The following is a 60,000-nucleotide window of genomic DNA, read 5'->3' as shown; positions in this document are numbered from 1 at the left end:
CGGAGATGGGCCTGGAAGGACGGTCTCTTCGGGAAGGCTTCCCCGCACTCGGGACACTCGTAGGGGCCCTGATCCGCGTGGCTCTTGCGGTGTTTGCTCAGGGATTTGCTGGCGGCGAAGCTCTTCCCGCACTCGGGACACTCGAAGGGCTTCTCCCCGCTGTGGAGCCTCAGGTGGGCGACGAAGGTGTACTTGGACATCAGCCGCTTCCCGCATTCCGGACACACAAAGAGGGAGCTTTCCAGGTGGCTCTTGCGGTGCTTGTTCAGGGACTTGTTGGCCATGAAGCTCTTCCCGCAGTCGGGACACGGGAACGGCCTCTCCCCGGTGTGGATGCGGCGGTGGGCGACGAGGGACGCCTTGGAGGTGAGCGCCTTCCCGCACTCGGAGCACCGGAACGCCGCGCTCCCGCCGTGCAGCCGCTGGTGCTTCCGCAGGGATTTGGCCGAGGCCAAGCGCTTCCCGCACGTGGGGCACTCGTGGGGCTTCCTCTGGCAGCGGCTCTGCTGATGGTCCCGCAGCGCGGAGCTGCGGGCGAAGCCCCTCCTGCACACGCAGCACGTGAAGGGCTTCTCGCCGACGTGGATGCGCTGGTGCCGGAGGAGCGATGAGCCCCGGCTGAAGCTTTTCCCGCACTTCCCGCACTTGTGCGGCTCCGCAGGGATCTTGGGAGGGGGTTTCCTCCGCGGGTAGCCCGAGGAAGGCGACCTCCTCCTATGGGGCTTGTAGCCCATGGAGATGCCGCCTTTGGGCCGCTTCAGCCCAGTGTCATCCCCATGGGAGCTGTCTCCGTTGGGGCCGCTTGTCCATCCATCGTCTGCTGGGATAAGGCGGATTGTAAAGGGAATCTGCCCTTGAGGATGGATGGGGGGAAGCATCCAAAGGGGAAGGGAAGGGATGGATGGAAGCACTCAACCCCCCCCCCCCCCCCGGGTCCTTTACCCGAGTATGAGACAGATCCAGAGGAGCTCCCGGCATCCCAGCAGCTCCTCCACTGCTTCCTGCTTCGGGACCACAGCATCAGGAGGGGTCTGGCCCCTTCCTCCTCCTCCTCCTCCTCGGAGCTCGGGATGTCCGGGATCCAAACGTCCTCGCCTTGCTCCAGCAGGGCCGGGTGGTACCTGGGGAAGCCTGCGCGGGTTGATGGCAATGGGTGCACGGGGACCATGGGGAGACGTTGACCCTCAGCCCTCTTTGGGAAGGAGAGGAGAAGCCAGGGAATTCCCTGGGGGATGGAGAAGGCTTCGCAAGGAATAAGGAGAGGGACCAGCCCTGAGAGCAAAAGCAGGCGGAAGGTGGAGGTTTTCCAGGCGGGAACAGCCTAGGGATAACCCCTGGAAGAGCAGGGGCAGCGCTGCCCCCTTACCAAGGGCTCGGGATGTTCGCTTCCCACCTGGAGCCCGAAGCTCCTGGCTCCCGCATGGAAGGGGCCGGCGGCTTTTCCCCATCCCCAGCACTGGGTCCCATTGCAGGGAGCCGTCAGGAGAGGGCGCTGTGGGTCCTTTGGGGGCAATTTTAACCCTTTGGGGGCAATTTTTACCCTTTTGGGGGCAATTTCAGCCCTTTTTTGGGCAGTTTTAACCTTTTTGGGGCAATTTTAGCTGCTTTGGGGGCAATTTTAGCCCTTTTTGGCACAATTTCACCCCTTTTTGGGGCAATTTTAGACCTTTTTGGGGCAATTTCAGCCCTTTTGGGGGCAATTTTAACCCTTCTGGGGGCAATTTTTACCCTTTTCTGGGCAATTTTAACCCTGTTGGGGCAATTTCAGCCCTTTTTGGAGCAATTTTACCCTTTGGGGGCAATTTTTACCCTTTTTGGGGTAATTTTAACCCTTTTGGGGCAATTTCAGCCCTTTTTGGAGCAATTTTAGCCCTTTTTGGGGGCAATTTTCACCCTTTTCTGGGGTAATTTTAGCCCTTTTTGCGGCAATTTTAACCCTTCTGGGGGCAATTTTAGCCCTTTTTGGGGCAATTTAAACTCTTTTGGGGCCAATTTTATCCCTTTTGGGGCAATTTCAGCCCTTCTTTTTGGGGGGGGGGGGTTCCTACCTGACGGGGGTGCGGCGCAGGAAGGACCCGGCTGCTCCGCGCTGGGGATGGAGGTGAGAACCGTGACCTCCTGCAGCGCCTCCGGCACCTGAAGGGAAGGGAGATGGGAACAGGGATGCGGGGAGCGCTCCGGGAACGAAACCGGGAGCGATCGTAACCGGGAGAGGGGGGAACGGGAAGAGAAACGCGCAAAAAACCCGCACCGCAAAGGAGAAAACCGGCGAAAATCGATTTTCTTTAAGAAAAGGGGGGGGAAAAAGAAGGAAAACCCCAAACCCGCGAAGAACCAAAAGGAAAAGACATCGCTGTGCGCAAAAATCGCAATAATCAAAAGCAACTGAAATAAGTTCTAAAAGTCCCGCTGAACACGGGAAAAAAACTGGAAAGAACCAAAACCCGACCAAAACCAAAGCCCCCAATGAACCAAAATGTGAAAAATTGCAATGAAAACCGCCACCAACCCCCGAAGAAGGAAACTTTTCAACACTTCCTAAAGAAACCCCCCGAAAACCCGAATTAAACCCGGATTAAACCGAAAAGCGGAGCAAACGCGATTCCCTCTCGGGACATCCACCGGGACCGACCCGGCCCAAAGCTGCCACCTCGAACGGATCCCGGCGAATTCCCAGCGGAACGCGCGGGTTTGCGCCATGCCCGCCGGGAACCCAACGGGAATCAACGCGGCAGGAACGGGACAAACGCGGGGGGAAGGCGCGGAATTAACGCGGCTCCGCACGCCCCGTACCTGGGCCCGCTCCAGCGCGGCCATGGCCTGGACGGGGGGAGGGACCCGGCGGGAGCCACCCACCCCCCACCGCCTTTGGGGAGGAAAACGCCTTTTCCGAGAGTCTCCCCTTCCCCCCCCCCCCTTTTCCCACCGTTTTCCCCCCTTTCCCTCGTTTTTATCCCGTCTTTTCGCTTTCTTCTCCCGCTTTTACCCCACTTCTAAGCAGGCGCTTATCCCCGCGGAATGGGGACCTGAGCTGCTCATCCCTGAGCATTGGGAGCCGGAGATGCTCGTCCCTGCGGATCCAGGTCCAGGCACCGCATCCCTGGGCACCAAACCCACTGGGAAGCAGGGAGAAGGGATCAGCATGGGAAAAGGATCAAACCCGGCAGGAACCGGGTCAAAACCCGGGAATACGAGCTCCCATTGCCCATTTTCTATGGAAACCCTCCTCGTTTTCCCCGAGGGAATCAGCATCCCTCCCTCCCCTCGATCAGCGGCTCCTGATGGCCCATCCATCCATCCCATTCAGCTGGAAAAGCCCCGAGGCTGTCCCACGGTGGAGCACCCGCAGCCGCGAACCCATTCCCGGCCTCTGGATGCAGCCGAGGGCTCGGCTGGGAATAAAGTGTGGGATGCTCCAACCACAGGAGCCCGGGAAGCGCAGCGCCAATGGAGCTGCGGGGATGGAACCTGAGCACATGCCAAGGGATGGCTGAGCCAGGATCCCATTCCCAGCGCCGGGAATCGCGGCATCAATGGAGCTTCAGGTTGGGAGCAGGGGGGTTTCTCCCGTGCGCCCCGCGGGGGGTACAGCTGCCATCCGCGCTATTCCTGCCATTGTTCCAAACCTAGCAGCTTCCCAATGGCTTTTCCTAAGGCATTGGGACCTTAACCCCTTCCTCTCCCCCCCCCCCCCGGCCCCAAGGATCAACATTCCGCCCTCTCCCGGCTCAAATCCATATGGATCATTAGGGGTTTATCCGATCAAGAGGGGTTTATTTGCCCCTATAGGGGCGAGATGGAGCCGGGGATGCAGGTGGGAATAGAGGAATGAAGCGGGATGGAGGGAGGGATAACCAAGGATGAAGCGTCCCAGTTCTTCCCATTTACTTCCTTTACCCCGGAGCAGATCCCGGCCCTCGGGAAGGGCATGAGGAGCAACGTTTGGAAGTCAAAGCTTTTTCCTATGGGTTCCATTTGATCCTATTCCATTCTGCCCTGTTTATCCCGTTTATTCCATTTTATCCCTTATTCTCTCCTAAGGCTCTTCTTCCAGCGGACAACCGGGCAACCGTCTCCCTCGGACCCCTATTAACGGGATATTAACCGTCATATCCAGTTATTGCCATTCTCATCTGAAATCCCACTTTTCCAGGCACCAGGAGCCCGGGAACGGGGATGAAATGGGAATTCGGGCCCTGCTGGGGGGGGCTCCTGGAACGTTCTCATTCTGCCTTCACCGCTTTCCCGGCGGGAGGCGAGGATCGGGTTAACAGCGCCATTCCCGATGGAATTCGGGGCCGTTGAGGTGGCTCCTTCCCAATCCAGGTGAGCTTCGGCATCCCAGGGAAAAGCGGGGTCTATGGAGAGCGGGAGCCCCCTCGTGGGAGCAGCGGCTCCTGCGCTCCTCCCCCCAGGATCCCGTTTTCCCCTGATTTTACCCCAAAGCCGCTCGTTTATTCCCATCGCGCTGCAAAAAAAGGGGACTTTCGGGGGTTTTTTTTTCCCTCCGGGAATGGCCCGGAGCATCCCTCGGGAGCCGGGATCCCGGGATCCCGGTGCCCAGCCCAGGGCAACCGGTTCGACGGGAGGAAAGGGGTGCGAACCGGATGGGAGCCGGGCTTGGGTTGGCCCCGAGACTCTTCCTGCCGCCCGTGGGACACGGGACCAACGGGACACGGGGTGGATCCATAGGGATGGGGCAGGGAATGAGCCACGGAGGAGGCGGGCGCGGCTCAGCAGGGTCATTAGCGCTAATTGGCACCTTCCGGGTAATGGAGGGGGTGGCACCTCCAGCCCCGTCTATGGGCGTTTCCAAGGGGTCCTTGCCCCATTGCGCCCCCATCGCCATGGGGTCACCATGGGGAGGGGATGGGGATGGGGATGGGATGGGGATGAGAATGGGATGGGGATGGGATAAGAATGGGGATGGGATGGGGATGATGATGAGGATGGGATGGGGATGGGATCAGGACAGGATGGGGATGGGATGAGGATGGGGACGAGGATGAGGATGGCATGCGGATGAGGATGGGATGAGGATGGGATAGGGATGGGATGGGGATGGGATGAGGATGGGATAGGGATGGGATGAGGATGGGGATGGGATGAGGATGAGGATGGGGATGGGGATGGGGATGCGGATGAGGATGGGATGGGGATGAGGATGGGGATGGGGATGAGGATGAGGATTAGGATGCGGATGAGGATGGGATGGGGATGAGGATGGGGATGGGGATGAGGATGAGGATTAGGATGAGGATGAGGATGGGGATGGGGATGGGGATGCGGATGAGGATGGGATGGGGATGAGGATGGGGATGGGGATGAGGATGAGGATTAGGATGCGGATGAGGATGGGATGGGGATGAGGATGGGGATGGGATGCGGATGAGGATGGGATGAGGATGAGGATGGGATGGGGATGGGGATGAGGATCCCCATTTACCACACAGACATGGACGTAGCTTCAAGGGTATTTATTGCCTGGAGTGGTCCCAGTGGGGTTCAGGGTTCCCATTGGGGGGGGTTCAGGGTCTCTATGGGGGGGGGTTCAGGGTCCCCATTGGGGGGGGTTCAGGGTCTCTATGGGGGGGGGTTCAGGGTTCCCATTGGGGGGGGTTCAGGGTCTCTATGGGGGGGTTCAGGGTCCCCATTGGGGGGGTTCAGGGTCTCTATGGGGGGTTCAGGGTCCCCATTGGGGGGGTTCAGGGTCTCTATGGGGGGGGTTCAGGGTCTCTATGGGGGGTTCGGGGTCCCCATTGGGGGGGTTCAGGGTCTCTATGGGGGGTTCAGGGTCCCCATTGGGGGGGTTCAGGGTCCCCATTGTGGGTTCAGGGTCCCCATTGGGGGGGTTCAGGGTCTCTATGGGGGGGTTCAGGGTCCCCATTGGGGGGGTTCAGGGTCCCAATTGTGGGTTCAGGGTCCCCATTGGGGCGGTTCAGGGTCCCCATTGTGGGTTCAGGGTCCCCATTGGGGGTTCAGGGTCCCCATTGTGGGTTCAGGGTCCCCATTGGGGGGGTTCAGGGTCTCTATGGGGGGTTCAGGGTCCCCATTGTGGGTTCAGGGTCCCCATTGGGGGGGTTCAGGGTCCCAATTGTGGGTTCAGGGTCCCCATTGGGGGGGTTCAGGGTCTCTATGGGGGGGTTCAGGGTCCCCATTGTGGGTTCAGGGTCCCCATTGTGGGTTCAGGGTCCCCATTGGGGGTTCAGGGTCCGCATGGGGGGGCTCAGTCCTCCTTGTCCGGCACCAGCGTCCTCCGTTCAGGCGCGGGGGGAGGCGGGGGGGTCACTGCCGGGGGGGGAGAGAAAGGGGGAAGGGTCAGCGGTGAGCTTGACCCCCCCAGGGTGTCCCCCAATGGGTGCCACCACCCCCATGGGATCCATACTCTCTATGGGATCAATACCCTCTACAGGGTCCATACCCTCTATGGGATCCATACCCTCTATGGGATCCATACCCTCTATGGGGTCCATACCCTCTATGGGATCAATACCCTCTATGGGATCCATACCCTCTATGGGATTCCATACCCTCTATGGGGTCCATACCCTCTATGGGGTCCATACCCTCTATGGGATCAATACCCTCTATGGGATCCATACCCTCTATGGGGTCCATACCCTCTATGGATCCATACCCTCTATGGGATCCATACCCTCTATGGGGTCCATACCCTCTATGGGGCCATACCCTCTACGGGATCAATACCCTCTATGGGATCCATACCCCTCTATGGGATCCATACCCCTCTATGGGATCAATACCCTCTATGGGATCCATACCCTCTATGGGATCCATACCCTCTATGGGGTCCATACCATCTATGGGATCAATAACCCTCTATGGGGTCCATACCCTCTATGGGATCCATACCCTCTATGGGATCAATACCCCCTGTGGGATCCATACCCTCTATGGGATCCATACCCCTCTATGGGGTCCATACCCTCTATGGGATCAATAATCCTCTACGGGGTCCATACCCTCTATGGGATCAATACAATCTATGGGATCAATACCCCTCTATGGGATCCATACCCTCTATGGGATCCATACCCTCTATGGGATCAATACCCTCTATGGGATCAATAACCTCTATGGGATCCATACCCCTCTACGGGATCAATACCCTCTATGGGATCCATACCCCTCTATGGGATCCATACCCCTCTATGGGATCAATACCCTCTATGGGATCCATACCCTCTATGGGATCCATACCCTCTATGGGGTCCATACCATCTATGGGATCAATAACCCTCTATGGGGTCCATACCCTCTATGGGATCCATACCCTCTATGGGATCAATACCCCCTGTGGGATCCATACCCTCTATGGGATCCATACCCCTCTATGGGGTCCATACCCTCTATGGGATCAATAATCCTCTACGGGGTCCATACCCTCTATGGGATCAATACAATCTATGGGATCAATACCCCTCTATGGGATCCATACCCTCTATGGGATCCATACCCCTCTATGGGATCAATACCCTCTATGGGATCAATAACCTCTATGGGATCCATACCCCTCTATGGGATCAATACCCTCTATGGGATCCATACCCCTCTATGGGATCAATAACCTCTATGGGATCCATACCCCTCTATGGGATCAATACCCTCTATGGGATCCATACCCCTCTATGGGATCCATACCCTCTATGGGATCCATACCCCTCTATGGGATCAATACCCCCTATGGGGTCCATACCCCCCTATGCGCCCTATGGGATCCAGACCCCCTATGGGATCCAGACCCCCCTATAGGATCCATACCCCCTATGGGATCCATACCTCCCATGGGATTTGTAACCCTATGGGATCCATACCCCTCTATGGGATCCATACCCCCCTATGGGATCCATACCCCCTATGGGATCCATACCCTCTATGGGATCCATGCCCCCTACGGGATCCATACCCCCCCTATGGGATCCATACCCTCTATGGGATCAATAACCCTCTATGGGGTCCATACCCCCCATGGGATCCGTACACTCTATGGGATCCATAACCCTCTATGGGATCCATGCCCCCTATGGGATCCATACCCCCTATGGGATCCATACCTCCCACGGGATCTGTAACCCTATGGGATCCGTGCCCCTCTATGGGATCCATACCCCCCTATGGGATCCATGCCCCCTAGGAGATCCATACCCTCTACAGGATCCATACCCCTCTATGGGATCCATACCCCCTATGGAATCCATATCCCCTACAGGATCCATACCCCTCTATGGGATCCATACTCCCTATAGGATCCATACTCCCCTATGGGATCCATCCCCCCCCATGGGTACCACTCACCTCCGTGCCCCCCCCAGAGGCGCCGCACGATGCCCCAGATCCAGCGCAGGAGATTGAGCAGACACTGAGCCCCGGCACACATCCTGCCCCATAGCGGGGGACACGGGGGTCAGACCCACATCCCACATCCCACATCCCATACCCCATATCCCATATCCCATACCCCATATCCCATATCCCATATCCCATACCCCATACCCCATATCCCATATCCCATATCCCATATCCCATACCCCATACCCCATACCCCATATCCCATATCCCATATCCCATATCCCATACCCCATACCCCATACCCCATATCCCATATCCCATATCCCATACCCCATATCCCATACCCCATACCCCATATCCCGTATCCCATATCCCATATCCCATACCCCATACCCCATACCCCATATCCCATATCCCATATCCCATATCCCATATCCCATACCCCATACCCCATACCCCATATCTCATATCCCATATCCCATACCCCATACCCCATACCCCATATCCCATATCCCATACCCCATATCCCATACCCCATACCCCATACCCCATATCCCATATCCCATATCCCATATCCCATACCCCATATCCCATACCCCATACCCCATACCCCATACCCCATACCCCATATCCCATATCCTATATCCCATATCCCATATCCCATATCCCATACCCCATATCCCATATCCCATACCCCATACCCCATACCCCATATCCCATACCCCATATCCCATATCCCATACCCCATACCCCACACCCCATACCCCATACCCCATACCCCATATCCCACACCCCATACCCCATACCCCATACCCCATATCCCATACCCCATACCCCACACCCCATATCCCATACCCCATATCCCATACCCCATATCCCATATCCTATATCCCATACCCCATACCCCATACCCCACACCCCATACCCCATACCCCATACCCCATATCCCATACCCCATACCCCATATCCCATATCCCATACCCCATACCCCATACCCCACACCCCATACCCCATACCCCATACCCCATACCCCATACCCCATACCCCATATCCCATACCCCATACCCCATATCCCATATCCCATACCCCATATCCCATATCCCATACCCCATACCCCACACCCCATACCCCATACCCCATACCCCATATCCCATACCCCATACCCCATACCCCATATCCCATATCCTATATCCCATATCCTATATCCCATATCCCTGTATCCCCTTGCCCCATGTCCGGGCTCACCTGAAGCTCCTGTGGGTGCTGTGGGGCCGTGGGGCTCCCCTTAAATGGCCCTGGCGGGAGCGGGTGACAGCAATGGGTGACAGGGATGGGTGACAGGGATGGGTGACAGGGATGGGTGACAGGGATGGGTGACGGGAGGGTGACGGGGATGGGTGACGGGGCTGCCACGGGGCCGGTCAGCCCGGTCCGTCCCCACCCGGCTCCTGCCCAGCGTGGGATGGGAGGGATGGGAGGGACACGGGATGTGGGACATGGGATACAGGACATGGGATGTGGGATGTGGGATACGGGACATGGGATACAGGACATGGGACACGGGATGTGGGGTATGGGATATGGGACATAGGACAGAGGATGTGGGACATGGGATATGGGACACGGGACATGGGACACAGGACACGGGACATGGGATACGGAACATGGGACATGGGACACAGGACATGGGACACAGGACACAGGACACGGGACATGGGACATGGAATATGGGACACAGGACACAGGACACGGCACACGGGACATGGGACATGGAATATGGGACATGGGACACAGGACATGGGACACAAGACACGGGACATGGGACATGGGACACAGGACATGGGACACAAGACACGGGACATGGGACATGGGACACAGGACACGGGACACAAGACACGGGACATGGGACATGGGACACAGGACACAAGACACGGGACACGGGACACGGGACATGGGACATGGGGTACACGTTGCCCACGTCTGTTGCACGTGCTCGTCACACACGGGCACAGGCGGGTTATGGGGGGGGTCACGCGTCCATGCATGACATGTACCACACGTGACATGGGACACAGGGCACACGCGTGACACGTGACACACGTGACGGTGTCGTGTCCGTCCGTCCCCCCCCCTTGACCTTTGCCCCGCTCTCCCGAGGAGGGGGGCGGGGTGAGTCACTTCCCGCGCTGCCCCCGCGTCCGGGTGGGGGGGGGGCGTGGCCTCGGCGGGAGGGGGCGTGGCCTCGGCGGCGCGCCGGCGGGAGGGGGAGGGCGGGGGGCGCGGCCAAAGCGGGAAGTGGGCGTGGCGCCGGCAGCGGAAGGGGGCGTGGCCAGCGCGGCGCGCGCGGCTGGCGGGAGCTCTGGGGGGGGGGGCAGCGGCGGCCGCGATGGTGAGAGCGGGACCGGGGGGGGGGGGTGACCCCGCGGTGACCCCGCGGTGACCTCCCGGTGACCTCCCCCCCCCGCAGCTCTTCTACTCCTTCTTTAAGTCCCTGGTGGGCAAGGACGTGGTGGTGGAGCTGAAGAACGACCTCAGGTGAGCCCGGCCCCATAGCGACCCATAGCGACCCATAGAGACCCATAGAGACCCATAGGGACCCATAGGGACCCATAGGGACCCATAGAGACCCATAGAGACCCATAGGGACCCATAGGGACCCATAGAGACCCATAGAGACCCATAGGGACCCATAGGGACCCATAGAGACCCATAGAGACCTATAGGGACCCATAGAGACCTATAGGGACCCATAGGGACCTATAGGGACCCATAGAGACCCATAGAGACCTATAGGGACCCATAGAGACCCATAGGGACCCATAGCGACCCATAGAGACCCATAGCGACCCATAGGGACCCATAGAGACCCATAGCGACCCATAGAGACCCATAGGGACCCATAGAGACCCATAGCGACCCATAGAGACCCATAGGGACCATAGAGACCCATAGGGACCCATAGAGACCCATAGAGACCCATAGGGACCATAGAGACCCATAGGGACCATAGAGACCCATAGGGACCCATGGAGACCCCATAGGGACCATAGAGACCCATAGGGACCATAGAGACCCATAGGGACCCATAGGGACCTATAGAGACCCCATAGGGACCCCATAGAGACCCTACAGAGACCCATAGGGACCCATAGAGACCCATAGAGACCATAGAGACCTATAGAGACCCCATAGGGACCATAGAGACCCCATAGAGACCCTACAGAGACCCATAGGGACCCATAGAGACCCTACAGAGACCCATAGGGACCCATAGAGCCCCACAGGGACCCATAGAGCCCCATAGAGACCCCATGGAACCCCCATAGGCTCCCCAGGCCCTGTACTCCCTATAGAGCCCCACATCTGGGTCCCCCTGAACCCCCCCGTTTCTCTCTGCAGCATCTGCGGGACCCTGCACTCAGTGGATCAGGTATGGGGGGGCTGTGGGGCAGGGAGGGGGCACCTATGGGGCTGGGGAGGGGATCTATGGGGCTGGGGAGGGGATCTATGGGGCTGGGGAGGGGATCTATGAGGCTGGGGGGTGTCTATGGGGCTGGGGAGGGTGTCTATGGGGCTGGGGAGGGGGTCTATGAGGCTGGGGAGGGGGTCTATGGGGCTGGGGAGGGGATCTATGGGGCTGGGGAGGGGATCTATGGGGCTGGGGAGGGTGTCTATGGGGCTGGGGAGGGGGTCTATGGGGCTGGGGGGTGTCTATGGGGCTGGGGAGGGTGTCTATGGGGCTGGGGAGGGGGTCTATGGGGCTGGGGAGGGGGTCTATGGGGCTGGGGCTGGTGTCTATGGGGCTGGGGAGGGTGTCTATGGGGCTGGGGAGGGGGTCTATGGGGCTGGGGCTGGGGTCTATGGGGCTGGGGAGGGGATCTATGGGGCTGGGGAGGGTGTCTATGGGGCTGGGGAGGGGATCTATGGGGCTGGGGAGGGGATCTATGGGGCTGGGGAGGGTGTCTATGGGGCTGGGGGGGATCTATGGGGCTGGGGAGGGGATCTATGGGGCTGGGGAGGGGATCTATGAGGCTAGGGGGTATCTATGGGGCTGGGGAGGGGGTCTATGGGGCTGGGGAGGGGGTCTATGGGGCTGGGGATGGGGTCTATGGGGCTGGGGAGGGGATCTATGGGGCTGGGGAGGGTGTCTATGGGGCTGGGGGGCTATCTATGGGGCTGGGGAGGGGGTCTATGGGGCTGGGGATGGGGTCTATGGGGCTGGGGAGGGGATCTATGGGGCTGGGGGGCTATCTATGGGGCTGGGGCTGGGGTCTATGGGGCTGGGGAGGGGATCTATGGGGCTGGGGAGGGTGTCTATGGGGCTGGGGGGCTATCTATGGGGCTGGGGAGGGGGTCTATGGGGCTGGGGGGGGATCTGTGGGGCTGGGGGGCTATCTATGGGGCTGGGGGGCTATCTATGGGGCTGGGGGGGATCTATGGGGCTGGGGAGGGGATCTATGGGGCTGGGGAGGGGATCTGTGGGGCTGGGGGGCTGTCTATGGAGATGGGGAGGGGATCTATGGGGCTGGGGAGGAGATCTATGGGGCTGGGGAGGGGGTCTATGGGGCTGGGGAAGGGATCTATGGGGCTGGGGGGTATCTATGGGGCTGGGGAGGGTGTCTATGGGGCTGGGGAGGGTGTCTATGGGGCTGGGGAGGGTGTCTATGGGGCTGGGGGGTATCTATGGGGCTGGGGAGGGTGTCTATGGGGCTGGGGAGGGGATCTATGGGGCTGGGGAGGGGATCTATGGGGCTGGGGAGGGGGTCTATGGGGCTGGGGATGGGGTCTATGGGGCTGGGGAGGGGATCTATGGGGCTGGGGAGGGTGTCTATGGGGCTGGGGGGCTATCTATGGGGCTGGGGAGGGGGTCTATGGGGCTGGGGAGGGTGTCTATGGGGCTGGGGGGGGATCTGTGGGGCTGGGGAGGGGATCTATGGGGCTGGGGGGCTATCTATGGGGCTGGGGAGGGGGTCTATGGGGCTGGGGAGGGGATCTATGGGGCTGGGGAGGGGATCTATGGGGCTGGGGAGGGTGTCTATGGGGCTGGGGATGGGGTCTATGGGGCTGGAGAGGGGATCTATGGGGCTGGGGCTGGGGTCTATGGGGCTGGGGAGGGGATCTATGGGGCTGGGGAGGGTGTCTATGGGGCTGGGGGGCTATCTATGGGGCTGGGGAGGGGGTCTATGGGGCTGGGGGGGGATCTGTGGGGCTGGGGGGCTATCTATGGGGCTGGGGGGCTATCTATGGGGCTGGGGGGGATCTATGGGGCTGGGGAGGGGATCTATGGGGCTGGGGAGGGGATCTATGGGGCTGGGGGGGTATCTATGGGGCTGGAGAGGGTGTCTATGGGGCTGGGGGGGTATCTATGGGGCGGGGGAGGGGATCTATGGGGCTGGGGATGGGATCTATGGGGCTGGGGAGGGTCAAGGGGGGTTTCTGTGGGGCTGGGGGGGGTCCATGGTGCCTCTATCTCCCCCCAGTACCTCAACATTAAGCTGACCGACATCAGCGTCACCGACCCCGAGAAGTACCCACACATGGTGAGGGGCCCTGCCGGGGGGGCAGGGGGGTCCATGGGGGCTCTATGGGGCTTTTGGGGGTCTCTATGGGGTTTTTAGGGGTCTCTATGAGGTCTCTATGGGGCTTTTGGGGGTCTCTATGGGGTTTTTAGGGGTCTCTATGAGGTCTCTATGGGGCTTTTGGGGGTCTCTATGGGGTTTTTAGGGGTCTCTATGAGGTCTCTATGGGGCTTTTGGGGGTCTCTATGGGGTTTTTAGGGGTCTCTATGGGGTCTCTGTGGTGTCCCTATGGGATCTCTCGGTGTCCTGTGGGGTCTCTCAGTGTCCCTATGGGGTCCCTGTGGGGTCTCCATTGTGTCCCTATGGGGTCTCTGTGTCCCCATGGGGTCTCTACGGGTCCCTCTGGGGTCTCTATGGGTCTCTGTGGGTCCCTATGGGGTCTCTATGCGGTCTCTATGGGGTCTCTATGGGGTCCCTATGGGTCCCTATGGGGTCTCTATGGGGTCTCTGGGTCCCTATGGGGTCTCTATGGGGTCTCTATGGGTCCCTATGGGGTTTCTATGGGGTCCCTCTGGGTCTCTATGGGTCCCTATGGGGTCCCTATGGGGTCTCTATGGGGTCTCTGGGTCCCTATGGGGTTTCTATGGGTCCCTATGGGTCCCTCTGGGTCTCTATGGGGTCTCTATGGGGTCTCTGGGTCCCTATGGGGTCCCTATGGGGTCTCTATGGGGTCTCTGGGTCCCTATGGGGTCTCTATGGAGTCCCTCTGGGTCCCTCTGGGGTCTCCACGTTGTCTCTGGCGCCCCCCAGCTGTCGGTCAAGAACTGCTTCATCCGGGGCTCCGTGGTTCGCTACGTGCAGCTCCCGGCGGACGAGGTGGACACGCAGCTGCTGCAGGACGCGGCCCGCAAGGAGGCGCTGCAGCAGAAGCAGTGATTGCGGCCCGAGCGCAGCCGGAAACCCCCGAGCGCAGCCGGAAACTCCCGGACACAGCCGGAAACCCCCGAACCCAGCCGGAAACCCCCGAACCCAGCCGGAAACTCCCGGACCCAGCCGGAAACTCCCGGACACAGCCGGAAACAGCCGAACCCAGCCCAAAGTCCCCCTAAAATACCCCAAATGGCCCTGAAACACCCAAAATACCCCCAAAATACCCCAGATCCCTCTAGAGTACCCCAAATAGCCCTAAAATACCCAAAATGGCCCTAAAACACCCCAAATCCCCCTAAAATACCCAAATTTCCCCTAAAATACACCAAATTCCCCCTAAAATGCCCAAATTTCCCCTAAAATACTGAAAATGGCCCTAAAATACCCCAAATTTCCCCTGAAATACCCCAGATTTCCCCTAAAATACCCAAAATCCCCCTAAAATACCCAAAATTCTCCCTAAAATACCCCAAATCCCCTTAAAATACCCCAAATCCCACTAAAATACCCCAAATTTCCCCCAGAATGCCCCAAATCCCCCTAAAATACCCAAATTCCTCCTAAAATGCCCAAATTCCCCCTAAAATGCCCAAATTCCCCCTAAAATCCAAAAAAATACCCCTAAAATACCCAGAATTCCCCCTAAAATACCCCAAATTTCCCCAAAAATGCCCCAAATCGCCCTAAAATACCCAAAATTCTCTCAAAAATACCCACATGTCCCCAATAATGCCTGAAATCGCCTTAAAATACCCGAAATTCTCCCTAAAATACCCCAAATGGCCCTCAAATACCCAAATTCCAACTAAAATTCCCCTAAAATACCCAAAATCCCCCTAAAATGCCCCAAATTCTCCCTAAACCCCCCAAATTTCCCCTGAACCACCCCAAATCCCCCCCCAATAAAGGCGCTGCTCTCTCGCTCTCTCTCGCTCTCCCTGGGGCGCTGCCGGGGCCGGGACGGTTTTGGGGCGAATTCCGCTGGATTTGGGGTCCCCAAAACCTCGGGTTTTTGGTAACGGGGGGGGGGGGTTTATACCTCCCAGCCGCCAGGGGGTGCTGCGGCCGTGGCGGCGCCGCTCTGCTTTCGCTCCCCGCTGTTGGTTGCGGAAGCCCCGCCCCGTCTGCCCGCGGGAGCCAATGGGAGGGCGCCGTCCCGCGCGTGCGCGCCGAGACCCCCGCCCCACGTGTCTCCTCCCGCCGCCGCCGCCGCCGCTTCAGCCGCAGGTACCGGGGGGGCGGGGGGGAAACGCGCTGGGACCACGTGACCCCACCGGGACCCCCCCCCCCAGCGCCTCCAGCCCCACAAGTGCCCCCATTGACCCCTCCAGCCCCATAAGTGCCCCCAGCCCCATAAGTGCCCCCATACCCCCCTTAACCCTTCCAGCCCCATAAGTGCCCCCCAACCCAAGTGACCTCATTGACTCCTCCAGCCCCATAAGTGTCCCCAGCCCCACAAGTACCCCTGTTCTCCCATTGACCCCCCCAGCCCCATAAGTGTCCCCAGCCTACAAGTACTCCCATTAACCCTTCCAGCCCCATAAGTGCCTGCCAGCCCCATAAATACCCCCATTCCCCCATTAACCCCTCCAGCCCTATAAGTGCTCCCCAGCCCCACAAGTACCCTCATACCCCCCTTAACTCCTCCAGCCCCATAAGTGCCCCCCAGCCCCACGAGTACCCCATTAGCCCCCCCAGCCTTATAATTACCCCCATACCCCCATTAACCCTTCCAGCCTCATAAGTACCCCCATTGACCCCTCCAGCCTCATAAGTGCCCCCAGCCCCACAAGTACCTGCATTAATCCTTCCAGCCCCATAAGTACCCCACAGCCCCACAAGTACCCCCATTAACCTGTCCAGCCCCACAAGTACCCCATTGACCCCCATTGACTCCCCTAGCCCCACAAGTACCCCATTGACCCCCATTGACCCTTCCAGCCCCACAAATACCCCCTTGACCCCATTGACACCCCCAGACCCACAAGTACCCCCATTGACCCTTCCAGCCCCATAAGTACTCTCCAGCCCCACAAGTGCTCCCCAGCCCCACAAGTACCCCCATTGACCCCTCCAGCCCCACAAGTACCCCATTGACCCCCCCAGCCCCATAAGTACCCCATTGACCCCCATTGACCCTTCCAGCCCCACAAATACCCCCTTGACCCCATTGACACCCCCAGCCCCACAAGTACCCCCATTGACCCTTCCAGCCCCATAAGTACTCTCCAGCCCCACAAGTACCCCATTGACCCCCATTGACCCCTCCAGCCCCACAAGTGCTCCCCAGCCCCACAAGTACCCCCATTGACCCCCCCAACCCCACAAGTGCTCCCCAGCCCCACAAGTACCCCATTGACCCCCCCAGCCACACAAGTGCTCCCCAGCCCCACAAGTACCCCCATTGCCCCCCCCAGCCCCACAAGTACCCCATTGACCCCCATTGACCCCCCCCAGCCCCACAAGTGCTCCCCAGCCCCACAAGTACCCCCATTGCCCCCCCCAGCCCCACAAGTACCCCATTGACCCCCATTGACCCCCCCAGCCCCACAAGTACCCCATTGACCCCCATTGACCCCCCCCAGCCCCACAAGTGCTCCCCAGCCCCACAAGTCCCCCCCTTGACCCCCCTTAACCCTTTCCCCCCCCCCCAGCCATGTCCCCTCCGGCCCCCCCCGCGCTGCTGCTGCTCCCCCCCCCCCCCGCGGACGCGGGCTCCCGGCGGGTCCTGATCGCGGCGCGCTTCGCGGGCCCCCCCCCGCCGGCGCTGCGGGTGGTGCGCTCCGGGGCGGGGCCTGCCCTGCGCACCCCGCAGGGGGCGCTGCTGCGCGGGCCGGGCCCGGCCGCGCTCTTCCTGAGCCCCCCGGAGCTGCTCGGGGGCAGCGGCCCCGCCCCCCGCGCCCTCGTCCGCCAATGGGTGAGCTTCGCCGAGCGCGAGGTGGCGCCGGCCGCTACCATCGCCGCGGGGGGGGACCCGCAGGTAACGGGAGCGGGGCGGTGGGGGGGGGGGGGGAGGCAGGTCCGCTGTGGGGCGTCTATGGGGAGCCATGGGGTGTCTATGGGGGGCTGTGGGGTGTCTATGGGGTGTCTATGGGGGGCTGTGGGGTGTCTATGGGGTATCTATGGGGTGTCTATGGGGTATCTATGGGGTATCTATGGGGTGTCTATGGGGTATCTATGGGGTATCTATGGGGTGTCTATGGGGTATCTATGGGGTGCCTATGGGGTGTCTATGGGGTGTCTATGGGGCACTATGGGGTATCTGTGGGGTGTCTATGGGGCACTATGGGGTGTCTATGGGGTATATATGGGGTGTCTATGAGGTGTCTATGGGGTATGTATGTGGTGTCTATGGGGTATCTATGGGGTGTCTATGGGATGTCTATGGGGCGCTATGGGGTGTCTATGGGGTGTCTATGGGGCACTATGGGGTGTCTATGGGGTGTCTATGGGGTGTCTATGGGGTGTCTATGGGGCACTATGGGGTGTCTATGGGGCACTATGGGGTGTCTATGGGGCTCTATGGGGTGTGTATGGGGTATCTATGGGGCACTATGGGGTGTCTATGGGGTGTCTATGGGGCATTATGGGGTGTCTATGGGGTGTCTATGGGGCACTATGGGGTGTCTATGGGGCACTAAGGGGTGTCTATGGGGCTCTATGGGGCTCTATGGGGTGTCTATGGGGTGTCTATGGGGCATTATGGGGTGTCTATGGGGTGTCTATGGGGCACTATGGGGTGTCTATGGGGCTCTATGGGGTGTCTATGGGGCACTATGGGGTCTCTATGGGGTGTCTATGGGGCACTATGGGGTGTCTATGGGGTGTCTATGGGGCTCTATGGGGTGTCTATGGGGCACTATGGGGTGTCTATGGGGCATTATGGGGTGTCTATGGGGTGTCTATGGGGCACTATGGGGTGTCTATGGGGTGTCTATGGGGCACTATGGGGTGTCTATGGGGCACTATGGGGTGTCTATGGGGCATTATGGGGTGTCTATGGGGTGTCTATGGGGCACTATGGGGTGTCTATGGGGTGTCTATGGGGCACTATGGGGTGTCTATGGGGTGTCTATGGGGTGTCTATGGGGTCTCTCTATGGTCTCTATGGGGTCTCTCCGTGCCCCCAGGCCCGGGCCCGCGCTCTCCAGGAGCTGCTCCGCGCTCTCCGGGCGCTCGATTCCCACCTCCGGGCCCGCTCCTTCCTGGTGGGCGACGGCGTCACCTTGGCCGATGTGACCCTGACCTGCGCCCTGCTGGGGCCCTGCCAGCCAGTGAGGGACCTGCACCCGAACCCATCCCTGCACCCATCCCTGCACCCATCCCTGCACCCATCCCTGCACCCATCCCTGCACCCATCCCTGTACCCATCCCTGTACCCATCCCTGCACCCATCCCTGTACCCATCCCTGTACCCATCCCTGCACCCATCCCTGTACCCATCCCTGTACCCATCCCTGCACCCATCCCTGCACCCATCCCTGTACCCATCCCTGTACCCATCCCTGCACCCATCCCTGTACCCATCCCTGTACCCATCCCTGCACCCATCCCTGCACCTATCCCTGTACCCATCCCTGTACCCATCCCTGTACCCATCCCTGTACCCATCCCTGCACCCATCCCTGTACCCATCCCTGTACCCATCCCTGCACCCATCCCTGCACCTATCCCTGTACCCATCCCTGTACCCATCCCTGTACCCATCCCTGCACCCATCCCTGCACCTATCCCTGCACCCATCCCTGTACCCATCCCTGTACCCATCCCTGTACCCATCCCTGTACCCATCCCTGCACCCATCCCTGCACCCATCCCTGTACCCATCCCTGCACCCATCCCTGCACCCATCCCTGTACCCATCCCTGCACCCATCCCTGCACCCATCCCTGCACCCATCCCTGCACCCATCCCTGTACCCATCCCTGTACCCATCCCTGCACCCATCCCTGTACCCATCCCTGCACCCATCCCTGTACCCATCCCTGCACCCATCCCTGCACCCATCCCTGCACCCATCCCTGTACCCATCCCTGTACCCATCCCTGCACCCATCCCTGTACCCATCCCTGCACCCATCCCTGTACCCATCCCTGCACCCATCCCTGTACCCATCCCTGTACCCATCCCTGCACCCATCCCTGTACCCATCCCTGCACCCATCCCTGTACCCATCCCTGTACCCATCCCTGTACCCATCCCTGCACCCATCCCTGTACCCATCCCTGTACCCATCCCTGCACCCATCCCTGTACCCATCCCTGTACCCATCCCTGTACCCATCCCTGCACCCATCCCTGTACCCATCCCGGCACCCATCCCGGCACCCATCCCTGCACCCATCCCTGCACCCATCCCTGCACCCATCCCTGCACCCATCCCTGCACCCATCCCTGCACCCATCCCTGCACCCATCCCTGCACCCATCCCTGTACCCATCCCTGCACCCATCCCTGCACCCATCCCTGTACCCATCCCTGCACCCATCCCTGCACCCATCCCTGTACCCATCCCTGTACCCATCCCTGCACCCATCCCTGCACCCATCCCTGTACCCATCCCTGCACCCATCCCTGTACCCATCCCTGCACCCATCCCTGCACCCATCCCTGCACCCATCCCTGCACCCATCCCTGTACCCATCCCTGTACCCATCCCTGTACCCATCCCTGCACCCATCCCTGCACCCATCCCTGTACCCATCCCTGTACCCATCCCTGTACCCATCCCTGCACCCATCCCTGCACCCATCCCTGCACCCATCCCTGTACCCATCCCTGCACCCATCCCTGCACCCATCCCTGTACCCATCCCTGTACCCATCCCTGTACCCGTACCCATCCCTGTACCCATCCCTGTACCCATCCCTGTACCCATCCCTGTACCCATCCCTGCACCCATCCCTGTACCCATCCCTGCACCCATCCCTGTACCCATCCCTGTACCCGTACCCATCCCTGTACCCATCCCTGTACCCGTACCCATCCCTGTACCCATCCCTGCACCCATCCCTGTACCCATCCCTGTACCCATCCCTGCACCCATCCCTGTACCCATCCCTGTACCCATCCCTGTACCCGTACCCATCCCTGTACCCATCCCTGCACCCATCCCTGCACCCATCCCTGTACCCATCCCTGCACCCATCCCTGTACCCATCCCTGTACCCATCCCTGTACCCATCCCTGCACCCATCCCTGTACCCATCCCTGCACCCATCCCTGTACCCATCCCTGTACCCATCCCTGTACCCATCCCTGTACCCATCCCTGCACCCATCCCTGTACCCATCCCTGTACCCATCCCTGTACCCATCCCTGCACCCATCCCTGTACCCATCCCTGCACCCATCCCTGCACCCATCCCTGCACCCATCCCTGTACCCATCCCTGCACCCATCCCTGTACCCATCCCTGTACCCATCCCTGTACCCATCCCTGCACCCATCCCTGTACCCATCCCTGTACCCATCCCTGCACCCATCCCTGTACCCATCCCTGCACCCATCCCTGTACCCATTCCTGTATCCCTAGGGTGTACCCATAGGCTCTATCCCCTCTCCCTGTATCCCATTCCCACCTCCCTGTCTCTGTCCAAGGTCCTGGACGCCGCCACCGTCGCCACCGTGCCCAGCGTCCGGCGCTGGTTCGAGACCTGCGTGCGCCTGCCCCAGTTCCGCGCCGTGCTGGGGGACGTGGGGCTGTGCGGGGACGAGGGCCCTGCCCCACAGCGTGAGTGCTATGGGGCGGCTGTGGGGCTGGGCGGCCTTGGGGCCGCGGATGTCACCTTGGGCCTTCCACAGTGGACCTGGCAGCCCTGGGGCTGGAAGCTGTGGGGCAGGATGCGATGGAGGAGGATGCTGTGGGGCAGGATGCTGTGGGGCAGGATGCTGTGGGGCAGGATGCTGTGGGGCAGGATGCTATGGGGCCGGCGGGCCCCGCCCCAGCCAAGAGCGCGGCGCAGCTGAAGAAGGAGGCGAAAAAACGGGAGAAACTGGAGAAATTCCAACAGAAACAGGAAAAGATGCGGGAACAGCAGGTGAGGAGTGATCATAGGGACCCATAGGGACCCATAGGGACCCATAGGGACCCCATAGAGACCCATAGGGACCCCATAGAGACCCATAGGGACCCCATAGAGACCCATAGAGACCCATAGGGACCCATAGGGACCCCATAGAGACCCATAGAGTGACCCATAGGGACCCATAGAGTGACCCATAGGGACCACAGAGGGGCTGACGTGTGCCAGGTCTCTCTGGCTCCCTGTGGGGCCATGTGGGTCTCACAGGTCACGTGGTCCCTGCAGGCTCAGCCCGCCCGCCGGCAGCGCCGCCCCCCCGGGGTAGTGACCTATGACCTGGAGACCCCCCCGGGGGAGAAGAAAGGTGAGAGGGGGGCATCCGTGTCCCATATCCCATATCCCATACCCCATACCCCATATCCCATATCCCATACCCCATATCCCATACCCCATATCCCATACCCCATACCCCATACCCCATACCCCATATCCCATACCCCATATCCCATACCCCATATCCCATACCCCATACCCCATACCCCATATCCCATATCCCATACCCCATATCCCATACCCCATACCCCATATCCCATACCCCATATCCCATACCCCATACCCCATATCCCATACCCCATACCCCATACCCCATATCCCATACCCCATATCCCATACCCCATACCCCATATCCCATACCCCATATCCCATACCCCATATCCCATACCCCATACCCCATATCCCATACCCCATACCCCATATCCCATACCCCATATCCCATACCCCATATCCCATATCCCATATCCCATACCCCATATCCCATACCCCATATCCCATACCCCATATCCCATACCCCATACCCCATATCCCATACCCCATATCCCATATCCCATACCCCATATCCCATACCCCATATCCCATACCCCATATCCCATATCCCATACCCCATATCCCATATCCCATACCCCATATCCCATATCCCATATCCCATATCCCATACCCCATATCCCATATCCCATACCCCATATCCCATACCCCATATCCCATACCCCATATCCCATATCCCATATCCCATACCCCATACCCCATATCCCATACCCCATATCCCATATCCCATATCCCATACCCCATACCCCATATCCCATACCCCATATCCCATATCCCATATCCCATATCCCATACCCCATATCCCATATCCCATACCCCATATCCCATACCCCATATCCCATACCCCATATCCCATATCCCATATCCCATACCCCATACCCCATATCCCATACCCCATATCCCATATCCCATATCCCATACCCCATATCCCATATCCCATACCCCATATCCCATACCCCATACCCCATATCCATCACCCCCAGATGTGTCGGTGCCGCTGCCCCCCTCCTACAGCCCGCGCTACGTGGAGGCCGCCTGGTACAGCTGGTGGGAGCGGGAGGGCTTCTTCAAGCCCGAGTACGGGGTGAGACCACTGCGGGGCACGGGGGGGGCCGGGGTGAGACCACTGCGGGGCAATGGGGGGGGCCGGGGTGAGAGCACTGCGGGGCAATGGGGGGGGCCGGGGTGAGACCACTGCGGGGCAATGGGGGGGGTGGGCCGGGGTGAGCCCACGGGGGGGGCCTGGGGTGAGACCATTGCGGGTATTGAGGGGGTCTTGGGTGAGCCTATACGGGGGAACGGGGGGAGCTTGGGGTGAGCCCACTGTGGGGCAATGGGGGGGTCTGGGGTGAGACCACAGCGGGGCAATGGGGGGGGGTCTGGGGTGAGACCACAGCGGGGAATGGGGGGGTCTTGGGGTGAGCCCATAGAGGGGAACGGGGGGGGGCTGGGGTGAGACCACTGCGGGGCAATGGGGGGGGGGTCCGGGTGCGAGGCTCCCCGTGTTCCGCAGCGGAGCCGCGTGTCGGAGCCCAACCCGCGGGGGGTGTTCATGATGTGCGTGCCCCCCCCGAACGTCACCGGCACCCTGCACCTGGGCCACGCGCTCACCAGCGCCATCCAGGACAGCCTGGCCCGCTGGTGAGCCCCACAGCAAAACCCCCCGCCCCATAAGTGAGCCCCATAGCGGGGACCCACAGCAAACCGCACCCCCCCCCCCCCCCCCCCGCCGCCTCGGTGACTTGGTCTGCTCCGCAGGCAGCGCATGCGCGGTCTGACGACGCTGTGGAACCCGGGCTGCGACCACGCCGGCATCGCCACGCAGGTGGTGGTGGAGCGGCGCCTGGCGCGCATGCGCGGGCTCACCCGGCACCAGCTGGGCCGCGAGGGCTTCCTGCGGGAGGTGTGGGCCTGGAAGGAGGAGTGAGTGACCCATAGCGCCCCATAGCGACCCATAGGGACCCATAGCGACCCATAGGGACCCATAGGGACCCATAGCGCCCCATAGCGACCCATAGGGACCCATAGGGACCCATAGCGACCCATAGCGCCCCATAGCGCCCCATAGCGCCCCATAGCGACCCATAGGGACCCATAGGGACCCATAGCGCCCCATAGAGACCCATAGGGACCCATAGCGCCCCATAGAGACCCATAGGGACCCATAGCGACCCATAGAGCCCCATAGAGACCCATAGGGACCCATAGGGACCCATAGCGACCCATAGAGACCCATAGAGACCCATAGCGATCCATAGAGACCCATAGAGACCCATAGCGCCCCATAGCGCCCCATAGAGACCCATAGGGACCCATAGCGCCCCATAGAGACCCATAGGGACCCATAGCGCCCCATAGCGCCCCATAGAGACCCATAGGGACCCATAGCGCCCCATAGAGACCCATAGGGACCCATAGCGCCCCATAGCGCCCCATAGAGACCCATAGGGACCCATAGCGACCCATAGAGACCCATAGGGACCCATAGCGACCCATAGAGACCCATAGAGACCCATAGGGACCCATAGAGACACATAGCGACCCATAGAGACCCCATAGAGACCCATAGCGCCCCCTAGCGACCCATAGCGACCCATAGAGACCCATAGAGACCCATAGCGCCCCATAGCGACCCATAGAGACCCATAGCGACCCATAGCGACCCATAGAGACCCATAGCGCCCCATAGCGCCCCATAGAGACCCATAGGGACCCATAGCGCCCCATAGAGACCCATAGCGACCCATAGCGACCCATAGAGACCCATAGGGACCCATAGAGACCCCATAGAGACCCATAGCGACCCATAGAGACCCATAGGGACCCCATAGAGACCCATAGCGCCCCATAGCGACCCATAGAGACCTATAGGAACCCATAGCGACTCATACAGACCCATAGGGACCCCGTAGAGACCCATAGCGCCCCATAGCGCCCCATAGCGACCCATAGGGACCCATAGAGACCCATAGGGACCCATAGAGACCCATACCGCCCCGTAGCGACCCATAGCGCCCCATAGGGACCCCATAGAGACCCATAGCGCCCCATAGCGACCCATAGGGACCCCATAGAGACCCATAGAGACCCATAGCGCCCCATAGGGACCCCATAGAGACCCATAGCGACCCATAGGGACCCCATAGAGACCCATAGCGACCCATAGAGACCCATAGAGACCATAGAGACCCCATAGAGACCCATAGAGACCATAGAGACCCATAGAGACCCATAGAGACCATAGAGACCCATAGAGACCCATAGAGACCCATAGCGCCCCATAGCGACCCATAGAGACCCATAGCGACCCATAGCGACCCATAGAGACCCATAGCGCCCCATAGCGCCCCATAGAGACCCATAGGGACCCATAGCGCCCCATAGAGACCCATAGCGACCCATAGCGACCCATAGAGACCCATAGGGACCCATAGAGACCCCATAGAGACCCATAGCGACCCATAGAGACCCATAGGGACCCCATAGAGACCCATAGCGCCCCATAGCGACCCATAGAGACCTATAGGAACCCATAGCGACTCATACAGACCCATAGGGACCCCGTAGAGACCCATAGCGCCCCATAGCGCCCCATAGCGACCCATAGGGACCCATAGAGACCCATAGGGACCCATAGAGACCCATACCGCCCCGTAGCGACCCATAGCGCCCCATAGGGACCCCATAGAGACCCATAGCGCCCCATAGCGACCCATAGGGACCCCATAGAGACCCATAGCGCCCCATAGCGACCCATAGGGACCCCATAGAGACCCATAGCGCCCCATAGCGACCCATAGGGACCCCATAGAGACCCATAGAGACCCATAGCGCCCCATAGGGACCCCATAGAGACCCATAGCGACCCATAGGGACCCCATAGAGACCCATAGCGACCCATAGAGACCCATAGAGACCATAGAGACCCCATAGAGACCCATAGAGACCATAGAGAGCCATAGAGACCCATAGAGACCATAGAGACCCATAGAGACCCATAGAGACCCATAGAGACCATAGAGACCCATAGAGACCCATAGAGACCATAGAGACCCATAGAGACCCATAGAGACCCATAGAGACCCCATAGAGACCCATAGAGACCCATAGGGACCCCATAGAGACCCATAGAGACCCATAGGGACCCCATAGAGACCCATAGAGACCCATAGCGCCCCATAGGGACCCCATAGAGACCCATAGCGACCCATAGGGACCCCATAGAGACCCATAGCGACCCATAGAGACCCATAGAGACCATAGAGACCCCATAGAGACCCATAGAGACCATAGAGACCCATAGAGACCCATAGAGACCATAGAGACCCATAGAGACCCATAGAGACCCATAGAGACCATAGAGACCCATAGAGACCCATAGAGACCATAGAGACCCATAGAGACCCATAGAGACCCATAGAGACCCCATAGAGACCCGTAGAGACCCATAGAGACCCATAGGGACCCCATAGAGACCCATAGAGACCATAGAGACCCATAGAGACCCATAGAGACCCCATAGAGACCCGTAGAGACCCATAGAGACCCATAGGGACCCCATAGAGACCCATAGAGACCATAGAGACCATAGAGACCCATAGAGACCATAGAGACCCATAGAGACCCATAGAGACCCATAGAGACCCATAGAGACCCATAGAGACCATAGAGACCCATAGAGACCCATAGAGACCCATAGAGACCCCATAGAGACCCATAGAGACCCATAGAGACCCCATAGAGACCCGTAGAGACCCATAGAGACCCATAGGGACCCCATAGAGACCCATAGAGACCATAGAGACCATAGAGACCCATAGAGACCCCATAGAGACCCGTAGAGACCCATAGAGACCATAGAGACCCCATAGAGACCCACTGCTGCCCCACTGTGACCCATAGAGGCACACACCGCACTGCCCCACAGTGACCCTCACACAGCGCTGCCCCATGGCTGCCCCATGGCTGCCCTATAGCCCCCTCCAGCCCCACGGCTGCCCCACGGCTGCCCCCTCCCGCAGGAAGGGCGACCGCATCTATCAGCAGCTCCGGCAGTTGGGGGCCTCCATGGACTGGGACCGGGCCTGTTTCACCATGGACCCTGTGAGCACATCCATGGGGCTGGGGCGCTATGGGGCTGGGGGGGGATCTATGGGGCTGGGGGGGTCTATGGGGCACTGTGGGTCTGTGGGGCTGGGGGTCTCTATGGGGCACTGTGGGTCTATGGGGCTGGGGGGGTCTGTGGGGCACTGTGGGTCTGTGGGGCTGGGGGTCTCTATGGGGCACTGTGGGTCTGTGGGGCTGGGGGGGTCTGTGGGGCACTGTGGGTCTGTGGGGCTGGGGGTCTCTATGGGGCACTGTGGGTCTGTGGGGCTGGGGGGGTCTGTGGGGCACTGTGGGTCTGTGGGGCTGGGGGGGTCTGTGGGGCACTGTGGGTCTATGGGGCTGGGGGTCTCTATGGGGCGATGTGGGTCTGTGGGGCTGGGGGTCTCTATGGGGCACTGTGGGTCTGTGGGGCTGGGGGGGTCTGTGGGGCACTGTGGGTCTGTGGGGCTGGGGGTCTCTATGGGGCACTGTGGGTCTGTGGGGCTGGGGGTCTCTATGGGGCACTGTGGGTCTGTGGGGCTGGGGGGGTCTGTGGGGCACTGTGGGTCTGTGGGGCTGGGGGGGTCTGTGGGGCACTGTGGGTCTGTGGGGCTGGGGGTCTCTATGGGGCACTGTGGGTCTGTGGGGCTGGGGGGGTCTGTGGGGCACTGTGGGTCTATGGGGCTGGGGGTCTCTATGGGGCACTGTGGGTCTGTGGGGCTGGGGGTCTCTATGGGGCAATGTGGGTCTGTGGGGCTGGGGGTCTCTATGGGGCGATGTGGGTCTGTGGGGCTGGGGGTCTCTATGGGGCACTGTGGGTCTGTGGGGCTGGGGGTCTCTATGGGGCAATGTGGGTCTATGGGGCTGGGGGTCTCTATGGGGCACTGTGGGTCTGTGGGGCTGGGGGGGTCTGTGGGGCACTGTGGGTCTGTGGGGCTGGGGGTCTCTATGGGGCACTGTGGGTCTGTGGGGCTGGGGGGGTCTGTGGGGCACTGTGGGTCTATGGGGCTGGGGGTCTCTATGGGGCACTGTGGGTCTGTGGGGCTGGGGGTGTCTATGGGGCAATGTGGGTCTGTGGGGCTGGGGGGGTCTGTGGGGCACTGTGGGTCTGTGGGGCTGGGGGTCTCTATGGGGCGATGTGGGTCTATGGGGCTGGGGGTCTCTATGGGGCGATGTGGGTCTATGGGGCTGGGGGTCTCTATGGGGTGATGTGGGTCTGTGGGGCTGGGGGTCTCTATGGGGCACTGTGGGTCTGTGGGGCTGGGGGTCTCTATGGGGCAATGTGGGTCTATGGGGCTGGGGGTCTCTATGGGGCAATGTGGGTCTATGGGGCTGGGGGGGTCTGTGGGGCACTGTGGGTCTGTGGGGCTGGGGGTCTCTATGGGGCGATGTGGGTCTATGGGGCTGGGGGGCTCTATGGGGCAATGTGGGGCTGGGGGTGTCTATGGGGCAATGTGGGTCTGTATGGGATCTCCATGGTCTCTATGGGTCTCTATGGGGTCTCTATGGTCTCTATGGGTCTCTATGGGGTCTCTATGGGTCTCTATGGATCTCTATGGGTCTCTATGGGTCCCTATGGGTCTCTATGGGGTCTCTATGGGGTCCCTATGGGTCTCTATGGGGTCTCTATGGGTCTCCATGGGGTCTCTATGGGTCTCTATGGGGTCCCTATGGGTCTCTATGGGTCTCTATGGGGTCTCTATGGGTCTCTATGGTCTCTATGGTCTCTATGGGGTCTCTATGGGTCTCTATGGGGTCTCTATGGGTCTCTATGGGTCTCTATGGGGTCTCTATGAGGTCCCTATGGGTCTCTATGGGGTCTCTATGGGTCTCTATGGGGTCTCTATGGGGTCTCTCTGGGGTCTCTATGGGGTCTCTATGGGGTCTCTATGGGTCTCTATGGGTCTCTATGGGGTCTCTATGGGGTCTCTATGAGGTCTCTATGGGGTCTCTATGGGGTCCCTATGGGTCTCTCTGGGGTCTCTATGGGGTCTCTATGGGTCTCTATGGGGTCTCTATGGGTCTCTATGGGGTCTCTATGGGGTCTCTATGGGTCTCTATGGGTCTCTATGGGGTCTCTATGGGGTCTCTCTGGGGTCTCTCTGGTCCCGATGGGCTCTGTGTCTGTGAGTCCCGATGGGGTCTCTCTCTCTATGGGTCCCGATGGGGTCTCTCTCTATGGGTCCCGATGGGGTCTCTCTCTCTGTGGGTCCCGATGGGGTCTCTCTCTCTATGGGTCCCGATGGGGTCTCTCTCTCTGTGGGTCCCGATGGGGTCTCTCTCTCTCTATGGGTCCCGATGGGGTCTCTCTCTGTGGGTCCCGATGGGGTCTCTCTCTCTGTGGGTCCCGATGGGGTCTCTCTCTCTATGGGGTCCCGATGGGGTCTCTCTCTCTGTGGGTCCCGATGGGGTCTCTCTCTCTGTGGGTCCCGATGGGGTCTCTCTCTCTATGGGTCCCGATGGGGTCTCTCTCTCTCTGTGGGTCCCGATGGGGTCTCTCTCTCTATGGGTCCCGATGGGGTCTCTCTCTCTATGGGTCCCGATGGGGTCTCTCTCTCTCTATGGGTCCCGATGGGGTCTCTCTCTCTCTGTGGGTCCCGATGGGGTCTCTCTCTCTCTATGGGTCCCGATGGGGTCTCTCTCTGTGGGTCCCGATGGGGTCTCTCTCTATGGGTCCCGATGGGGTCTCTCTCTCTCTATGGGTCCCGATGGGGTCTCTCTCTCTATGGGTCCCGATGGGGTCTCTCTCTCTCTATGGGTCCCGATGGGGTCTCTCTCTCTATGGGTCCCGATGGGGTCTCTCTCTCTATGGGTCCCGATGGGGTCTCTCTCTCTATGGGTCCCGATGGGGTCTCTCTCTCTATGGGTCCCGATGGGGTCTCTCTCTCTGTGGGTCCCGATGGGGTCTCTCTCTCTCTGTGGGTCCCGATGGGCTCTGTGTCCGTGGCTCCCCACGGGCCCCACACCGTGTCGCTCCGTGCCCCCCAGAAGCTGAGCCGCGCCGTGCGCGAGGCCTTCGTGCGGCTGCACGAGCAGGGCCTCATCTACCGCAGCACGCGCATGGTGCACTGGAGCTGTGCGCTGCGCTCCGCCATCTCCGACATCGAGGTGACCGCGACGCCCTGCGGGCTATGGCGGGTGGCTATGGGGCGCTATGGGGTGTCTATGGGGTCTCAGTGGGGCTCTATGGGGTGTCTATGGGGCTCTATGGGGTGTCTATGGGGCGCTGTGGGGCTCTATGGGGCTCTATGGGGTGTCTATGGGGCTCTATGGGGTGTCTATGGGGCGCTATGGGGCTCTATGGGGCGCTATGGGGCTCTATGGGGCGCTATGGGGTGTCTATGGGGCGCTATGGGGCTCTATGGGGCTCTGTGGGGTGTCTATGGGGCTCTATGGGGTGTCTATGGGGCCCTATGGGGCTCTATGGGGCTCTATGGGGTGTCTATGGGGCTCTATGGGGTGTCTATGGGGCGCTATGGGGCTCTATGGGGTGTCTATGGGGTGTCTATGGGGCTCTATGGGGTGTCTATGGGGCGCTATGGGGCTCTATGGGGCTCTATGGGGTGTCTATGGGGTGTCTATGGGGCTCTATGGGGTCGCTATGGGGTCGCTATGGGGTCTCTATGGGGCTCTATGGGGTGTCTATGGGGCTCTATGGGGTGTCTATGGGGTCTCAATGGGGCTCTATGGGGTGCCTATGCGGCTCTATGGGGCTCTATGGGGTCTCTATGAGGCTCTATGGGGTGTCTATGAGGCACTATGGGGTGTCTATGGGGTCCTATGGGGTCTCTATGGGGCTCTATAGGGTCTCTATGGTCTCTATGGGGTCTCTATGGGTCTCTATGGCCTCTATGGGTCTCTATGGTCTCTATGGGTCTCTATGCTCTCTATGGGGTCTCTATGGGTCTCTATGGTCTCTATGGTCTCTATGGGGTCTCTATGGGTCTCTATGGTCTCTATGGGGTCTCTATGGTCTCTATGGTCTCTATGGGTCTCTATGGTCTCTATGGGGTCTCTATGGGTCTCTCTGGTCTCTATGGTCTCTATGGGGTCTCTATGGTCTCTATGGTCTCTATGGTCTCTATGGGTCTCTATGGTCTCTATGGTCTCTATGGTCTCTATGGTCTCTATGGTCTCTATGGGGTCTCTATGGTCTCTATGGTCTCTATGGTCTCTATGGGGTCTCTATGGGGTCTCTATGGGTCTCTATGGGGTCTCTATGGTCTCTATGGTCTCTATGGGTCTCTATGGTCTCTATGGGGTCTCTATGGGTCTCTCTGGTCTCTATGGTCTCTATGGTCTCTATGGGTCTCTATGGTCTCTATGGGTCTCTATGGTCTCTATGGGGTCTCTATGGTCTCTGTGGTCTCTATGGTCTCTATGGGGTCTCTATGGGGTCTCTATGGTCTCTATGGTCTCTATGGTCTCTATGGGGTCTCTATGGTCTCTGTGGTCTCTATGGTCTCTATGGTCTCTATGGTCTCTATGGGTCTCTATGGTCTCTATGGGGTCTCTATGGTCTCTATGGTCTCTATGGTCTCTATGGGTCTCTATGGTCTCTATGGGTCTCTATGGTCTCTATGGTCTCTATGGGTCTCTATGGGTCTCTATGGTCTCTATGGTCTCTATGGTCTCTATGGGGTCTCTATGGTCTCTATGGTCTCTATGGTCTCTATGGGTCTCTATGGTCTCTATGGGGTCTCTATGGTCTCTATGGTCTCTATGGTCTCTATGGGTCTCTATGGTCTCTATGGGTCTCTATGGTCTCTATGGTCTCTATGGGTCTCTATGGTCTCTATGGTCTCTATGGTCTCTATGGTCTCTATGGGTCTCTATGGTCTCTATGGTCTCTATGGTCTCTATGGTCTCTATGGTCTCTATGGGGTCTCTATGGTCTCCATGGCTCTCTCTGGGCTCTATGGATCCCAACGGCTCGCTCTGTGTCTCCCTGTGCTCTCTGGCTCCCCCTGGCGCCCGCAGGTGGAGAAGCGGGAGCTGCCCGGGAGGACCCTGCTGCGGGTTCCGGGCTACGAGGAACCGGTGGAGTTCGGGGTCCTGGTGGCCTTCGCCTACCCCCTGGAGGGCAGCGGTGAGGGGCGACCCATAGCGGGGTCTCTATGGGGGGGACCCATAGCGGGGTCTCTATGGGGGGGACCCATAGGGGGGTCTCTATGGGGGGGACCCATAGCAGGGTCTCTATGGGGGAGACCCATAGCGGGGTCTCTATGGGGGGACACCCATAGCGGGGTCTCTATGGGGGGGACCCATAGCGGGGTCTCTATGGGGGGGGACCCATAACGGGGTCTCTATGGGGGGGAGACCCATAGCGGGGTCTCTATGGGGTGGGACCCATAGCGGGGTCTCTATGGGGGGGACCCATAGGGGGGTCTCTATGGGGTGGGACCCATAGCGGGGTCTCTATGGGGGGGACCCATAGGGGGGTCTCTATGGGGGGGACCCATAGCGGGGTCTCTATGGGGGGGACCCATAGCGGGGTCTCTATGGGGTGGGACCCACAGGGGGGTCTCTATGGGGTAGTCCCCATAGGGTCTGAGGAGCCCGTGGAGGGGGACACCAGCAGTGGGGCTGCCCCATAGCCCCTGCTGTGTGGGTCTGGCCCCCCCCCAGGGCCCGGGCAGGAGCTGGTGGTGGCGACCACGCGGCTGGAGACGATGCTGGGGGACGTGGCCGTGGCCGTGCACCCGCAGGACCCGCGCTACGCGGTGAGGGGCGGGGCTTGAGGCAGGGGGCGGGGCTTGAACATAGGGGCGGGGCTTGCGGCAGGGGGCGTGGCCACGGCGCGACAAGCCCCGCCCATCCTCTCCCCCCCCAGCACCTCCGGGGCCGTTCCGTCGTGCACCCGTTCACGGGCCGGAGGCTCCCGGTGCTGCACGACCCCTTCGTGGACCCCAAGTTCGGCACCGGTGAGGGCGCTATGGGGGGGTCTATGGGGTGATATGGGGGGGGTCTATGGAGGGGTCTATGGGGTGATATGGGGGGGTCTATGGGGTGATATGGGGGGGGTCTATGGGGCGATATGGGGGGGTCTGTGGGGTGATATGGGGGGTCTATGGAGGGGTCTATGGGGCGATATGGGGGGGTCTATGGAGGGGTCTATGGGGTGATATGGGGGGGGTCTATGGGGGGGTCTATGGGGCGATATGGGGGGGGTCTGTGGGGGGGTCTATGGGGTGATATGGGGGGTCTGTGGGGGGGTCTATGGGGTGATATGGGGGTCTGTGGGGGGGTCTATGGGGTGATATGGGGGGTCTGTGGGGGGGTCTATGGGGTGATATGGGGGGTCTGTGGGGTGATATGGGGGGTCTATGGGGTGATATGGGGGGGTCTATGGAGGGGTCTATGGGGCGATATGGGGGGGTCTATGGGGGGGTCTATGGGGTGATATGGGGGGTCTGTGGGGGGGTCTATGGGGTGATATGGGGGGGGTCTATGGGGGGGTCTATGGGGCGATATGGGGGGGGTCTATGGGGGGGTCTATGGGGTGATATGGGGGGGGTCTGTGGGGGGGTCTATGGGGTGATATGGGGGGTCTGTGGGGGGGTCTATGGGGTGATATGGGGGGGTCTGTGGGGTGATATGGGGGGTCTATGGGGTGATATGGGGGGGTCTATGGGGTGATATGGGGGGGTCTATGGGGGGGTCTGTGGGGTGATATGGGGGGTCTATGGAGGGGTCTATGGGGCGATATGGGGGGGGTCTATGGGGGGGTCTATGGGGTGATATGGGGGGGGTCTATGGGGGGGTCTATGGGGCGATATGGGGGGGTCTGTGGGGTGATATGGGGGGTCTATGGAGGGGTCTATGGGGCGATATGGGGGGGTCTATGGGGGGGTCTATGGGGTGATATGGGGGGGGTCTATGGGGGGGTCTATGGGGTGATATGGGGGGGTCTGTGGGGGGGTCTATGGGGTGATAGGGGGGGTCTATGGAGGGGTCTATGGGGCGATATGGGGGGGTCTATGGGGGGGTCTATGGGGTGATATGGGGTGTCTATGGGGTGATATGGGGGGGTCTATGGGGAGGTCTATGGGGTGATATGGGGGGGTCTGTGAGGTGATATGGGGGGGTCTATGGGGGGGTCTATGGGGTGATATGGGGTGTTTTATGGGGTGATATGGGGGGGTCTGTGGGGGTGTCTATGGGGCGATATGGGGGGGTATGTGGGGGGGTCTATGGGGTGATATGGGGGGTCTGTGGGGCTCTATGGGGGCAATCTATGGGGCTATATGGGGGGGTCTATGGGTCTCTATGATTTCTATGTGTCTATGATCTCTGTGGGTGTCTATGGGCTCTCTGTGTCTCTATGGTCTCTATGGGTCTCTATGGGTCTCTATGGTCTCTATCATCTCTATGGGTCTCTATGGGTCTCTATGGTCTCTATGGGTCCCTATGGTCTCTATGGGTCTCTATGGGTCTCTATGGGTCTCTATGGTCTCTATCATCTCTATGGGTCTCTATGGGTTTCTATGGGTCTCTATGGTCTCTATGGGTCCCTATGGTCTCTATGGGTCTCTATGGGTCTCTATGGGTCTCTATGGTCTCTATCATCTCTATGGGTCTCTATGGGTCTCTATGGGTCTCTATGGTCTCTATGGGTCCCTATGGTCTCTATGGGTCTCTATGGTCTCTATGGGTCTCTATGGTCTCTATCATCTCTATGGGTCTCTATGGGTCTCTATGGGTCTCTATGGTCTCTATGGGTCCCTATGGTCTCTATGGGTCTCTATGGTCTCTATGGGTCTCTATGGGTCTCTATGGTCTCTATGGGTCTCTATGGGTCTCTATGGTCTCTATGGGTCTCTATGGGTCTCTATGGTCTCTATGGTCTCTATGGGTCTCTATGGGTCTCTATGGTCTCTATGGGTCTCTATGGGTCTCTATGGTCTCTATGGTCTCTATGGGTCTCTATGTGGTCTCTATGGTCTCTATGGTCTCTATGGGGTCTCTATGGGTCTCTATGGTCTCTATGGGGTCTCTATGCTCTCTATGGGGTCTCTATGGTCTCTAGGGGGTCTCTATGGGGTCTCTATGGTCTCTATGGGGTCTCTATGGTCTCTATGGGTCTCTATGGTCTCTATGGGGTCTCTATGGGTCTCTATGGTCTCTATGGGGTCTCTATGCTCTCTATGGGGTCTCTATGGTCTCTAGGGGGTCTCTATGGGGTCTCTATGGTCTCTATGGGGTCTCTATGGTCTCTATGGGGTCTCTATGCTCTCTATGGGGTCTCTATGGTCTCTAGGGGGTCTCTATGGGGTCTCTATGGTCTCTATGGGGTCTCTATGGTCTCTATGGGTCTCTATGGTCTCTATGGGGTCTCTATGCTCTCTATGGGGTCTCTATGGTCTCTAGGGGGTCTCTATGGGGTCTCTATGGTCTCTAGGGGGTCTCTATGGGGTCTCTATGGTCTCTATGGGTCTCTATGAGTCTCTATGGTCTCTATCATCTCTATGGGTCTCTGTGGGTCTCTCTCTATGGTCTCTATGGGTCCCTATGGTCTCTATGGGTCTCTATGGGTCTCTATGGGTCTCTATGGTCTCTATGGGGTCTCTATGGTCTCTATGGGGTCTCTATGGGGTCTCTATGGGTCTCTATGGTCTCTATGGTCTCTATGGTCTCTATGCGGTCTCTATGGTCTCTATGGTCTCTATGGGTTTCTATTGTCTCTATGGGTTTCTATTGTCTCTATGGTCTCTATGGGGTCTCTATGGGTCTCTATGGTCTCTATGGTCTCTATGGGTTTCTATTGTCTCTATGGGTCTCTATGGGGTCTCTATGGTCTCTATGGTCTCTATGGTCTCTATGGTCTCTATGGGTCTCTATGGTCTCTATGGTCTCTATGGTCTCTATGGTCTCTATGGGTCTCTATGGTCTCTATGGTCTCTATGGTCTCTATGGGTCTCTATGGTCTCTATGGGTCTCTATGGTCTCTATGGTCTCTAGGGTCTCTATGGGTCTCTATGGTCTCTATGGTCTCTATGGTCTCTATGGGTCTCTATGGTCTCTATGGTCTCTATGGGTCTCTATGGTCTCTATGGTCTCTATGGTCTCTATGGTCTCTATGGGGTCTCTATGGTCTCTATGGGTCTCTATGGGTCTCTATGGTCTCTATGGGGTCTCTATGGGTCTCTATGGTCTCTATGGTCTCTATGGTCTCTATGGGTCTCTATGGTCTCTATGGGTCTCTATGGGTCTCTATGGTCTCTATGGTCTCTATGGGTCTCTATGGGTCTCTATGGGTCTCTATGGTCTCTATGGTCTCTATGGTCTCTATGGTCTCTATGGGGTCTCTATGGTCTCTATGGTCTCTATGGGTCTCTATGGTCTCTATGGTCTCTATGGGTCTCTATGGTCTCTATGGTCTCTATTGGTCTCTATGGGGTCTCTATGGTCTCTATGGTCTCTATGGGTCTCTATGGTCTCTATGGGTCTCTATGGTCTCTATGGTCTCTATGGGTCTCTATGGTCTCTATGGGTCTCTATGGGTCTCTATGGTCTCTATGGTCTCTATGGGGTCTCTATGGTCTCTATGGTCTCTATGGGTCTCTATGGTCTCTATGGGTCTCTATGGTCTCTATGGGTCTCTATGGGTCTCTATGGTCTCTATGGTCTCTATGGGGTCTCTATGGGTCTCTATGGTCTCTATGGTCTCTATGGTCTCTATGGTCTCTATGGGTCTCTATGGTCTCTATGGTCTCTATGGGGTCTCTATGGTCTCTATGGGTCTCTATGGGTCTCTATGGTCTCTATGGTCTCTATGGTCTCTATGGTCTCTATGGGTCTCTATGGGTCTCTATGGTCTCTATGGTCTCTATGGGGTCTCTATGGTCTCTATGGTCTCTATGGGTCTCTATGGTCTCTATGGGTCTCTATGGTCTCTATGGGTCTCTATGGGTCTCTATGGTCTCTATGGTCTCTATGGGGTCTCTATGGGTCTCTATGGTCTCTATGGGGTCTCTATGGTCTCTATGGTCTCTATGGTCTCTATGGTCTCTATGGTCTCTATGGGTCTCTATGGTCTCTATGGTCTCTATGGGTCTCTATGGGTCTCTATGGTCTCTATGGTCTCTATGGTCTCTATGGTCTCTATGGGGTCTCTATGTGGGTCCTGCTCTCCCCCCAGGTGCGGTCAAGCTCACCCCCGGCCATGACGCCACTGACTTCGAGGTGGGGCAGCGGCACGGCCTGCCCGCCCCATGCATCCTGGACGAGGCCGGGCGCCTGCAGGATGTGCCCCCCCCCTTCCTGGTGCGAGCGGGCACCGGGGCTCTATGGGCCTCTGTGGGGCTCTATGGGTCTATATGGGGCTCTATGGGTCTCTATGGGGCTCTATGGGTCTATATGGGGCTCTATGGGGCTCTATGGGTCTCTATGGGGCTCTATGTGGCTCTATGGGGCTCTATGGGGTCTCTATGGGGCTCACTGGGCTCTGTGTCCCCACAGGGGATGCCGCGGTTCCAGGCCCGCACCGCGGTGATGGAGGCACTCAAAGAGCTGGGGCTGTTCCGGGGGGTCACTGAGAACCCCATGGTGGTTCCACTGTGCAGGTGGGCTCTCTATGGGGCTCTATGGGGGCTCTATGGGGTCTCTATGGGGCTCTATGGGGTCTCTATGGGGTCTCTATGTGGTCTCTATGGGGTCTCTATGGGTCTCTATGGTCTCTATGGGGTCTCTATGGGGTCTCTATGGGGTCTCTATGGGGCTCTATGGGGTCTCTATGGGTCTCTATGGTCTCTATGGGGCTCTATGGGTCTCTATGGGGCTCTAGGGGTCTCTATGGGCTCTCTATGGGGCTCTATGGGGGCTCTATGGGTCTCTATGGTCTCTATGGGTCTCTATGGGGCTCTATGGGTCTCTATGGGGCTCTATGGGGTCTCTATGGGCTCTCTATGGGGCTCTATGGGGGCTCTATGGGTCTCTATGGGGTCTCTATGGGGCTCTATGGGGTCCCTATGGACTCTCTATGGGTCTCTATGGGGTCTCTATGGGTCTCTATGGGGTCTCCATGGGCTCTCTATGGGGTCTCTATGGGCTCTCTATGGGGCTCTATGGGGTCTCTATGTGGTCTCTATGGGGTCTCTATGGACTGTCTATGGGTCTCTATGGGCTCTCTATGGGGCTCTATGGGGTCTCTATGGGTCCCTATGCTCTCTATGCTCCCCATGTGTCTCCATGCTCCCCATGTGTCCCCATGCTCCCCATGTGTCCCCATGCTCCCCATGTGTCTCCATGTTCCCCATGTGTCCCCATGCTCCCCATGTGTCCCCATGCTCCCCATGTGTCTCCATGTTCCCCATGTGTCTCCATGCTCCCCATGTGTCTCCATGCTCCCCATGTGTCCCCATGCTCCCCATGTGTCTCCATGTTCCCCATGTGTCCCCATGCTCCCCATGTGTCCCCATGCTCCCCATGTGTCCCCATGCTCCCCATGTGTCCCCATGCTCCCCATGTGTCTCCATGTTCCCCATGTGTCTCCATGCTCCCCATGTGTCCCCATGCTCCCCATGTGTCCCCATGCTCCCCATGTGTCTCCATGCTCCCCATGTGTCTCCATGCTCCCCATGTGTCTCCATGCTCCCCATGTGTCTCCATGTTCCCCATGTGTCTCCATGCTCCCCATGTGTCCCCATGCTCCCCATGTGTCCCCATGCTCCCCATGTGTCTCCATGTTCCCCATGTGTCCCCATGCTCCCCATGTGTCCCCATGCTCCCCATGTGTCCCCATGCTCCCCATGTGTCTCCATGTTCCCCATGTGTCTCCATGTTCCCCATGTGTCCCCGTGCTCCCCATGTGTCCCCATGCTCCCCATGTGTCTCCATGTTCCCCATGTGTCCCCATGCTCCCCATGTGTCCCCATGCTCCCCATGTGTCCCCATGCTCCCCATGTGTCTCCATGTTCCCCATGTGTCTCCATGTTCCCCATGTGTCCCCGTGCTCCCCATGTGTCTCCGTGCTCCCCATGTGTCTCCATGCTCCCCATGTGTCTCCATGCTCCCCATGTGTCTCCGTGCTCCCCATGTGTCCCCGTGCTCCCCATGTGTCTCCGTGCTCCCCATGTGTCCCCATGCTCCCCATGTGTCTCCGTGCTCCCCATGTGTCTCCGTGCTCCCCATGTGTCCCCGTGCTCCCCATGTGTCCCCATGCTCCCCATGTGTCTCCATGCTCCCCATGTGTCCCCGTGCTCCCCATGTGTCTCCATGTTCCCCATGTGTCCCCGTGCTCCCCATGTGTCCCCGTGCTCCCCATGTGTCTCCATGCTCCCCATGTGTCTCCGTGCTCCCCATGTGTCCCCATGCTCCCCATGTGTCCCCATGCTCCCCATGTGTCTCCATGTTCCCCATGTGTCCCCGTGCTCCCCATGTGTCTCCATGCTCCCCATGTGTCCCCATGCTCCCCATGTGTCCCCGTGCTCCCCATGTGTCTCCATGCTCCCCATGTGTCTCCATGCTCCCCATGTGTCTCCATGCTCCCCATGTGTCTCCGTGCTCCCCATGTGTCTCCGTGCTCCCCATGTGTCCCCGTGCTCCCCATGTGTCTCCGTGCTCCCCATGTGTCCCCGTGCTCCCCATGTGTCTCCATGCTCCCCATGTGTCTCCATGCTCCCCATGTGTCTCCATGCTCCCCATGTGTCTCCATGCTCCCCATGTGTCTCCGTGCTCCCCATGTGTCCCCATGCTCCCCATGTGTCCCCATGCTCCCCATGTGTCTCCGTGCTCCCCATGTGTCTCCGTGCTCCCCATGTGTCCCCGTGCTCCCCATGTGTCTCCATGCTCCCCATGTGTCCCCATGCTCCCCATGTGTCTCCATGCTCCCCATGTGTCCCCATGCTCCCCATGTGTCCCCGTGCTCCCCATGTGTCCCCATGCTCCCCATGTGTCTCCGTGCTCCCCATGTGTCTCCGTGCTCCCCATGTGTCTCCATGCTCCCCATGTGTCTCCATGCTCCCCATGTGTCCCCATGCTCCCCATGTGTCCCCGTGCTCCCCATGTGTCCCCATGCTCCCCATGTGTCTCCATGCTCCCCATGTGTCTCCGTGCTCCCCATGTGTCTCCGTGCTCCCCATGTGTCCCCATGCTCCCCATGTGTCCCCGTGCTCCCCATGTGTCCCCATGCTCCCCATGTGTCTCCGTGCTCCCCATGTGTCTCCGTGCTCCCCATGTGTCTCCATGCTCCCCATGTGTCTCCGTGCTCCCCATGTGTCTCTATGGGTCCCTATGGTCCCCATGCTCCCCATGTGTCCCCATGCTCCCCATGTGTCCCCATGCTCCCCATGTGTCTCCATGCTCCCCATGTGTCCCCATGCTCCCCATGTGTCCCCGTGCTCCCCATGTGTCCCCATGCTCCCCATGTGTCTCCGTGCTCCCCATGTGTCTCCGTGCTCCCCATGTGTCCCCATGCTCCCCATGTGTCCCCGTGCTCCCCATGTGTCCCCATGCTCCCCATGTGTCTCCATGCTCCCCATGTGTCCCCATGCTCCCCATGTGTCCCCATGCTCCCCATGTGTCTCCGTGCTCCCCATGTGTCTCCATGCTCCCCATGTGTCTCCGTGCTCCCCATGTGTCTCCATGCTCCCCATGTGTCTCCATGCTCCCCATGTGTCTCCGTGCTCCCCATGTGTCTCCATGCTCCCCATGTGTCTCCGTGCTCCCCATGTGTCTCTATGGGTCCCTATGGTCCCCATGCTCCCCATGTGTCTCTATGGTCTCCATGTGTCTCTATGGGTCCCTATGGTCCCCATGGGTCCCTATGGTCCCCATGCTCCCCGTGTCCCCCGCAGCCGGTCCCGGGACGTGCTGGAGCCGGTCCTGCGCCCGCAGTGGTTCCTGCGCTGCTCCGCGCTGGCTGCAGCGGCCGCGGCCGTGGTGCGGGGGGGGGAGCTCCGCCTGCGGCCCCCTGCGCACACCCGCACCTGGCTGCAGTGGATGGACAACATCCGGTGAGTGCCCCTGCCTCCCAGGGCGACCCATAGGGACCCATAGGGACCCATAGGGACCCACTGCCTCCCAGGGCGACCCATAGGGACCCATAGCGACCCATAGCGACCCATAGCGACCCATAGGGACCCAGAGCGACCCATAGGGACCCATAGGGACCCATAGGGACCCAGAGCGACCCATAGGGACCCATAGGGACCCATAGGGACCCATAGCGACCCATAGCGACCCATAGGGACCCACTGCCTCCCAGGGCGACCCAGGGCGACCCATAGGGACCCATAGGGACCCATAGGGACCCATAGCGACCCATAGCGACCCATAGGGACCCACTGCCTCCCAGGGCGACCCAGGGCGACCCATAGGGACCCATAGGGACCCATAGCGACCCATAGGGACCCATAGGGACTCACAGTGTGACCCATAGCGTGACCCACAGCGTGACCCACAGCGTGACCCACAGCGTGACCCATAGCGTGACCCACAGTGTGACCCACAGCGTGACCCATAGCGTGACCCACAGTGTGACCCATAGCGTGACCCACAGTGTGACCCACAGCGTGACCCACAGCGTGACCCATAGCGTAACCCACAGCGTGACCCATAGCGTGACCCACAGTGTGACCCATAGCGTGACCCATAGCGTGACCCACAGCGTGACCCATAGCGTGACCCATAGCGTGACCCACAGCGTGACCCACAGCGTGACCCACAGCGTGACCCATAGCGTGACCCATAGCGTGACCCACAGCGTGACCCATAGCGTGACCCACAGTGTTACCCATAGCGTGACCCATAGCGTTACCCACAGCGTGACCCATAGCGTGACCCACAGTGTGACCCACAGCGTGACCCATAGCGTGACCCACAGTGTGACCCACAGCGTGACCCATAGCGTGAACCATAGCGTGACCCATAGTGTGACCCACAGTGTGACCCATAGTGTGACCCACAGCGTGACCCACAGTGTGACCCACAGCGTGACCCACAGCGTGACCCACAGCGTGACCCATAGCGTGACCCACAGCGTGACCCATAGTGTGACCCATAGCGTGACCCACAGTGTGACCCACAGTGTGACCCACAGTGTGACCCATAGCGTGACCCATAGCGTGACCCACAGTGTGACCCACAGTGTGACCCATAGCGTGACCCACAGTGTGACCCATAGCGTGACCCATAGCGTGACCCACAGTGTGACCCACAGCGTGACCCATAGTGTGACCCACAGCGTGACCCACAGTGTGACCCATAGCGTGACCCACAGCGTGACCCATAGCGTGACCCACAGCGTGACCCAAAGCGTGACCCACAGTGTGACCCATAGCGTGACCCACAGCGTGACCCACAGCGTGACCCATAGCCTGACCCATAGCGTGACCCACAGCATGACCCACAGCGTGACCCACAGCGTGACCCACAGCGTGACCCACAGCGTGACCCATAGCGTGACCCACAGCGTGACCCACAGTGTGACCCATAGCCTGACCCACAGCGTGACCCACAGCGTGACCCACAGTGTGACCCACAGCGTGACCCATAGCGTGAACCATAGCGTGACCCACAGTATGACCCATAGTGTGACCCATAGCGTGACCCATAGTGTGACCCACAGTGTGACCCACAGCGTGACCCATAGCGTGAACCATAGCGTGACCCACAGTATGACCCATAGTGTGACCCATAGCGTGACCCACAGTGTGACCCATAGCGTGACCCACAGCGTGACCCATAGCGTGACCCATAGCGTGACCCATAGTGTGACCCACAGCGTGACCCACAGCGTGACCCATAGCGTGACCCATAGCGTGACCCATAGTGTGACCCACAGCGTGACCCATAGCGTGACCCATAGTGTGACCCATAGCGTGACCCACAGCGTGACCCATAGCGTGACCCATAGCGTGACCCACAGCGTGACCCATAGTGTGACCCACAGCGTGACCCACAGCGTGACCCATAGCGTGACCCACAGCGTGACCCATAGTGTGACCCATAGCGTGACCCATAGTGTGACCCATAGCGTGACCCACAGCGTGACCCATAGTGTGACCCATAGCGTGACCCACAGCGTGACCCATAGTGTGACCCACAGCGTGACCCACAGCGTGACCCATAGCGTGACCCACAGCGTGACCCATAGTGTGACCCATAGCGTGACCCATAGCGTGACCCATAGCAACCCACCTTGCTGAGCCCTACACCTGACTGGTAGTGAGCCCTATCGCTGCCCCGCCGCGTTGCCCCATAGAACTGAGCCATAGAGCCAAAGCGAGCCTGCCCCATAGCGCCCGGGGGGCGGGCCCTGCCCTGTGAGGCCCTGCCCCATAGCATCGCCCCCCGCAGGGACTGGTGCATCTCCCGCCAGCTCTGGTGGGGCCATCGCATCCCTGCCTACTTCGTCACCATCGACGACCCCAGCGTCCCCCCCGGCAAGGTCAGTGTGGGGCTGGGGGGCTCTATGGGGTGCTATGGGGCCGGGGGGTGCTATGGGGCACTCTGGAGCTGTGGGGTGCTATGGGGCTGTGGGGTGCTATGGGGCTGGGGGGCGCTATGGGGCTGGGGGGCTAGGGGGTACTATGTGGCTTGGGGGCACTATGGGGCGCTATGGGGCTGGGAGGCTCTATGGGGTGCTATGGGGCTGGGGGTAATATGGGGCGCTATGGGGCTGGGGGGTGCTATGGGGCGCTATGGGGTTGGGGGTGCTATGGGATGCTGTGGGTCTGGGGGGTACTATGGGATGCTGGGGGGGCTCTATGGGGTGCTGTGGGGCTAGGGGGCTCTATGGGGCGCTATGGGGCTCTATGGAGTCTCTATGGGCTATATGGGGTCTCTGGGTTTCTATGGGGTCTCTATGGAGTCTCTATGGGGTCTCTGTGGGGTCTCTGGGTCTCTATGGGTCTCTATGGGGTCCCTATGGGTCTCTATGGTCTCTATGGGTCTCTATGGGTCTCTATGGTCTCTATGGGTCTCTATGGTCTCTATGGGCTCTATGGGCTCTATGGTCTCTATGCTGTCTATGGTCTCTATGGTTTCTATGGGGTCTCTATGGTCTCTATGGTCTCTATGGGTCTCTATGCTCTCTATGCTCTCTATGGGCTCTATGGGCTCTATGGGCTCTATGCTCTCTAGGGGCTCTATGGGCTCTATGGTCTCTATGGGTCTCTATGGGTCTCTATGGTCTCTATGGGGCTCTATGGTCTCTATGGTCTCTATGGTCTCTATGGGTCTCTATGGGTCCCTATGGGTCTCTATGCTCTCTATGGTCTCTATGGGGTCTCTATGGTCTCTATGGGTCTCTATGGGTCTCTATGGTCTCTATGGGGCTCTATGGTCTCTATGGTCTCTATGGTCTCTATGGGTCTCTATGGTCTCTATTGTCTCTATGGTCTCTATGGGTCTCTATGGGTCTCTATGGTCTCTATTGTCTCTATGGGTCTCTATGGGTCTCTATGGTCTCTATGGGTCTCTATGGTCTCTATGGTCTCTATGGGTCTCTATGGTCTCTATGGGTCTCTATGGTCTCTATGGTCTCTATGGTCTCTATGGTCTCTATGGGTCTCTATGGTCTCTATGGGGTCTCTATGGTCTCTATGGGTCTCTGTGGGTCTCTATGGTCTCTATGGGGCTCTATGGTCTCTATGGTCTCGTCTCTATGGTCTCTATGGGTCTCTATGGGTCTCTATGGTCTCTATGGGTCTCTATGGTCTCTATGGTCTCTATGGGTCTCTATGGTCTCTATGGTCTCTATGGTCTCTATGGTCTTTATGGTCTCTATGGTCTCTATGGGTCTCTATGGGTCTCTATGGTCTCTATGGGGCTCTATGGTCTCTATGGTCTCTATGGTCTCTATGGGTCTCTATGGGGTCTCTATGGTCTCTATGGGTCTCTATGGTCTCTATGGGTCTCTATGGTCTCTATGGTCTCTATGGGTCTCTATGGTCTCTATGGGGTCTCTATGGGTCTCTATGGGTCTCTATGGTCTCTATGGGTCTCTATGCTCTCTATGGTCTCTATGGTCTCTATGGGTCTCTATGGGTCTCTATGGGTCTCTATGGTCTCTATGGGTCTCTATGCTCTCTATGGTCTCTATGGTCTCTATGGTCTCTATGGGTCTCTATGGGTCTCTATGGGTCTCTATGGGTCTCTATGGTCTCTATGGGGTCTCTATGGGTCTCTATGGGCTCTCTGGGCTCTGCAGGACGGGGAAGGGAAGTTCTGGGTCAGCGGCAGGAGCGAGGAGGAGGCTCGAGAGAAGGCAGCGAAACGCTTCGGGGTGCCCCCAGAGAGAGTGACCCTGCGGCAGGGTGAGAATGGGGCAAGGGGCAAGGGGGTAATGGGGTAATGGGGTAATGGGGGTAACAGGGGAAATGGGGGCAATGGGGGTCATGGGGTAATGGGGGCAAGGGGGGTAACGGGGGCAATGGGGGTAATGGGGTAACGGGGGCAATGGTGTAATGGGGTAATGGGGTAATGGGGGTAATGGGGTAATGGGGGCAATGGGGGGTAACGGGGGCAAGGGGGGTAATGGGGTAACGGGGGTAATGGGGTAATGGGGGTAATGGGGTAATGGGGGCAATGGGGGTAATGGGGTAATGGGGTAATGGGGGCAATGGGGGGTAACGGGGGCAATGGGGGTAATGGGGTAACGGGGGTAATGGGGTAACAGGGGGTAATGGGGTAATGGGGGCAATGGGGGTAATGGAGTAATGGGGTAATGGGGGTAATGGGGGCAATGGGGCAATGGGGTAACGGGGGTAATGGGGTAATGGGGGTAATGGGGGTAATGGGGGCAATGGGGTAATGGGGGTAATGGGGGAAATGGGGGCAATGGGGGCAATGGGGGTAATGGGGGTAATGGGGGTAATGGGGGCAATGGGGTAATGGGGGTAATGGGGGTAATGGGGGCAAGGGGGTAATGGGGGTAATGGGGGAAATGGGGTAATGGGGTAATGGGGGTAATGGGGGCAATGGGGTAATCGGGGTAATGGGGTAATGGGGGTAATGGGGGTAATGGGGGCAAGGGGGTAATGGGGGTAATGGGGGAAATGGGGTAATGGGGTAATGGGGGCAATGGGGGCAATGGGGTAATCGGGGTAATGGGGTAATGGGGTAATGGGGGCAATGGTGTAATGGGGGTAATGGGGGCAATGGGGGTAATGGGGGTAATGGGGGCAATGGGGGCAATGGGGGTAATGGGGTAATGGGGGCAATGGGGGCAATGGGGGCAATGGGGGTAATGGGGTAATGGGGCAATGGGGGTCAATGAGTTCAATTTGCGGGGCAATGGGTTCAGTGGGTTCAAAGGGGTTCAATTCGGTGCAGTGGGGTGCAGTGGGGTCAATGGGGTGCAGTGGGGCAGCAGTTGGGTGCAGTGGGGCACAGTGGGGTAGCAGTGGGGTTCAATGGGGCTCAGTGGGGCAGCAGTGGGGTTCAGTGGGGTTCAATGGGGCTCAGTGGGGCAGCAGTGGGGTTCAATGGGGTTCAATGGGGCACAGCGGGGTTCAATGGGGTTCAATGGGGTTCAATGGGGCGCAGCGGGGTTCAATGGGGTTCAATGGGGTTCAATGGGGCGCAGCGGGGTTCAATGGGACGCAGTGGGGTTCAATGGGGTTCAATGGGGCAGCAGTTGGGTTCAATGGGGCGCAGTTGGGTTCAATGGGGTTCAATGGGGTTCAATGGGGCGCAGCGGGGTTCAATGGGGTTCAATGGGGCGCAGCGGGGCAGCGGTTGGGTTCAATGGGGTTCAATGGGGTTCAGTGGGGCGCAGTTGGGTTCAATGGGGTTCAATGGGGTTTCAATGGGGTTCAGTGGGGTTCAATGGGGTTCAATGGGGCAGCAGTTGGGTTCAATGGGGTTCAATGGGGTTCAATGGGGTCTGTGCTCGTCACCGTTGCCGGCTCCCCCCGCAGATGAGGACGTTCTGGACACTTGGTTCTCCTCGGGGCTCTTCCCCTTCTCCATCTTCGGGTGGCCGGAACCAGTGAGCGGCACCGGGGGGGGGGGTTTGGGGTCCGCGTTGGGTGCGCGGGTCCCCTGAGCCCCCTTGGCGCCCGCAGAGCGAGGACCTGAGCGTGTTCTACCCCGGGACGCTGCTGGAGACGGGCCACGACATCCTCTTCTTCTGGGTGGCGCGCATGGTGATGCTGGCGCTGGCGCTCACCGGGCGCCTGCCCTTCCGCGAGGTGGGGAGCGCGCAGCCGGGCCAAACCGACCCGAAACCGACCCGAAACCGACCCGAAACCGACCTGAAACCGACCTGAAACCGACCCGAAACTGACCCGAAACCGACCCGAAACCGACCAGAAACTGACCTGAAACCGACCTGAAACTGACCTGAAACTGACCTGAAACCGACCCGAAACCGACCCGAAACCGACCCGAAACTGACTGAAACCGACCCGAAACCGACCCGAAACTGACCCGAAACTGACCTGAACCGACCAGAAACTGACCCGAAACCGACCCGAAACTGACCCGAAACTGACCTGAAACTGACCCGAAACTGACCCGAAACCGACCCGAAACTGACCCGAAACTGACCCGAAACTGACCCGAAACCGACCCGAAACTGACCCGAAACCGACCCGAAACCGACCCGAAACCGACCCGAAACCGACCTGAAACCGACCTGAAACCGACCCGAAACTGACCCGAAACCGACCCGAAACCGACCAGAAACTGACCTGAAACCGACCTGAAACTGACCTGAAACTGACCTGAAACCGACCCGAAACCGACCCGAAACCGACCCGAAACTGACCTGAAACCGACCCGAAACCGACCCGAAACTGACCCGAAACTGACCTGAACCGACCAGAAACTGACCCGAAACCGACCCGAAACTGACCCGAAACTGACCTGAAACTGACCCGAAACTGACCCGAAACCGACCCGAAACTGACCCGAAACCGACCCGAAACTGACCCGAAACCGACCCGAAACTGACCCGAAACTGACCTGAAACCGACCCGAAACTGACCTGAAACCGACCAGAAACTGACCCGAAACCGACCCGAAACTGACCTGAAACCGACCTGAAACTGACCCGAAACTGACCCGAAACTGACCTGAAACCGACCAGAAACTGACCCGAAACCGACCCGAAACTGACCCGAAACCGACCTGAAACCGACCCGAAACTGACCCGAAACCGACCCGAAACCGACCCGAAACTGACCCGAAACCGACCCGAAACTGACCCGAAACCGACCTGAAACCGACCCGAAACCGACCCGAAACTGACCCGAAACCGACCCGAAACCGACCCGAAACTGACCCGAAACTGACCCGAAACTGACCCGAAACCGACCTGAAACCGACCTGAAACCGACCCGAAACTGACCCGAAACTGACCCGAAACCGACCCGAAACTGACCCGAAACCGACCTGAAACCGACCCGAAACTGACCCGAAACTGACCCGAAACTGACCTGAAACCGACCCGAAACTGACCCGAAACTGACCCGAAACTGACCTGAAACTGACCCGAAACTGACCCGAACCCTCCCCAATCCCTTCCGATCCCTCCCCCGATCCCTCCCGATCCCTCCCGATCCCTCCCGGATCCCTCCCGTTATCCCTCCCCGTTATCCCTCCCCGTTATCCCTCCCCGTTATCCCACCCCCGTTATCCCGCCCCGATCCAGGTTTATCTCCACGCCATCGTGCGGGATGCGCACGGCAGGAAGATGAGCAAATCCCTGGGGAACGTCATCGACCCCCTGGATGTGATCCACGGGATCTCCCTGCAGGTGGGGGGGGCTGTGGGGGTCCATGGGGGTCTATGGTGGCCTATGACTGCCTATGGGGTCTGTGGGGGTCTATGGGTGCCTATGGGGGGCTATGGGGTCTATGGGTGCCTGTGGGGGGTCTATGGGTGCCTATGGGGGGCTATGGGGTCTATGGGTGCCTATGGGGGTCTATGGGTGCCTATGGGGGTCTATGGGGTCTATGGGTGCCTATGGGGGTCTATGGGGTCTATGGGTGTCTATGGGGGTCTGTGGGGTCTATGGGGGTCTATGGGTGCCTATGGGGGTCTGTGGGGGTCTATGGGTGCCTATGGGGGGCTGTGGGGGTCTATGGGTGCCTATGGGTGTCTATGGGGGTCTATGGTGTCTATGGGGGTCTATGGTGTCTATGGGGGTCTATGGGGGTCTATGGGGTCTATGGGTGCCTATGGGGGTCTATGGTGTCTATGGGGGGTCTATGGGTGCCTATGGGGGTCTATAGGTGCCTATGGGTGTCTATGGGGGTCTATGGTGTCTATGGGGGTCTATGGTGTCTATGGGGGTCTATGGGGGTCTATGGGGTCTATGGGTGCCTATGGGGGTCTATGGTGTCTATGGGGGTCTATGGTGTCTATGGGGTCTATGGGGGTCTATGGGTCTATGGGTGCCTATGGGGGTCTATGGGGGTCTATGGTGTCTATGGGGGTCTATGGTGTCTATGGGGGTCTATGGGGGTCTGTGGGTGCCTATGGGGGTCTATGGGGGTCTATGGTGTCTATGGGGGTCTATGGGGTCTATGGGGGTCTATGGTGTCTATGGGGGTCTATGGGGTCTATGGGGGTCTGTGGGTGCCTATGGGGGTCTATGGGGGTCTATGGTGTCTATGGGGTCTATGGGTGTCTATGGGGGTCTATGGTGTCTATGGGGGGTCTATGGGGGTCTATGGGGGTCTATGGTGTCTATGGGGGTCTATGCGGGTCTATGGGGGTCTATGGTGTCTATGGGGGTCTATGGGGGTCTATGGGGTCTATGGGTGCCTATGGGGGTCTATGGTGTCTATGGGGGTCTATGGGTGCCTATGGGGGTCTATGGTGTCTATGGGGTCTATGGGGGTCTATGGGTGCCTATGGGTGTCTATGGGGTCTATGGGGGTCTATGGGGGTCTATGGGGGTCTATGGTGTGTATGGGGGTCTATGGGGGTCTATGGGTGCCTATGGGGGTCTATGGTGTCTATGGGGGTCTATGGTGTCTATGGGGGTCTATGGGGGTCTATGGGGGTCTATGGGGTCTATGGGTGCCTATGGGGGTCTATGGTGTCTATGGGGGTCTATGGTGTCTATGGGGGTCTATGGGGGTCTATGGGTGCCTATGGGGGTCTATGGTGTCTATGGGGGTCTATGGTGTCTATGGGGGTCTATGGGGGTCTATGGGGTCTATGGGTGCCTATGGGGGTCTATGGTGTCTATGGGGGTCTATGGTGTCTATGGGGGTCTATGGGGGTCTATGGGTGCCTATGGGGGTCTATGGTGTCTATGGGGGTCTATGGGTGCCTATGGGGGTCTATGGTGTCTATGGGGGTCTATGGGGGTCTATGGGGTCTATGGGGGTCTATGGTGTCTATGGGGGTCTATGGGGGATCCCCAGCTGTGTCCCCATGGGAGCAGGGCCTCCATGAGCAGTTGGAGAGCAGCAACCTGGAGCCTGCGGAGCTGGAGCGGGCACGGGAGGGGCAGGTACTGGGGGGGGCACTTGTGGGGCCGGGAGGGGCAATGGGGGGGCCGCTGTGAGCCCTTCCTATGGGAACTTCGGCAGAAACGGGACTTCCCCAACGGCATTCCCGAGTGTGGGACGGATGCGCTGCGCTTCGCTCTGTGTGCATACACAGCCCAGGGTAGGAGCCCAGGACATGGCCCATACCGACATCCCACATCCCATACCCCATACCCATATCCCATATCCCATATCCCATATCCCATATCCCATACCCCATACCCCATACCCCATATCCCATATCCCATAATCCCATATCCCATACCCATACCCCATATCCCCGACCCCATACCCCATATCCCATACCCCATATCCCATACCCCATACCCATATCCCATACCCCATACCCATACCCCATACCCCATACCCCATATCCCATACCCTTACCCCATATCCCATACCCATATCCCATATCCCATACCCCATATCCCATATCCCATACCCATACCCATACCCCATATCCCATACCCCATATCCCATATCCCATATCCCATATCCCATACCCCATATCCCATACCCCATATCCCATATCCCATGACCCCATATCCCATACACCCATACCCCATACCCCATACCCCATATCCCATACCCCATATCCATACCCCATACCCCATATCCCATACCCCATACCCCATACCCCATACCCCATATCCCATACCCCATACCCCATATCCCATATCCCATACCCCATATCCCATACCCCATACCCCATACCCCATATCCCATACCCCATATCCCATACCCATACCCATACCCATATCCCTATCCCATACCCCATACCCCATATCCCATACCCCATACCCCATACCCCATATCCCATACCCATATCCATACCCCATACCCCATATCCCATATCCATACCCCATATCCCATACCCCATACCCATACCCCATACCCCATATCCATATCCATACCCCATACCCCATATCCCATATCCCATACCCATATCCCATACCCCATACCCATACCCCATATCCCATATCCCATACCCATACCTATCCCATACCCCATATCCCATACCCCATACCCCATACCCATATCCCATACCCCATACCCCATATCCCATACCCCATATCCCATATCCCCATACCCATACCCATACCCATACCCCATTCCCTTACCCACTTAATCATTCATACCCATACCCATACCCATACCCATACCCCATACCCCATATCCCATACCCCATACCCCATATCCCATATCCCATACCCATACCCATATCCCATACCCCATGCCCCATATCCCATACCCATACCCCATACCCCATATCCCATACCCCATACCCCATATCCCATACCCCATACCCCATATCCCATATCCACCCCCCCATACCCCATATCCCATATCCCATACCCCATACCCCATATCCCATACCCCATACCCCATATCCCATATCCCATACCCCATACCCCATATCCCATATCCCATACCCCATACCCCATATCCCATACCCCATACCCCATATCCCATATCCCATACCCATACCCCATATCCCATACCCCATACCCCATATCCCATATCCCATACCCCCATACCCCATATCCCATACCCCATACCCCATATCCCATATCCCATACCCCATATCCCATACCCCATACCCCATATCCCATATCCCATACCCCATATCCCATATCCCATACCCCATACCCCATATCCCATACCCCATACCCATACCCCATATCCCATACCCCATACCCCATATCCCATATCCCATACCCCATATCCCATATCCCATACCCCATACCCCATACCCCATACCCCATACCCCATACCCCATATCCCATACCCCATACCCCATACCCCATACCCATACCCCATATCCCATACCCCATATCCCATACCCCATACCCCATACCCCATACCCCATATCCCATACCCCATATCCCATACCCCATATCCCATACCCCATATCCCATATCCCATACCCCATACCCCATACCCCATATCCCATATCCCATACCCCATATCCCCATATCCCATACCCCATACCCCATATCCCATACCCCATACCCCATACCCCATATCCCATATCCCATACCCCATATCCCATATCCCATACCCCATACCCCATATCCCATATCCCATCCCCATACCCCATATCCCATACCCCATATCCCATACCCCATATCCCATACCCCATACCCCATACCCCATACCCCATACCCCATACCCCATATCCCATACCCCATATCCCATACCCCATACCCCATACCCCATACCCCATACCCCATATCCCATATCCCATATCCATACCCCATACCCCATACCCCATATCCATACCCCATACCCCATATCCCATACCCCATACCCCATACCCCATACCCCATACCCCATATCCCATACCCCATATCCCATACCCCATACCCCATACCCCATATCCCATACCCCATACCCCATACCCCATACCCCATACCCCATATCCCATATCCCATACCCCATATCCCATACCCATACCCCATACCCCATACCCCATACCCCATATCCCATACCCCATACCCCATACCCCATACCCCATACCCCATATCCCATATCCCATACCCCATATCCCATACCCCATACCCCATACCCCATACCCATACCCCATATCCCATATCCCATACCCCATACCCCATACCCCATACCCATATCCCATATCCCATACCCCATATCCCATACCCCATACCCCATATCCCATACCCCATATCCCATACCCCATACCCCATACCCCATACCCCAGGCAGGGACATCAACCTGGACGTGCTGCGTGTCCTTGGCTACCGGCACTTCTGTAACAAGGTGTGGAACGGGGCCCGCTTCGTGCTGCAGGCGCTGGGGGGCAGCTACCGCCCGCCCGCAGACCTCCAGGTATGGGGCAGGGGGCACCGGGCGGGGGGGGGCGCTGGGGCCGTGGGGCCAGGCCCTGAGCCCCGTGTGTGGGGCAGGCGCGGGGGCAGCCGGGCCTGGCCGAGCGCTGGATCCGGAGCCGGCTGAGCCGCGCCGTGGGCGCCGTGGGCACGGCCATGGAGGAGTTGGACTTCCCGGGAGCCACCACGGCCGTGCACCGGTTCTGGGTGTACGAGCTCTGCGACGTGTACCTGGTACGGGGGGTGTGGGGTGTGGGATATAGGGTATGGGGTATGGGGTATGGGGTATGGGATATGGGATATGGGGTATGGGATATGGGGTATGGGATATGGGATATGGGATATGGATATGGGGTATGGGATATGGGATATGGGGTATGGGGTATGGGGTATGGGGTTATGGGATATGGGGTATGGGATATGGGATATGGGATATGGGGTATGGGGTATGGGATATGGGATATGGGGTATGGGGTATGGGGTATGGGGTATGGGGTATGGGATATGGGATATGGGATATGGGGTATGGGATATGGGATATGGGGTATGGGGTATGGGATATGGGATATGGGGTATGGGGTATGGGATATGGGGTATGGGATATGGGGTATGGGGTATGGGATATGGGATATGGGGTATGGGATATGGGGTATGGGGTATGGGATATGGGATATGGGGTATGGGATATGGGATATGGGGTATGGGGTATGGGATATGGGGTATGGGATATGGGGTATGGGGTATGGGGTATGGGATATGGGATATGGGGTATGGGGTATGGGATATGGGATATGGGGTATGGGATATGGGATATGGGGTATGGGGTATGGGATATGGGGTATGGGATATGGGGTATGGGGTATGGGATATGGGATATGGGTATGGGGTATGGGATATGGGTATGGGATATGGGGTATGGGGTATGGGATATGGGGTATGGGGTATGGGGTATGGGATATGGGGTATGGGGTATGGATATGGGGTATGGGTATGGGTATGGGGTATGGGGTATGGGATATGGGGTATGGGGTATGGGGTATGGGGTATGGGATATGGGGTATGGGTATGGGTATGGGATATGGGGTATGGGGTATGGGATATGGGATATGGGATATGGGGTATGGGGTATGGGGTATGGGGTATGGGGTATGGGGTATGGGGTATGGGATATGGGGTATGGGGTATGGGATATGGGGTATGGGATATGGGGTATGGGGTATGGGATATGGGGTATGGGGTATGGGATATGGGATATGGGGTATGGGGTATGGGGTATGGGGTATGGGGTTATGGGATATGGGGTATGGGGTATGGGATATGGGATATGGGATATGGGATATGGGGTATGGGGTATGGGGTATGGGATATGGGGGTATGGGGTATGGGATATGGGGTATGGGGTATGGGATATGGGATATGGGGTATGGGGTATGGGATATGGGATATGGGGTATGGGGTATGGGATATGGGGTATGGGATATGGGGTATGGGGTATGGGATATGGGATATGGGATATGGGGTATGGGGTATGGGATATGGGATATGGGGTATGGGGTATGGGATATGGGGTATGGGGTATGGGGTATGGGATATGGGATATGGGGTATGGGGTATGGGATATGGGGTATGGGGTATGGGATATGGGATATGGGATATGGGATATGGGGATATGGGACATGGGATATGGGGTATGGGGTATGGGATATGGGGTATGGGGTATGGGGATATGGGACATGGGACATGGGGTATGGGGTATGGGATATGGGATATGGGATATGGGATATGGGGTATGGGGTATGGGATATGGGATATGGGGTATGGGATATGGGGATATGGGACATGGGATATGGGGTATGGGGTATGGGATATGGGATATGGGATATGGGGTATGGGGGTATGGGATATGGGATATGGGGTATGGGATATGGGATATGGGGTATGGGGGTATGGGGTATGGGGTATGGGATATGGGGTATGGGGTATGGATATGGGGTATGGGGTATGGGGTATGGGATATGGGATATGGGATATGGGGTATGGGATATGGGGTATGGGGTATGGGATATGGGGTATGGGGTATGGGGTATGGGGTATGGGATATGGGGTATGGGGTATGGGATATGGGATATGGGATATGGGGTATGGGATATGGGGGTATGGGATATGGGATATGGGGTATGGGGTATGGGGTATGGGGTATGGGATATGGGGGTATGGGGTATGGGGTATGGGTATGGGGTATGGGGTATGGATATGGGGTATGGGGTATGGGATGGTATGGGGTTATGGGATATGGGGGTATGGGGTATGGGATATGGGGTATGGGTATGGGATGGGATATGGGGTATGGGGTATGGGGTATGGGATATGGGGTATGGGATATGGGTATGGGTAATGGGCTATGGGATATGGGATATGGGAATGGGGTATTGGAGGGTATGGGGTATGGGGATATGGGGTATGGGGATATGGGATATGGGGTATGGGTATGGGATATGGGATATGGGTATGGGGTATGGGTATGGGATATGGGGTATGGGATATGGGGTATGGGGTATGGGATATGGGTATGGTGGATATGGGGATATGGGGTATGGGTATGGGGTATGTGGGATATGGGGTATGGGGTAGGGTATGGGGGTATGGGGTATGGGTATGGGGTATGGGGTTATGGGATATGGGTAGGGGTATGGGTATGGGATATGGGGTATGGGGTATGGGATATGGGATATGGGATATGGGATATGGGGATATGGGACATGGGATATGGGGTATTGGGTATGGGATATGGGGTATGGGGTATGGGGATATGGGACATGGGACATGGGGTATGGGGTATGGGATATGGGATATGGGATATGGGATATGGGGTATGGGTAAGGGTATGGGATATGGGTATGGGATATGGGGATATGGGACATGGGAAATGGGTATGGGGTATGGGTATGGGATATGGGATATGGGATATGGGGTATGGGGTATGGGATATGGGGATATGGGGTATGGGATATGGGATATGGGGTATGGGGTATGGGGTATGGGGTATGGGATATGGGGTATGGGGTATGGGATATGGGGTATGGGTATGGGGTATGGGATATGGGATATGGGATATGGGGTATGGGATATGGGGTATGGGGTATGGGATATGGGGTATGGGGTATGGGGGTATGGGGATGGGATATGGGGTATGGGTATGGGATATGGGATATGGGATATGGGGTATGGGATATGGGGTATGGGATATGGGATATGGGGTATGGGGTATGGGTATGGGGTATGGGATAATGGGGTATGGGGTATGGGATATGGGATATGGGATATGGGATGGGTATGGGGTATGGGATATGGGATATGGGATATGGGGAATGGTGGGTAATGGGATATGGGTATGGGTATGGGATATGGGATATGGGGTATGGGAGTATGGTTGGGATATGGGGTATGGGATATGGGATATGGGGTATGGGATATGGGGTATGGGATATGGGGTATGGGGTATGGGATATGGGATATGGGGTATGGGGTATGGGATATGGGGTATGGGGTATGGGGTATGGTAGGGGTATGGGGTATGGGGTATGGGTATGGGGTATGGGATATGGGATATGGGGTATGGGGTATGGGTAAGGGATATGGGGTATGGGTATGGGTATGGGTATGGGATATGGTGGGATATGGGGTATGGGGTATGGGGTATGGGATATGGATATGGGGTATGGGATATGGGGTATGGGTATGGGGTATGGGGTATGGGGTATTCAGGGTGTGGGGTGCTGGGTCCCGCATGCGGGTCCCTGCAGCCCCGTGGCTCCCTCCCTCCCTCAGGAGCTTGTGAAGCCGGGTCCTGGCTCCCGCAGCCGCTGCCTCGGAGCGCGGTGCCGGGGGTGCCCCCCCCCCGTGCGCGCTGGCGGCGCAGGACACGCTCCGGGCCTGCCTGGACGCGGGGCTCCGGCTCCTCGCCCCCTTCATGCCCTTCCTGAGCGAGGAGCTCTGGCAGCGCCTGCCCCCCCCCGCGCCCCCCGCGCCCCCCCCGGCCCCCAGCATCTGCGTCTGCCCCTTCCCGGAGCCCCAGCAGGTAACGGGGGGGGATGGGGGGAGATGGGGGGTGATGGGGGGTCATGGGGGGGGATGGGGGGTGATGGGGGGAGATGGGGGGGTGATGAGAGGGGGGAGATGGGGGTGATGGGGGGTGATGGGGGGGTGATGGGGGTGATGGAGGGGGGAGATGGGGGGAGATGGGGGGTGATGGGGGGGTGATGGGGGGTGATGGGGGGTCATGGGGGGAGATGGGGGGTGATGGGGGAGATGGGGGGGTGATGGAGGGGGGAGATGGGGGTGATGGGGGGTGATGGGGGGTGATGGGGGGTGATGGAGGGGGGAGATGGGGGGTGATGGGGTTGATGGGGGGGGCCATGGGGGTGATGTGGGTGTCAATGGGGATGTGTGGGTCTGACCCCCCCCGTGCCCCCCCAGTACTGTTGGCAGGATGAGGGAGGCCGAGGCCGCCATGGAGTTCACGCTCAGCATCGTGCACGCCCTGCGCAGCCTCCGCAGCACCCACGGCATCACCGAGGCCGCCCGCCCTGTAAGGGGGGGTCTGGGGGGGTGTGGGGGGGTGTGGGGGGTGTGGGTGTCTATGGGGGGGTCTGTGGGGTCTATTGGTGTCTATGGGGTCTCTATGGGTCTCTATGGTCTCTATGGGGTCTATGTTCTCTATGGGTCTCTATGGTCTCTATGGTCTCTATGGTCTCTATGGTCTCTATGGGTCTCTATGGGGTCTCTATGGTCTCTATGGGGTCTCTATGGTCTCTATGGGTCTCTATGGGTCTCTATGGTCTCTATGGGTCTCTATGGGTCTCTATGGTCTCTATGGTCTCTATGGGTCTCTATGGTCTCTATGGGTCTCTATGGGTCTCTATGGTCTCTATGGGTCTCTATGGGTCTCTATGGTCTCTATGGTCTCTATGGGTCTCTATGGTCTCTATGGGTCTCTATGGGTCTCTATGGTCTCTATGGGTCTCTATGGGTCTCTATGGTCTCTATGGGTCTCTATGGTCTCTATGGTCTCTATGGTCTCTATGGGTCTCTATGGTCTCTATGGTCTCTATGGGTCTCTATGGTCTCTATGGTCTCTATGGTCTCTATGGGTCTCTATGGGGTCTCTATGGTCTCTATGGGTCTCTATGGGGTCTCTATGGGTCTCTATGGTCTCTATGGTCTCTATGGGGTCTCTATGGTCTCTATGGTCTCTATGGTCTCTATGGTCTCTATGGGGTCTCTATGGGTCTCTATGGTCTCTATGGTCTCTATGGGGTCTCTATGGGTCTCTATGGTCTCTATGGTCTCTATGGGGTCTCTATGGGTCTCTATGGTCTCTATGGTCTCTATGGTCTCTATGGGGTCTCTATGGTCTCTATGGTCTCTATGGTCTCTATGGGTCTCTATGGGGTCTATGGGTTGCCCTTACCCCTTTGCCCTTTCCCCCTCTGCCCCTGTGCAGGTTTCCTGCAGGTCCCGGACCCCACTGGGCGGCGCTCGCGGGGCAGTGCAGCCCCCACATCCAGGTGCTGGGCGGGGTGGGAGCCGTCCATGTGCTGGGGGGGCGCAGGGGGGGACCCCCCCGAGAGCCCCCCCCGGGCTGTGCGGTGGCCGTGGCCTCCGAGCGCTGCTCCGTTCACCTGCTGCTCAAGGTGAGCCCCCCCCCCCCCAGTGCCATCATTGGGGGGTCCCCCCCCGGGGTGACACCCCCCCATTGATGACACCGGTTTGGGGTGTCCCCCCGCCCCAGGGCCTAGTGGATGCTCCCAAGGAGCTGGCCCGGCTCGGGGCGCGGAGGCAGGAGCTGGCCCGCACCATGGAGCGGCTGCGGGAGCGCCGCGGGGAGCCGGCTACGGGGACAAGGTGCCCCTAGCGTGCAGGAGGCTGAGGCTGCCAAGGTGAGGCCATTGGGGTAAGGGGGGGGATTGGGGGGGGCCTGGGGGTTGATAAGGGGGGGTTAAAGGGGGTTTGGGGGGGTCCTGGGGTTGATAAGGGGGGGGTTAAAGGGGGTTTTGGGGGGGGCCTGGGGGTGATAAGGGGGGGGTTAAAGGGGTTTTGGGGGGGCCTGGGGGTTGATAAGGGGGGGTTAAAGGGGGTTTTGGGGGGTTCTGGGGGTTGATAAGGGGGGGGTTAAAGGGGTTTTGGGGGGGGCCTGGGGGTTAAGGGGGGGTTAAAGGGGGTTTTGGGGGGTTCTGGGGGTTGATAAGGGGGGGGTCAAAGGGGTTTTGGGGGGGGCCTGGGGTTGATAAGGGGGGGGTCAAAGGGGGTTTTGGGGGGGGCCTGGGAGTTGATAAGGGGGGGGTCAAAGGGGGTTTTGGGGGGTTCTGGGGGTTGATAAGGGGGGGGTCAAAGGGGGTTTTGGGGGGGGCCTGGGAGTTGATTAAGGGGGGGTCAAAGGGGGTTTTGGGGGTT

General features: G+C 58.7%; 2 protein-coding genes and 1 long non-coding RNA gene across 3 annotated transcripts; 2 read left to right on the top strand and 1 right to left on the bottom strand.

Moving 5' to 3' along the window:
• Positions 1–5,783: 5,783 nt before the first annotated feature.
• Positions 5,784–9,910, bottom strand: LOC308231132. The gene is made up of 3 exons (XR_013958615.1): positions 9,556–9,910; positions 8,317–8,399; positions 5,784–6,288 (listed from the first exon to the last, which is right to left on the bottom strand). It is a non-coding gene; the product is annotated as an uncharacterized lncRNA (long non-coding RNA).
• A 740-nt stretch (positions 9,911–10,650) lies between these two features.
• Positions 10,651–15,593, top strand: LSM2 (LSM2 homolog, U6 small nuclear RNA and mRNA degradation associated). Its single transcript, XM_080636269.1, has 5 exons — positions 10,651–10,699; positions 10,778–10,845; positions 11,710–11,740; positions 13,791–13,850; positions 14,640–15,593. Exons 1-5 carry the CDS (start codon positions 10,697–10,699, stop codon positions 14,763–14,765), a joined length of 288 nt encoding a protein of 95 aa, XP_080492395.1. The 5' UTR covers positions 10,651–10,696; the 3' UTR covers positions 14,766–15,593.
• Positions 15,594–21,427: 5,834 nt separating this feature from the next.
• LOC308231140 (valine--tRNA ligase-like) lies at positions 21,428–59,451 on the top strand (the record flags this gene model as incomplete). Its single annotated transcript, XM_080636279.1, is given in 28 exon segments — positions 21,428–21,490; positions 21,562–21,797; positions 22,068–22,146; positions 23,147–23,247; positions 23,677–23,804; positions 23,922–24,086; positions 27,185–27,266; positions 30,237–30,356; positions 32,229–32,337; positions 32,877–32,971; positions 33,082–33,172; positions 37,390–37,514; positions 37,710–37,813; positions 41,045–41,203; positions 43,548–43,638; positions 45,403–45,508; positions 47,114–47,184; positions 47,261–47,386; positions 48,850–48,954; positions 50,596–50,664; positions 50,744–50,822; positions 53,421–53,548; positions 53,626–53,792; positions 57,388–57,625; positions 58,024–58,038; positions 58,040–58,155; positions 59,051–59,240; positions 59,339–59,451. Coding segments are annotated over 27 exon segments (3,164 nt in total), but the record flags the coding sequence as incomplete, so codon positions are not given.
• Between the last annotated feature and the right edge of the window lie 549 nt (positions 59,452–60,000).

The sequence above is a fragment of the Psittacula echo genome (assembly GCF_963264785.1).
Source record: "Psittacula echo genome assembly, chromosome: 31".
Classification (NCBI taxonomy): Eukaryota; Metazoa; Chordata; class Aves; order Psittaciformes; family Psittacidae; genus Psittacula; species Psittacula echo.
The sequence above is the reverse complement of the archived record's forward strand: the minus strand, read 5'-3'. Positions and strand labels throughout refer to the sequence as shown.

Coding starts and splice junctions, on each gene's coding strand:
- LSM2 (XM_080636269.1), top strand. Junction 10,846..11,709: donor GAGCTGAAGAACGACCTCAG/GTGAGCCCGGCC, acceptor TTCTCTCTGCAG/CATCTGCGGGACCCTGCACT. Junction 11,741..13,790: donor CCCTGCACTCAGTGGATCAG/GTATGGGGGGGC, acceptor ATCTCCCCCCAG/TACCTCAACATTAAGCTGAC.